The 61,416-nt window shown below is 39.3% G+C and overlaps 2 protein-coding genes and 1 long non-coding RNA gene across 5 annotated transcripts; 2 read left to right on the forward strand and 1 right to left on the reverse strand.

Annotated features, from left to right (window-relative positions):
* Positions 1 to 36,102: 36,102 nt before the first annotated feature.
* On the forward strand, positions 36,103 to 47,033 carry LOC141592208 (uncharacterized). Of its 2 annotated transcripts, none has more exons than XR_012521084.1 (3): positions 36,103 to 36,216; positions 36,970 to 37,065; positions 45,600 to 47,033. It is a non-coding gene; the product is annotated as an uncharacterized LOC141592208 (long non-coding RNA). The 2 variants fall into 2 exon arrangements; XR_012521085.1 differs by having other exon boundaries at positions 45,606 to 47,033.
* Positions 43,303 to 44,970, reverse strand: LOC141592207 (uncharacterized). Its single transcript, XM_074412810.1, has 2 exons — positions 43,771 to 44,970; positions 43,303 to 43,693 (listed from the first exon to the last, which is right to left on the reverse strand). The coding sequence occupies exons 1-2, from the start codon at positions 44,654 to 44,656 to the stop codon at positions 43,689 to 43,691; spliced, it is 891 nt and encodes a 296-aa protein (XP_074268911.1). The 5' UTR covers positions 44,657 to 44,970; the 3' UTR covers positions 43,303 to 43,688.
* Positions 47,034 to 54,939: 7,906 nt separating the features above from the next.
* LOC141592209 (G-type lectin S-receptor-like serine/threonine-protein kinase SD1-13) lies at positions 54,940 to 60,485 on the forward strand. 2 transcript variants are annotated; one of them, XM_074412811.1, is made up of 8 exons: positions 54,940 to 55,217; positions 55,803 to 57,111; positions 57,241 to 57,348; positions 57,624 to 57,787; positions 58,181 to 58,391; positions 58,484 to 58,721; positions 58,913 to 59,063; positions 59,902 to 60,485. In XM_074412811.1, exons 2-8 carry the CDS (start codon positions 55,827 to 55,829, stop codon positions 60,214 to 60,216), a joined length of 2,472 nt encoding a protein of 823 aa, XP_074268912.1. In that variant the 5' UTR covers positions 54,940 to 55,217; positions 55,803 to 55,826; the 3' UTR covers positions 60,217 to 60,485. The 2 variants fall into 2 exon arrangements, with proteins under 2 accessions (XP_074268912.1, XP_074268913.1); XM_074412812.1 differs by having other exon boundaries at positions 55,051 to 55,217; positions 55,806 to 57,111.
* Positions 60,486 to 61,416: the final 931 nt, after the last annotated feature.

Here is a 61,416-nt window from a genome sequence, read left to right on the forward strand (position 1 = left end):
TGATACACAAACGATAGACACCGGGTCGTTTCCGGATGAGGATATACTCCAAACCGATGTAGACTCATGGGACCTTTATTTTGATGGAGCATCGAACTTAAGATGATTTGGAAAAGGAGTGTTGTTCATTTCTCCTGAAGGCGAGCATACACCAATCTCTGTCAAACTCGACTTCGAGGTGACAAATAACACTGCAGAATACGAGGCTTGTCTCATTGGATTACAAGCAGCAGTAGGTTTAGGCATCAAGAATCTTCGAGTGCATGGGGATTCATCTTTGATCATCAACCAAATTACGGGATCTTGGAAAATCCGAAGTGAAAGCTTAGCACCTTATCAAGCTAGAATAGATCAAATCACCCAATTCTTCGATCAAGTAACCTACCTACAGCTACCTCGAGAGAAGAATCAATTTGCAGATGCTCTTGCAAAACTTGCATCTTTGATTAATATGCCAGATAGCATGGTAGAAATGCCTTTATTCATCGAACGACGGTCAGAGCCAACTTATGTGCACCAAATCACCGATGAAGAGGAAATCACAGAGGAACCTTGGTTCCAAGCGATCCTAAACTTCAAACTCAACGGCACCAATCCACCGGATATGGACAAAAGGGGACAACGCGTTATACACTTACTAGCTTCCCAATACGTTCTCATGCAAGGAGAGTTATACAAAAGAACACCTCTTGGTGTAATCCTACGCTGTCTTGATCATTCACAGGCACGGAAAGTGATGGAAGAAGTCCATGATGGAGAATGTGGCCCTCACATGAGTGGACCCATGATGGCAAGGAAAATCACACATTTGGGGTATTATTGGACCACAATGGAATCCGATTGCATCAAATATGTAAGACATTGCCACAATTGCCAAATCTTCGGGAATGTGCAACATGTCCCTCCTTCATTGCTTTACACCATGACATCTCCCTGGCCATTTTCTGCTTGGGGAATTGATATCATCGGCAAGATCACTCCAGCCGGAACAGGAGGTCACTGTTTCATTCTAGTGGCTATCGATTATTTCACCAAGTGGGTAGAAGCGGCTTCCTACACCAGTCTTACAGCCAAGAACGTGGCAAAGTTCATACAAACTAACATCATATGTCGATACGGTTGCCCACATGAGATCATCAGTGACAATGGATCACATTTCCAAGCTGAGACTGAGCAATTGCTAGACAAGTACAAAATCAAGCATCACCACTCCTCGCCATATAGACCACAAACTAATAGCGCGGTAGAGGCGGCAAACAAAAACGTTGTCACAATTCTCAAGAAAATGATTGACAACTATCGAGATTGGCCAAGCAAGATACCTTTTGCTTTATGGGGATAGCGTACATCTGTTAGGACGCCCACTGGGGCCACCCCTTTCTATTTGACATACGGTATGGAAGTGTGGACATGGCCCACCTGTAAGCCCACTTCGATCTGTGGACGTACAGCGGTCTTTTTAAAAGCCACGCTCGGCGGCGTAAAAATGCTTTTGACCGGATCGTTTTTTAGATCGGTCGGTTTCGTCTCGGTTAGGGTCTCGACACGATTAGAAATGTTCGGAGTCACCACCAAGAATTTGTGGGATGCCTGGAACCCGTTCGAAATCCACTTTATACCTCGGTTAAATCGAAGCACAAAGCAGCATTTGACATAGATACTAAAGATAAGGAAATCGTCCCTCTTTAGCATCCTATCTCTAGAATGACTCTCGTACGCCCTATATAAGGTCGTCCACTATCCAAAGTTTATGAGTAAGAGGTGAAGGTACGTATTGGGAAGCCCTTTAATCAGACACCCAATCCCGCCCGCGTTTAGCGGCCTCTACTGATCGATCTTGGTTGGTTGAATGTAAAAGTTGATAAAACGGTTTAAATGCATGAATGCACATCCAATGATTTAAACCTAACATGTGAGAGCTTTCTAAGTCGGTTGATTTAATCCAAGTATCAAGTATACTATGTCGAGTTGGATTAATGATTGATTTGCATGCAAGACGAAAATTAAACATCCATTTACCGTATTAGGTTTAGGGTGCATAACATGATCCATTTGTCTTAGTAAGGCACTTTGCAAGTGTGGTTTTGAATAGTCATCTGATCCGTCCTATATCCGACTAATGCTGGAAGGGAACAGGCCCTGTACCTAACGGCCATATGAGGCGCGAGCCAGCAGGCGATACAAGGGGCCTCCCTCTGGTTTTGAAAATGAGAAATGGGGAGCCTGTTTAGGCGCGGGTTAGCCCACGGTTTATGTGCCGTGTTCTGACCTTTTAGAAAACGTTGTAAAACGTGTTGAAAATGGGTATTTGAACCCGGTTTGATTTGAAACGGTCGTTTAGACCGCATTTGTTGATTTGAAGAACTCGACTCGAATAATCATCATTATTTTGATAATATTCGGTGTCGGGTTCGATTTGACAAACTTGACATGAATAGTTTTGAAAATGATTATGGAATAATTGTTTTAAGTCCATTTGAATGTAATTAGTCGATACTCATTATCGTACCCGGGTTAAAATCCGGCATGGTATGTAGAACCAAGGATGACTTTGTGTTGGTGACTAATATGTTTGTTTGAAAATGTAAAGAAATGAAATAAAAGGCTTTAAAATACCTTTTAAATGTCATTAACCAAATATTATCACCGAAACACGGATTTAACCGTCATGGTATGAGGAACCAAGGGTGAAAAATGCTTTATGGTCAAAACAAGTGAAATAAAATAACAATGGTTCAAAAATACTTGGAATGGTGAAAACCGATTACAAATATGAAAAATGGATTAAGGGAAATAACGAGAACAAACACAGTTGATCTCTGGTCTGAATACCCCATTTAGGCGCGGGCTAGTTGGCGACCTAAGGGGCTTTTGCCTCAGACCAAAAATCGGTTTTGCCTCGTTTATTCCATGTTTCGGTTCATGTTATGCATGTTTTAGCATGCTAGAGTCATGAAACAAATGAAAACATAACAAAAGGGGATTTTTACACCCTCATACTTACATGTTTGGTTATGGCGAGTGACCGACGTAAGTTTAACAATTCGTTTGATCGGAAAAAAACTCGGTCTAAAACCGTTTTGGTAAGTAAAAAGAGTGTTTTAAAAGTTTAGTGATGGTGTAGTGGTCGAAATGGTCGGTCAAGTGATTTAATGCACGACGATGGTACCAAAAAATGTGTAAGGCTCGTGTTTACGATCGGTAGGTCGTAAATTTTAAGGGAGAAAAGAGGGGGGCGGACACTCGCGTAAATCTCAAATGGGTGGCATTTGAGGGGTATTTATAGGGAAATGAGTTGTTGTGTGAGTTTTGAGCGACGTGGCCACCTGGGCTGCTCAAAGAGGCGCGAGCCACGTCGCGGTTCTTCGAGTTGTGTTGTCACTTTCACAACAAACGCAATCATGATTTGTTCTATCCTAGGTTTTGTAGTCACATGTTTGGCACTTGACCATTCATGAATCCGGCAAAACTTAAGGTAGAAGGTTTGAAAGTTTTGTTTTTGGTGGTTGACTCGGTTTGACTCGTTGTTGGAGTCGGGATTTTAATTTTTGAGTCGGTTTTTGGTCCGGTGTCGGTTTTGACTCTAGTTAGTGTCATTGCGACCCCGTCGTCGTGTATTAAACACTCCAGGTATTTTTGAAATGTTTTGAGATGTTTTATTTTAGAAATCGTTTTAAGTTTTCCGATGTAAAGTTGTACACAAACTGTCGATCAAACGCCGCGATTCCAAAGCATGTTGTAGTCCGATAATCATCGGGTGTTTGTTGGAGTCTCAGCAGATACTGGGTATCTACAGAGCCCCCACTTTGACTGAGACTTGGACAGGGCGAAAGTCAAAGTAGAGCCCCCAGGTCAATCGAAGATTACAACCTGGAGACCCAAGCGCCGTCGAGGCGGCTCGAAAGGATTCGGGCCAAGGTCCTGCCGTCGGGAAGGGCGACGCCAAGGCGACTCGAGGGTACGAGTCGAGGACCTGTCGTCGAGAACAGTTTAGAGTCTGTCGACTGTCCGTGTGGGTCGTTTAAAGTCCGTTAGACTACGTACAAAGGCTCGTTAGCCATAAGAAGGAGTCATAACTGAGGCATCCTTAAATATGTCTTCGCATGTTTGCGGATAAGGCTCGCCAGCTGTGATAAGGAAATGTACCCGAGGCGTCTTCGGGATCTATCCTTGAAAGGTTGCGGACAAAGGCTCGCCAGCCATTGTAAAGAAATGTACCCGAGGCATCTTCGAGATGTATCCTTGAAAGGTTGCGGACAAAGGTTCGCCAACCATTATAAGGAAATGTACCCGAGGCATCTTCGGGATGTATCTTTGAAAGGTTGCGGACAAAGGCTCGCCAGCCATTGTAAGGAAATGTACCCGAGGCATCTTCGGGATCTGTCCTTGAATGTCTGCGGATAAAGGCTCGCCAGCCATGATAAGGAAATGTACCCGAGGCATCTTCGGGATCTGTCCTTGAAAGGTTGCGGACAAAGGCTCGCCAGCCACGATAAGGAAATTTACCCGAGGCATCTTCGGGATCTGTCCTTGGAAGGTTGCGGACAAAGGCTCGCCAGCCAATGGTAAGGAAATGTACCCGAGGCATCTTCGGGATCTGTCCTTGAAAGGTTGCGGACAAAGGCTCGCCAGCCATGATACGGTCGGTTAATGGACCATGGGAATAGCCGCGTCAAATGGGCTTGTTTTGAAAGTAGCGAACTCGTGATGTCGCTGGGGAAACAGTGAGTATGGATTTTCACTATCACTATTTTTGGAATGAGCGGGTTCGCGAGGAAGCTCCCTGCTGGTATTTGGAGGAATGTTGGATTTGGAATCTTCACCATTCGTCGTTCTTCTTTGAACTTGAAGTGGCGGTTTTGATTGCCGTTTGTTTTAATTTTGAAGGAAAATAGCAATTTTGAGTTTGTTATTGCGTTTGAAGTGACGGTTTATATGCCGCTGTTGACATTTGTAAGAAATAGCGAATTTGAAATCTTCGCTATTAATTGAAGTGACGGTTTATGTGCCGCCGTTGACGTTTGATTAGAATAGTGAATTTGGAATCTTCACTATTGATTGAAGTGACGGTTTATATGCCGCCGTTGACGTACGTGGTGAAAATAGTGGAATTCAATTTCCAACTATTATCTTGCAAATGACGGTTTTAATTTCCGTCGCTTAAAATTTGGAAAAATAGCGGTTTTTGAATTTTCGCTATTATTTTTTAAATTGGCGGTTTTGATCGCCGTTTGCTTGAAAATTTTTGAAAACAGCGAATTTTAAATTTTCACTATTTGTTTTTGTTTTTGAGAAAATGACGACCTTTGATATCGTCGAATGAAAACTTGAAGTTTATCACGGGAAATTGGGCTAAAGCCCAAAATCCGCTGAAAGAGCAAAGGGGAGGCCTGGTTTAGGCGCGAGCCACCTGGCGAACCAAAGGGGCTTCCCTATTTTTCTGTAAAAGACGTGAGGTTGGCCCGCATATCAACCTCACTTCATCTTCTTCCTTTCTACACAAAAACCCGCAAAAATCGCCATTTGAAGGACCTTTGCTAGCTTCCACTCGTGCCATCATCACAATATCATCTCAAGGTATGTATTTCCTCTTGATTCCATTTAAAATTGTTGATCCTTAGCTTGATTGAATTAGGGCGAAATTTACCCTATAAAATCGAATAGGCGTTTTTGATTGAGCCCATTTCGAGTGAAATTGATGTTTGCATTAGGTTAGAAACCTGTTTAGGAGTATAGGGGTGCTTTTAGTTTGCATTTTAGTCCCCGCTCCCTATGCTCGAAAAACGTGAGTGAGGCGAAAACCGTCTCATTTCACAATGCCAAGTTTATTTGCTTGGGTAGTGGGTCCCACTAGGTTGCATTGTAGTTGGGAAAACCCGTATTTGCCATTTATGGACCTTCGTTGATATTTGTGGGCAAAATTGGATTTTTGCCTTTTGGGACGGTCTTACATCTGACAAAATAAGCGCCTGTTTGGGCTTGAATTGAGTCAGTTTGCCTTGAAATGGACCTTATTGGTAATTTAGGTCACCTTGAAGCGTGATAAAATCACGTTTGCCTTTTTGCGGCCGTTTTGAAATTTTGACCGGTTTGGGCTCAAATTAGCGTATGAATTTCCTTTTTTAGCCGTAGAAAAATACCCCATTGCATCGAGACTGTATTTTGGGTTGTTGGCGGACCCTGTAGGGGTCTTGAAATGCCGTTTTTTTGGTTTTGACTCGTCTTTTGCTTGGAAAGATGGGTGAGTCGTTTTTGTTGTTCGTATTTTGTGAATTTTGTTTGGTTGGATTTTGGGCGGGATTGCCCTTGTTTTGTAGCGCAGGTTTTTTGTTTGGGTTTATCCATTTCATGCCGTCGTAATGCCGAAATTTCGACTGAGGTTTTTTGTTTGTTGTTTTTTTTATCGCAGGGTATCATTTGGGACCTATGGGGTCCGTCGTTGAGGCTTTGGAGGAGGAAGTCAATTCTGGAGGGGCTGTAGCGGCCGAGGAGGCTGCCGGATTTGAGGCGGTGGTGAAGGATGCTTCCGTAGAGGAGGAGAGGCGGCTGACGTGGCCGGTTTGTCCTTTTCGTTGTGGCTCATAGATAGGGTGGCTGATGAGTGGGGTTCAGTACCAGGGTGGTGCATCGCATCATGGTTCTTGGCCTCCTCATCATCCGAAGTCTGCAAGACACTGTCTTCATTTTTGTCGTGGAGCAGGAACGGGGTATTACCATAATGGTAATCACCTCTGCTTCCGTTGTTGCTCCTTTGTTCCCAATGTTGCTCCCTTTCTTTTCTGATCGGAAGGGTAGGGAGTTCTTAGTTCAGTAGGTGGCAGATAGCCCCCAGTTCGTTGTCTTAGGCCAGTGTCTGTATGATAGACGGTTGTTTTAGGCCAGTGTCTATATGATAGACGGTTTGTTTTAGGCCAGTGTCTGTATGATAGCCGTTTTATACTGAACCCTGTTTGTACGGTCAGTTGTTTGTATCGAACGCGTGTCGATGTATTTTGCGTGAGGCGGTTTGTATATATGTGTTTTTGGATTGTGGTTTGTTTTGTGATTTTTGGCTTTTTGTGTTGTGTTTCGGAGGAGCGCTGTCGGCAGTCGATTCTCCTTTTGATGTTTGCACCAGTTCCTGCATCGTTAGTGTAGAAAACAGGTGACAGATAGCATATACGCATAAACGTAAACGCGTAGAAGCATTTGATTGAAAACACGTAAAGCATTTGTTTGAAAACCAAAATTAACCAAGATGACTTGAAGTTAAAATTGAAATGAATTTTGAAAATTCCGTGACGAATCGTCACGTTCGGAATTCAAAAGGAATTGATTTGAAAATTTGAGCAATTAACTCGTGTTGTGAATTAAATTGCGTCGAAATTATTGAAATTGACTCGAAAATTCAAACTCAAACCGTCAGGAATGAATTTTTAGAAAAGGATTTTTGCGAGTATTATTTGATTTTTGATTTTTGAGATCAAGACTCGAATTTGTGAGTGCTTGAATTTTTGAGGAAAATTGATGTCGTGTTACCAATTTTCGATTTTGATTTTTGCCGGCAAATTGCGAAAAAGCGAAAAAATTTCGGAATTTCGACTGACGTGGAAACGATCCATCGCGGATCGGGGCGAATAGCCCTTCCCCCCTTAAAAAAAACAAAGGAAAATCCGTATGTTTAAAGCTACATCATGGAAACCGTGTCGGATTTCGTAAAACGCGAAAACAAGGAAATGTGAGTGTGAGGAAACACAAAAATGTCCTGAATCATCCCGAATAGGCGCGAGCTTCCTGGCGGGAGGTTTGAGGTGTCAGGATAAAGCACAAGTTGAAAGAGACAAGTCATCAGCGGGAATCCTGGGGAAGGCCTAAAGAGGCGCGAGCAGCCTGGCGATGGAAGCCAGCTCTCCCCTTTTTCTGAAAAATGCGCTGATCATTTTTGTATAAATAGGGACGTTTGCGCTTTATTGTTTCATCATCCGAAACACAAAAACATCTCTACAAAACCTCTTCTTCTTCCACAAAAATATTTCATGGATGCTTTTGAGAACGCTTTGCGACAATAGTGCCGGGATTTGTCGCCTCCCGAAAAGTATCAACTCGCTTGCATGGGAGTTAGTCAATTGTTGGTTCTTCGTCAAGTCAAGGTGCAACCTTCATTTCTCGAAGCATGTTCTCGGTTTTGGGATTCGAAACATCATATTTTCGTTTTCCCGAAAGGTGAGCTTTGTCCTCTTGCCGAAGAAATTGGAGCCACTGGTGGGTGGTCGGGTTGTGTTCCGGTGCTTCCTCCGACTCGGTTGTGCTACAAGGAGAAATTTCATTCCATGTTGGGCTTGTCAACAAGCTAAATCAATTTTCTTCTTGCTCCATATGGTGTGGATATGTTGGCTCTTATCAACATCTTTTCAAACCGATTAGATGTTAATGTCTCGGAGGTGGCTAGGAGAAGGGCTCTTGCATTTTGCCTTGTCCATGTGTACCTCTTTGTTGATGTCTTGAAGAAGGAGGGGCCAAGATGCCATGGTAGCATGACCCTCATCCATGTGATTGAGCAAATGGAGCATGGTAGAGATCCATCATGGTTGGTGCTTGGAGAGATTATCCAAGCTTTGGACAAGGAAGGTTCTTGCGGAGAAGCTCCCTCTTTCGGATCCCCGAGGATCCTTCAAGTGTGGCAATTGGAGAGGATAAGGTATGTAGAGCCTACGGTTAATCCTTCTTCTTACTCCTTCCGTCACCTTACCATGAGGAAGAAGTTATACCCGGATAGTTTTGCTTCCACCGAGGTCTACTGGGCCGCAAGATTGGCGGAGGAGGGTGGTCCTCATATCCGTTGGGTGGTGCCGTGGTGGCACTTAAGGTCCTTCACGGGGTTGCCCGCTTCGGGTGCTAGTCCTCGTTCTTTGATGGTGGTGGGTTTGAAGGTTGTTTCCTTCATTTATCCCGAAAGGCTCATGAGGCAAATGGGGCGTCAACAAAAGGTGCCCGCTCAAGATACTCTTGTCCAAGAGAATGTTTTCCGGAACTCCGAGCTTGTGGAGTTCTTCGAAAGATGGTGGGCCACTCGGCCGCTTTGGGAGGTGCCAAACCCCGCTGCCACGACATGGGTGACTCCCGCTTATGTCAAGTGGTCACGAGCTCCGTCCTTGGAGGAGAGATCCAAATTTTGTAAGGACGAGGTTGTCGATTTGAAGTATCGAGAGGTTGGCAAGGCCAACCGTGCCATCTTTGAGGAGTATGTTGATAGAGCTACTCCCGATGTGATGAGACCACCGAAGAGGAGGATTTCCGGCCCCAAGAATATGGTGGGCCGTGCATTGGCTCGTCTTGGGTCGAATATGGGGTCTTGTGCTAGACCGGAGGCCGTCGCCGTCTTAGATCTGTTGAGGATCCGTTCCGAGGAAGAAATCCATGCTAGGCGGGCCAACAAGAAGAACAAGGGGAAGATGTACCCCGAGGGAAAAGGCAAGGGTAGAATGGAAGAGTAAAGACCTCCATTACCTGTTTATTATTATGTTGTATTATTGTTGTGAGTTTTTATTATGTTGTACTAGCTAGTTTTGTGTGTTTTGTGCTAGTTTTATTATGTGAGGTGTGTTAGTTAACACCTTAGCTTTGACAAGTTGTAGACTCGTCGAGCTTTATTTGTTGAAATTGTAATCCCTCCCATTATTAATTAAATAGGAGGATTGCTCGTGTCAAAAATTGTGAACGCTTGTTTCTTCCATCCATTTGGTGAAGGCAATTCAATTTGAATCGTCTTAAATAATTGCACTTGGGAAAGTGGTATTTTGTGGAAAGGGAGAAAGGCTCAATTTTGTATTTTTGTGGGAAAGGGAATGGTTTTCCCTTTCTCTCTTTTTTTGATAGGGATTTTTTGTATGTGGGTATTTTTGTATGGGGATGGTTGTTTTTTATTGTGGGAATGGTTGTATCCTCCTTGTGTAAGAAAGGACTGCCTACGTATTCACCCGGAGAGGTGAAATCAAACCATGATCGTAGTTCAAAATGTTTTGTGAATTTGAATTGGGTTTTGTGGTTGTATCCCTCATGCATAAGAGGGACTGCCTACGTATCCACCTGAAGAGGTGAAATCAAACCATGCTCGTAGTTCAGGGGTTGTTTTGTTTTAGTGCAAATGGACGTTGCCTTTGACGGATCAAAGGACATTCGAGACGGGCAAGGTGCCGCAGCTTAGACTCGATAAAACATGCAATTTCAAATCAGAAATAGTTGAGGAACTTGACTTGAAAAGGGTTGAGGTCGTTGCTAGTTGTAAAACTAGGCTTAGGTCGTTGGTTGCTAGGGTTCAAGGGTAGTATTTTTTGAGTTGGTCTAGGTTGGTCGGGTTTGTAAAGTCCTCCCCATCTAGGTCACTCAGTCTCACTGCGCCCCCCGAAAGTATTTTCTTGACCAGGTATGGCTCGGCCCTGTTGGGTTTGAATTTAACCCTCGGATCGACGGGTAACGGTGCTCGAACTGATTTGAGGACCAAGTCGCCCTCCTGGATGTTTCTGGGTTTAACCTTCTTGTTGAATGCCCGTTGTATACGTCGTTGGTATAGCTGGACGTTGTGCAAGGCGTTGAGTCGCCGTTCGTCTAGAAGAGTGAATTGCTCGTACCTTCGACGGGTCCATTCCGCCTCAGGGATTTGACTCTCCAGTAGGATGCGTAGAGAGGGGACCTCTAACTCTACCGGTTGAACCGCCTCCATACCATATGCTAGGTAGAAGGGTGTGGCGCCTGTCGGTGTTCGAATGGAGGTTCGGTATCCCCAGAGTGCGAATGGGAGTTTGCTCGGCCAATCGCCGTAGTTGTCTTGCATTTTCTTGATAATGGTGACAAGAGTTTTGTTCGCTGCCTCCACCGCTCCGTTAGTTTGGGGACGGTAAGGGGACGATTGATGTCGCTTGATCTTGTATTTGTCCAGCAAAGCTTGAGTTTCCGCCCGGAAATGAGAGTTTTGATCGCTGATGATTTAATGTGGTACCCCATATCGGCAGATGATGTTGTTTTGGATGAACTTGGCCACTTGTTTGGCGGTCAAGACTGCATATGACTGTGCTTCTACCCATTTGGTAAAGTAGTCGATGGCGACGAGGACGAAGCAATGCCCCTTGGTGCCTATCGGGTTGACTTTCCCGATGATGTCGATGCCCCAGGTTGAGAATGGCCAGGGTGATGTCATGGTGTATAAAAGGGATGGTGGTATGTGTTGTATGTTGGCGAAGATTTGGCAATTATGGCAATGTTTGACGTAGTTACGGTAATCGGCTTCCATGGTGGTCCAATAGTAACCTAGCCGCGAGATTTTCCGTGTAAGCATCATTGCACTCATGTGAGGGCCACATTCTCCGTCGTGAACCTCTCCCATGACTTTTTTGGCTTTGTGATGTTCAATGCAAAGGAGAAAAATTCCTTGGGTTGTTCTTTTGTAGAGTTGATTTTGGTTTATCACGAATTGTGATGCAAGTAAACGGATGGCTCTTTGTCCTCTTTGATCAGAGTTGGGAAGGAATTCGTTTTTGGTTTTGTAATTGAGGATGGCTTGATACCAAGGTTCATCATGGCTTTCCTCGTCGTCGATAATGGCACAAATGTGAGCTGGCTTGCTCCTTCTCTCGACACATAGGGGCATTGATGTCATGTCGTCGGGTATGTTGACGAGCGCGGCAAGTTTTGCCAGGGCATCAGTGAATTGATTTTCCTCTCGTGGCAAGTGGAAGTAGTCAACTTGGTCGAAGAACTCGGCTTCTAGGGTGGGTAGTTTTGCCAGAATGGTCGCGGGAGCAATCCATCCTAGGGTGGGTAGTTTTGAAGGCTTGGGGAATTCTCCCTTGGGCGCGGTGTTGGCGGATTGAAGATGAGTCGGCGGTAGGCGTCGTCGAGTCGAGTGATTCTTTCATAGAGGTTGGCTATGGCCTCTTCAACTTGTTGAAACATAGTGAGCATAGTGGCAGCACTAAACACAAACACTCCGTCTGAAGGATCCTTTTCCAAAGCATTCACCTCGTCGTCAACTGGTAGGATGAGGTGAGAGCAGTCTAGGGTCGGCTCATCGTCAGAGATGGCGTGAATTCCCAGAGGATTGGTCTTGTTATTCGGCTTAGTTGGTGGGGGTAATGGCAAATCTCCCTTCTCAATCATGTCTTGAATAAGGTGCTTGAGCTTGAAGCAGTTTTCGGTATCATGCCCTTTCCCTCGGTGATACTAACAGTAGGCGTTGGGGTTCTAAAACCGGGACTTCTTGGCATCGGTCGGATCCGGGGTGGGTCCGATCGGCTGTAACTTCCCCTGGTCCATGAGCCTTTTCAGGGCACTTGCATAAGTCGACCCTATGTTGGTGAACACTCTCTAGGGGCGCTCATTTTTCTTAGCAGATGGTTCGACGAGGTTGACCTCATCAATCTTGTTTGTCTGACCGTAAGGGCGAGATCCGGTTGAGGTGGATCCCTGGTAACCTCTGCCATTAGTCTTGGCTAAGACACCCTTTCGGAGGTCGTCCTCAATACGCGTCCCCAGAATCTGCAGATCTTAAAAAGTCTTGATATTCTGATACCTCAGTAGGTTGGCATAAACTGGGCGGAGATTGTTGACAAACTTTTCCACCAGAGTTGATTCACTCGGCTTACTGACCAATTGATTACTCACCCTCCTCCAACGGGTTAGGAACTCAGCGAACCCTTCCTTGTCGTTTTGGGTTAGCACTTCGAGAGTACGGGTGTTGGCCTGGATCTCGACATTGTCGACATACTGTTTGGAAAATTCAACTACGATCTCATCCCAAGTAGTAAGGTTTTTCGGATCAAGGGAGTAGTACCATTGGCGAGGAATCGGCTCTAAACAGGATGGGAATATCCGGGTAAAAAGTTCTTGTTTGACCCCCTTAATGGCCATGTAGTCCTTGAAAGCACGGATATGGTTGAGTGGGTCCTCCACTCCCTTGAACTTAGGCACATCGGTCAGGGTGAAGTTGTCAGGTAACTGGTCCCCAACAGGCTCGAACCTTCCGTTGTTCTCAAGATGGATATTGTTACCCCGGGCTAGGAGCTGTTCTTCCAAGAGCTTTAGCCTCTTCTCAGTTTCAGTCAGAGGTGGGGTATTATGTTCCCCAGTTTCCTTGTTCTCCAGGGCGTCGATACGGGTCTCGACGCGATCCAGGGTGACCTTAAGCGCGGTAAGCAGGTTGGCTAGCTGATCAGTTGTGACATCTCTGTTGTTATCATTGTTGTTGTTGGACGAAGCTGAAGACGGGGCCATGGCTCTGAGCCAGAAAAACAGCACACATTACAACTCAATCCGACACGGTTCCAAGATTGAACGCAGACAACGCAAAGGACGAGACAAAGATCAGACTCGACAAGACGGGGTGACCGTGTGTGGTCCCTCGGTGCTGACTCGATTTATGACGTGACAGTGTTTGACTGAACCTTTGACACGAGTCCAACATGACAGCGTGACGCCGTTGGACGGGTCTCATGGTGAGACGACTCATAAATAAAGACCCATAAGTATGTTTGCTTTGACTCGATGGACACGAGGCGGAATTGGAATGGTGGACTGAAGTTTTCGAAAATAGAAATTTTCAAAAAGATTCATTTGTCGCTTTAATGGGCGGCTTCCAAAGATAGAAAACTCCGCAAGTCGATCAGTTGAAAAGGGTTGTCTTAAGTTTATTTGCAAAAGACGGTTTGAGTTTGAGTCGGCTCGGAAAACAGTGCATTGTTTCCCAAGACGGTTTTTGAAATTCAAAATTGTATGTTTTGAAAATCGAGTTTGAAATGTTTGAAGAGGTCTCGGGGACGGTGTATGGTCCTCGGGATCTCGAAAGTGTCTCGAGAAAAGGGTGTGTGCTTTTCTCGGGTTTTAAAAGAGCCATTGTCGACGCGAAACGGGTTAAAATCCATGTCTAGACGCGGCGATTATAACGGCGTAAAAAGGTGATTTGAAGTGGTTATACAAAACTGGGTTTAAAAATCGTCATTACGACGGCCTAGAAAGGCGTGTTGAAATGGTTATACAAAACCGGGTTTGAAAATCGTCATTACGACGTCCTAGAAAGGCGTGTTGAAATGGTTATACAAAACAGTGGTTTGAAAATCGTCATTACGACGGCCTAGAAAGGCGTGTTGAAATGGTTATACAAAACCGGGTTTGAAAATCGTCATTACGATGGCCTAGAAAGGCGTGTTGAAATGGTTATACAAAACCGGGTTTGAAAATCGTCACTACGACGGCCTAGAAAGGCGCGCAACGGTCGGCATAAGACCGAGTTTTGAAATGGCCATTATGACGGCGCGAAAAGGTGATTTTGGAAGTTTGAAAATGACACGGAAGGACTTATGATAAAGTAGCACATAAGCACTCACAGTTCATTATATTATACATTATGCTGACACGGGTTTTGGCTTAAAAGGGTGGGTTAAACACCAAGCAATCAAACCCCGATTTGCGAGAAGGATACCAATCCAAACAAAATGTGTAAGGAGGGTGCCCTAGCCTCGTGCTCGAAAGTGATGATAGCTCTTTGACGAAACAGAAATGTGTAACGTCAACGGTATGCTTGACTCAATCGAGATTCGAAACGCGGGGATGAGGAAACTCACGCCGACGAGATGAGCCAATTGGTCGAAAAGGGTTAGGTTGTGGGCCCGGACAAGGAACCCGACCGTGACCGTAATGTCAATTAATGCATTCCAACCAATAACTCGTTCGAGTCTCACCATCTAGGGATCACAATGACGTAAGTGTCCTAGTTTTCCCCAGCGGAGTCGCCAATCTGTGTACATGGCCCACCTGCAAGCCCACTTTAATCTGTGGACGTACGGCGGTCTTTTTGAAAGCCACGCTCGGCGGCGTAAAAATGCTTTCGACCGGATCGTTTTTTAGATCGGTCGGTTTCGTCTCGGTTAGGGTCTCGAAACGATTAGAGATGTTCGGAGTCGCCACCAAGTATTTATGGGATGCCTGGAACCCGTTTGAAATCCACTTTATACCTCAATCAAATCGAAGCACAAAGCAGCGTTTGACATAGGTACTAAAGATAAGGAAATCGTCCCTCTTTAGCATCCTATATCTAGAATGACTCTCGTACGCCCTGGATAAGGCCGTCCACTATCCAAAGTTTCTGAGTAAGAGGTGAAGGTACGTATTGGGAAGCCCTTTAATCAGACACCCAATCCCGCCCGCGTTTAGCGGCCTCTACTGATCGATCTTGGTTGGTTGAATGCAAAAGTTGATAAAACGGTTTAAATGCATGAATGCACATCCAATGATTTAAACCTAACATGTGAGAGCTTTCTAAGTTGGTTGATTTAATCCAAGTATCAAGTATAAGATGTCGAGTTGGATTAATGATTGATTTGCATGCAAGACGGAAATTAAACATCCATTTACCGTATTAGGTTTAGGGTGCATAACATGATCCATTTGTCTTAGTAAGGCACTTTGCAAGTGTGGTTTTGACAAGTCATCTGATCCGTCCTATATCCGAGTTAACCCGGATCGGGATCGTCCTAGACTAATGCTGGAAGGGAACAGGCCCTGTACCTGACGGCCATATGAGGCGCTAGCCAGCAGGCGATACAAGGGGCCTCCCTCTGGTTTTGAAAATGAGAAATGGGGAGCCTGTTTAGGCACGGGTTAGCCCACGGTTTATGTGTCGTGTTCTGACCTTTTAGAAAACGTTGTAAAACGTGTTGAAAATGGGTATGTGAACCCGGTTTGATTTGAAAGGGTCGTTTAGACCGCATTTGTTGATTTGAAGAACTCGACTCGAATAATCATCATTATTTTGATAATATTAGGTGTCGGGTTCGATTTGACAAACTTGACATGAATAGTTTTGAAAATGATTATGGACTAATTGTTTTAAGTCCATTTGAATGTAATTAGTCGATACTCATCATCGTACCCGGGTTAAAATCCGGCATGGTATGTAGAACCAAGGATGACTTTGTGTTGGTGACTAATATGTTTGTTTGAAAATGCAAAGAAATGAAATAAAAGGCTTTAAAATACCTTTTAAATGTCATTAACCAAATATTATCACTGAAACACGGATTTAACCGTCATGGTATGAGGAACCAAGGGTGAAAAATGCTTTATGGTCAAAACAAGTGAAATAAAATAACAATGGTTCAAAAATACTTGGAATGGTGAAAACCGATTACAAATATGAAAAATGGATTAAGGGAAATGACGAGAACAAACACGGTTGATCTCTGGTCTGAATACCCCATTTAGGCGCGGGCTAGTTGGCGACCTAAGGGGCTTCTACCTCAGACCAAAACTCGGTTTTGGCTCGTTTATTCCATGTTTTGGTTTATGTTATGCATGTTTTAGAATGTTAGAGTCATAAAACAAATGAAAACATAATAAAAGAGGATATTTACACCCTCATACTTACATGTTTGGTTATGGCGAGTGACCGACGTAAGTGTAACAACTCGTTTGATCGGAAAAAACTCGGTCTAAAACCGTTTTGGTAAGTAAAAAGAGTGTTTTAAAAGTTTAGTGATGGTGTAGTGGTCGAAATGGTCGGTCAAGTGATTTAATGCACGATGACGGTACCAAACAATGTGTAAGGCTCGTGTTTATGATCGGTAGGTCGTAAATACGCGTCGGATTGTGACTTTTAGAAGTCGAGTCGAGAATTTTAAGGGAGAAAAGAGGGGGCGGACACTCGCTTAAATCTCAAATGGGACGCATTTGAGGGGTATTTATAGGGAAATGAGTGGTTGTGTGAGTTTTGAGCGACGTGGCTACCTGGGCTGCTCAAAGAGGCGCGAGCCACGTCGTAGTTCTTCGAGTTGTGTTGTCACTTTCACAACAAACGCAATCATGATTTGTTCTATCCTAGGTTTTGTAGTCACATGTTTGGTACTTGACCATTCATGAATCCGGGAAAACTTAAGGTAGAAGGTTTGAAAGTTTTGTTTTTGGTGGTTGACTCGGTTTGACTCGTTGTTGGAGTCGGGATTTGAATTTTTGAGTCGGTTTTTGGTCCGGTGATGGTTTTGACTCTAGTTAGTGTCATTGCGACCCCGTCGTCGTGCATTAAACACTCCAGGTATTTTTGAAATGTTTTGAGATGTTTTATTTTCGAAATCGTTTTAAGTTTTCCGACGTAAAGTTGTACACAAATTGTCGATCAAACGTCGCGATTTCAAAGCATGTTGTAGTCCGATAATCATCGGGTGTTTGTTGGAGTCTCAGCAGATACTGGGTATCTACAGGAAGCTGTACAACTAGTCGAGCTAGAAATACCATCCTTGCGTATTTTACTCGAAAGTCAAATCCCATGAAGCCAATTGGAAGAGGGATAGATATGAAGAACTCATCCTCCGGGATGAACGAAGATTGTGTGCATTACATAATGTGCAAACATATCAGGCACGTATCAAACGAGCCTTCAACAAAAGGGTTAAGCCAAGGAACATCAAAGATGGAGACTTGGTCCTCAAATCAATTAGAGCTCTTTTACTTGTCGATCCACGAGTAAAATTCAAACCCAATTGGGCTGGGACAATTCTAGTCAAGTCCATACTTTCAGGGGGTGCGGTTAGGATCACAGACTTAGATGAGAATGAATTTGCCAACCCGACAAACCTCGACCAACTGAAACGTTACTATGCCTAGAATAGGAGCAAAAACGCGCCTCGCGTAACCTCACGTGTCGCTCTTGTGGCACGAAATAAACGGCCCCTGACCAAGCTGAAATAAGCTAATGTCATCTTGCTCTTGAATTTTGACAAATTGTCATCCTTATATTATCAAATAAACTGAAATGCATTTTAGGAGTAAGTGAAAGCTCGTGCTTATTTTCTAAGTTCATTACAAGCTCTTGCTTAGAACAATTATTCTTTTACATTCACTTGAACTACGCGGAAGGGTTTGATTTCATTTTTTAAATGATTACGTAGGCAATCCTTCACAGGATACAACCCATTAATTATTTTAAATGTAAATAGAAGGACATTTGCAATTGCTTTTGGAATTCGACAAGAAGAATGATAGAAAATAGTAACGATTTCATAACCAATCAACCTCTTTTATTCCATGCCTTTTAAATAATAATATGCCACATAATATAAAAAATAAAAATAGGCTAGGATTCTAAAAATCCCACCTTCTTATTACAATAATAATAATAATAATAATAATAATAATAATAATAATAATAATAATAATAATAATAATAAATAATAATAAAGACTCGGACTATTCTTCCATCTTCCCTTTGCCTTTGTCATTTTATCATATTTCTTGTCCCGACCTCGAGCCGGACGCTCTTGCGCCACTTCAGACCTAATCACCAACGGTCTCTCTCGTGGTTTTGCCTTGTCATTCTTGTCATCCACCATCTCGACGGCAGGAGAAGTCTTCGGTTTCTTCGAAGGATGCACAACTCGAAACCCGGCTTCTTCCTCTCCCCCAGTCAGATGCTTCTCTTTCTCCTTTTCTACATCACGAACCTTGTAGTCAACAGGCTCGCGTTTCCTCAATCTCTCGCGCTCCTCTGGAGTAGTAGCTTTGCTCCACCGCAGATAGGAATCCGACACCCATAGAGCACTAATAGAAGAGTTCAAGAACCACATATTTCTTTGAGACCATTTGATGGCCCATTCTCTTCGACTCTCAGTAGTAAGCGCTACGGTAGTCTGCGGGACAGTGTCAAGCTTTGGAATCATCTGCTTCAATCCAACCTGCCTCATCAACCTCTCCGGGAAGATGCATATCATAAACTCCAAGCCAGGAATGCGCACAGACCAGGTAGGATCCAAGGATGATACTCCAGTGACAGATTTAAGATGCCACCATGGTACGATCCATCTAATCAACGGGCCATCATCACTCTTCAATTTGTTTTCCCAATAGTTGCAGACTCGAGTGAAGTCCACCATGTAGAGCCTAGTCCTCATCGCGATTGAGCGAGCATGATAAGCAGGAACATTAACTGGGGGCTCGATCAATCGAAGACACTCCATAAGCCAGACCTACCAAAAGCAGGTATTAGAATAAAAAAAAAAACAAAAACAAAAAAAAGTTAAAACAAAAAAGGATTTTTTTATTCTTTTACCTGCAAAATGATGGGACTTCCCAGATAAGGAAGGTCACGGTTGGCTTTTCTGTTATCTAACCCCAACAGGATCTCTCCTAGACACAGGCAAGCTGGGCTCCTACGCAGCTCATTTGCTCAATAAGGCTCAAATAACAAGGATCACCTCTCAAATCCTCATCAACATGCCCTTGAAGGACGTATACATATAATAGGCAAAACCCGAATGCCCTTCGCCTGGTAACATAAGAGATAGTGGGATCTGCCCTATTGATGAATCGATCAATGAAGTCCAACATTCGCACTCCCTTTGAGGTCACAAGACGGTCCACCTCATCTTTTGTCAACCCAAGCAAATCTCTAAACTTGTTCTTATATCCTTGAGAAGTAGAGGGTATAGCAGGCAAATGTTCCGAGTCCCAACCACCAATCGCAGCAATTTCTTCGGGAAATGGGCAAATGTCGCCTCCGGGGAAGGCAAATACGTGATAATTCGGGTCCCAATAATCAAGACAAGCAACTAGGAACAGTTTGACCACCTTGATCAACTTCAAGCTCAAAAGTGATCCAAAATTATAGGCGCCCATGTCGTGTTTCTCCACATTGGAGAACTCATTTGTCCACTCCTTCAGACGAATTTCGAGAGTATTCATGATGTATGCTTATTTTGAGAGCTTTATGTAATAAGACGAAGGAAAGACGGAAGAATTATGTGAATAAAACATCCCTCGACGTCTCTATTTATACTAAAAGTTGTTTCCTAAAATCCGTCAGGACGGATACACTGGGGAACAGGCGCACCACTTGTTGCGCCTCTTCATAGGGACGCAACTCCTGCTGCGCCTCTTCCTCAGCCTTCTTTCTGTGTTTTTCCGCGTTGGCTATTCATAAGGGTGATTATTTTGGTAAGTCCGTCAAATTGCCATGTTTCGTGCTTCCTAACTCCACGGGCACGCATTTCAAGGCGATATCGACATTTTCGTCATCTTAGCACGCTTATACATTTCTTTTTAATTTTATTTTGGGGAATCATTTCACCAATTTAATTTATTCATTTTCAAACTTATACATTTCTTTTTTAATATTCTTTTGGGGAATCATTTCACCAATTTAATTTATTCATTTTCAAACTTATACATTTCTTTTTAATTTTCTTTTTGGGGAATCATTTCACTCCCGTTCCACATTACATTTCAAACTTATAGGTTTCTATCTTTTCATTTTTTTTAGGGGGTAGCCCTCCCTACCGTCCGGTCATTTCCGGCAATTTTTTTGCATTTTCGAGTCATTGTTTTGCGCTAATTTAGGCCATGTGTACAAATATATGTTCTATGTGAATTTCTGTGTAAATTCCGGCAGCATGAGGGCATAAACCGTCATCTACCAAACTTGTTCAAAGCTAACCTGCAGGTACAAACAAAGCAACCCAGCAGCAAACGCACTCAGGCCATCATATATACAACCAAGAGGAAATATGTACACCAAACTGGGGCTCAAGCCCCAAAACAAAGTCCGAATGTCCAAAATGTAGGTCCTAAAAATGTACAAAATGTACAAAATACAGCCGAAGACAAAAAACAACAAGCAAACTACTGTTGGTCGCCGCCTAGCTCAGCAACTCTCGCCTCGAGAGGAGCAACCTCGACGTCACGAACCTCGAGCTCCCTCAGCAGGCGAGCTGTCTCCTTCCGAGACTGGGCTAGCTCTCGCTCCAGCTCATGCTCCCTCTGCAAACGCAAGAATTGGCTCATGTCAATCATTCCAAACAATAAGGAAAATTAGAAAATTCGAAAATAAAGTAAACGGAAGGTTCATACCTGACGTCCTCGACCGCCAACAAGTGCCTCGACGGCAGTAGCCGCAGCCGGTTGGCTACCCTCCACAAAGCCACGAACCGGGATGGCGCAACCTACATTTCAAAAGAAGAGATTTTGGACAAACTCAAGCAAATGTGTTCTTACACAAAATTATACAAGTTAGGAGACTCACCCTCCGAATCAGATGCTGCCACTCGTCTAGACCAGCATCTCTCACCGCCGCATAAAAGTCGCGAAGCCCAGAGATCGTCATCATCCCGTCGCGTCAGTGTACTCAAGGGTCTCGGGGTACTCTGAGGGCTCGATGCCCGCCGCCTCGACCTCCAGCAAAGTCAAATGATTTCCATTAACCGATGATCATTCATCGTGTTCTCAAAATGATCAAAAGTAAGAGTAAAACACTTACCACGACTGGTCAGTACGCCAGCCTCCCGTAGAGGAATGCCGAGTAGTCCTCACCAGGAAGAAGGAGGGCGTCACCATCAACGCCTGCCAGGTCAGCTTCCCTCTCAGCCTCAGAAGGCTCCCTGAACATCGTCCGAGGAGGATCAATGGGAACCGTCAAGACATCCCGAGAGCACTGACGAGCCAAACGCTCGCCCAAGTACCACACAGGACCCATCGACGCCCTCAGCAGCAACCGGCTCGAGCTCCTAGGTCTAAGGACCTCAGCCACAAAGGGAGGAGCGCCAGCGTAGTCCACCCAAGGCCTAGGCACCCACTAAGAAAAGCAAACGAAGGGTCATTCTTATGGTCAGTTCTAAAAAGAAAATGAAGAAAGACAAACAACGCAAGGTGAAATACTCACGCCGTCTAACTGAAGAGCATTCACCTCCCGTCAACAGACATCGTGAAAGGAACGTCGGCTCCTCTTACGGCACATCACCTAATCCCTCACAACAGGATAGGCCCTCTCCACCGGCTCCGTCCTCTTAGGCGTGAGGCTCGGAAAGTAGGAGTACACCCACGCCTGTAAAACAAGATAATCAATAACGATGTTTCGTGATTCGATAAGAAAAGGAAATGATCTTTCATGAAATGAAATGAAGGTTCATACCTCCAACAACAGTCCAGGGCCAACGGCGGCAGGAGAAGTCCCCTTCTCCATCAACTCCGGACGAACCATGGCCCTCATAAAGCGGATGAGGACCGCAAAACCAGCAGTGACCCAGTCCCAACGGCCTAGGTCGCTCAGGCAGAAAGAAAGGGAAGGAGCTTCATCGATAGCCTCTCTCCCTTGTCTCCGAGGTAGATCGAAGACAGGAACCACCAAAGCCACAAGCGGAATCTCTGCTCTGCAGTACAGGGAGTAGGAGCCGTCTCCCTCCCCTCGATCAGCACCGACGTCGGGGACTTCCCCGCAAAATAATCCCGAAAGTAAGAACTAGACACTAACCCAGGTACCGCAGCAGCCTTCGGCATCAAGTTCCAGCCGATCAATCTCCTAGCCTCAGCCGACTCTACCCTCATGGCTGTCTCCGGCCACTCTACCACCTCAGTCCCACACGGCAAACCACAAATCATGCCGTAATCCTCCAACGTGACCCCCACCTCGCCAAAAGGCATGTGAAATGTGGAGGTCGTGTCCCAAAATCGGTCCAAGAAAGCTCGGACCAAGCTGAGTTTAGCCCGAAGCTTCCTCCTTGTGATATCCCTCCAAGCCTGCACCAAAGCACCGAACGCTCCCCGCTCAATGATGGCTCGCTCCTCAGCCGACGGCCTCTCGTAGTACCCCATCGTCGTCATGTAGCCCGAGAACAATCTGTTGTTCCTGGCCTCCTATTTAGATTCGAAGCAAAAGCTATCTTTAGCTTGAATGAAGAAGAAAATGAATAGAAAATAGATATGAAATAAGATGAGTGAAGAGTAATGAGTTCGATTTACCAAGCTCTTCACCGTCCTGTAGGACAGGTGACCCTCTGCAGCCCAAAGTAGGTGCCTGCTGTCCCAAGTCTCAGCCCATGCAGGTGCTCCCTTAGCTGGCGACCACCCCATCCAACGTTGGCCCGTCTCGGGGCCTCCTCCTCCTCAAGGACCTCGTCCTCAGCAGCCGTCACCGCAGCGGTAAAAGCCTGCTCTAACGCCTCCTCAAGCGTACGAGAAGGGTCAATAGCAGTATCCACGTCCATGGGAGCTCTCCCTGACATAGAAGCCTTATCACCTACAAAATTAAAGAGAATTTAGGCCGCGTCAAATGACGACAAGCCTTAATTAGGGGATTTTTGAGTTTTCGGAGCTCCGAAATCGCTCTTTTCTCGCCATCTATGGCCATTTTCCCATAAACAGGACCGTTCATGTAGTAATTTGGGTCAAGTCAAGCCTAAGTTGAAGCCTAGTCATGGGTTCGAGTCGGAATTTCGACAGCATTTCGTTATAACGGCGATTATGCCCTAGAAAAGTGTCCTGAAAAAGCCGTCACAAATCAAAACTCCGAGATGATAGGAAGTTTACCCATCATACAAGGATTCCAAATATCAAGTTTTGCCAGAAATGGGTAATCCTAAGGCTATTTTTGAGGCGATTTACGGTTTAGCTGTGAGACCGTCTCAATTTCACTCAAATGCTCAAAACTCAATGAAAATTCGAAACAAATACATGGTTATGATCCTTATACTACCAATTAGCCATTTACAAGATCAATTTTGCAAGGCAAAATCATTTGGGGGAAAAGCCCCAAATTTTCGACATAATTAGGGTTGAAAACCCTAATTTGTCGGTCCAATTTGATCAATTATAGAAGATTAATGCAAAAATAATACACATACCTCGATTATTCATGGCAAATGCAAGCTTTTGATCAAATTTTTATGAGAAATGGTTGGAATTTGAGAGAGAAATTAGGATTTTGTGTTTCGAAATAATGAAACAAAACCCCTGTTTCATCGGGTTTTTACTCAGGAATATCACGCTCAGGAAAAGACGCAGCAGGTGTTGTGCCTCTTCCAAGGGACACAGCTCTTGCTGCGCCTCTTCCTCAGTTTCCCTCCATATGAATTTTCGAAGATTCTTTATAAGTTCGTTATTTTGTGGGCCCATCTTTGGTGCGCCTCTTCCTTGATGCCACACATCACATATTTGGTCCATTTGACATTTATTCTTCGCCCGGACCCGTATTTCCAAGCCAACTGCAAAATGTCGCCATATTTTTACCAAGACCTTGCTTGTCACAACGAGCTAATATTCTCTGACAGGTGTTTCGACACGCCTCTATTCTGTTCCTTCAGCGAGAGTTCACGACAGACAATCGTCCCTCTCGAGACATGGAGATCAGTTCCCGATTATGTTCCCCCAGCGAGAGTTCACAGACAAGCAATCGTCCCTCTCAAGACATGAAGATAAACATGGACCCCAAGCTATTCCGAAGTTTGTTTGAAGCCAACCCAAGCAAATTTCTCCCAGCAGTTCCTGACTACGTCCTGCTGCCTCCTCCCAATATCGCGTTTTGTTTCCCCTGGAGTTTCAAGGAATTTCAGGTATGGTCTCTTCTTATGGCTGGCAAGCCTCCTTACGTAGTCTAATAGACTTTAAAAGACCCTCCCCGATAGTCGACAGACTCTAAAATGTTCCCGATGACAGGTCCTTGGCTCAGACCCCTTGAGCCGCCTCGCGTCGCCATAGTCGTCAGGTTGTAATCTTCGATTGACCTGATGGCTATACTTTGACTTTTGCCTTGTACAAGCCTCAGTCAAAGTGGGGGCTCTGTAGATACCTCATTTCTGCACCTCCCGCAAACCATCAAGAGATGATTGGGCCGCATGTTTGGTACACGGAACGATTTATGACAGTTCGTAAGTTTATCGTCAAGTGATCGCTCAAACACTTGTGTCTACCTCATAATTGTCATCTACATGCTGATATGGTCGTTTTGGCAGTAATTAGAGTACATTTGGAGTCCGGGCCAAAAACTGCCTTCATTTTCTAATACCGAGTCAGAATGTTTTGGAATGTTCCGGATATTTCTATTCCATATTTTCCAATCTTTTGATCTTTGGTAAAATATCTCCCGTAATATTCACACAAAATATTAAGGAAACGAGATTAATCCGCTATTCTATAATAGAAACGTGGAAATCTTTCTTCCGCAGGAGGAAACCACTGAGGAAAGGACGCAGCAGGTGCTGCGCCTCTTCCAAGGGACGCAGTGCCTGTTGCGCCTCTTCCTCAGTCCTTTTCTGCGTATTTTTCGTATCTTTTCGAGATTCACTTCCAAAGTTTCTCCGAAAATCCTAATTTCCTCCGTGTGATTAGTATAAATAGAGACCTTCGGTCTCACATATTTCTCACGCGAGTGTCCGCCCTTCTATTCTCCCTTTGAATTCTAGACCACGTTCTTACTTTTTAGCGTCTACGTGCTTGCACTTTCGACCACGTAAGCTCGGATCTTTCTGAGTACCAGCCTCGTTTTGCATGACCGACCAATTTGACCAACTCCACATCAATCAACATTAATCAATCTTATTCGTTTTCCTCCTAGAGGGCACTTTCGTCGTACATTCGAGTCGAGCATCACTAAACGTTAACTTAGTTCATCTCGTTTCGTCAAACATGTAAGTCTGAGGGTGTAAATCCTTCTTTTGTTTATTGTACTTTATTTTTGTAATCATTATTGTAAGATTTGCGTCGAAAATATATTCAAAACTGATTTACAAATCCTTTATTCAAACCCTTTTTACGGATTAACGGGAGATAGACGTCGAGAAGGAGCGCAGCAACTGCTGCGCCTCTTCGAAGGGACGCAGCACCTGCTGCGCTTCTTCCTGAGGCTGCCGCAGTTCCTGCTCTCCTTCTTCTTCCTTCATCTTCTGTTATTTTCGTCTGTTATTTCTTGTTTCGTCTTTGCTTGTTCTTATTTTATTGACATAATAATTTTAACATATAATTCGTTAATAATTCATCTTTAAATTCCCGACTTAAATCCCAAGTAATTAATATTTGCGAGTTTTCGTCATTAAATCAATCCGGGTTTTAGAGATTCGATTCATCAATATCAAGTCTCTGGAATTCGATCTTTTGTATATTTTCATCTGTTAATTATCGTCATCATCATCATCAATAGTTTAGCATTAATAACCTAATTAATTTGTTTTGATAAGTCTAATTTATAATTAACCTCATAAATAATATTGTAATTAATTTGTTCTAATTAGTTTTATCTCATGTTTTATTACTTTTACGACCAATTCACATGTAAATAATATATTAAACCACTTCTATCCGAGTCAAATATCGATAATCAAGCATTAAAATCACCAATGAATATTAACGATTTGCAATTCCGGCTTCACAGCCAGAATTCACCTCAGGAAAGGACGCAACAGGTGTTGCGCCTCTTCCAAAGGACGCGGCACTGTTGCGCCTGTTCCGGGTTGAATTTTGCCTCTGAACTTTCGTTGTTGCTTTGACATAGTTTAGTAGCTTACGTATTAATCTACTATTACTCGTATTATCACCGCTAATCTGTTCGTTAATTTATTTTCCCTTTCTTTTCTAAAACCATCCGTTTTAAATGTATTTTCGACGTAAATCATTTAACCTATTGTAGTTATTGTAATTTTAATTATTGCATTTATTTATTTATCGTATTGAATGATTTATTACTTGTTCTCACATGTAATTAATTCTAAATCATGTTTCGACCCAATGAGTGCTAATTAATTGTTTACCGACTTAGTTAATTCTCACATGCTAGGATTAATCTAATGGATGTTGCATTGCATGCATATAACCTTCAACATATCGAGTATAGATAACTTCCCTAATCATTAGTAGAGGCCGCTATCGAGGCGGGTGGGATTAGGTGTTCGATCAAAAGAGCTTCTTAATACGTACCATCACCCCTTACTCCAGATCTCTGTGAACATCCGTGTTCATTGGCATCCATAAGAGTCATTCTAGACATAGAATGCTAAGGGTAATGAGTTCTTGGTGTTCATGTCACTACTTTGTGTCTTGACATGACACGAGGTATTCGAACGGTTTCCAATTTTCCACAATAAATTGGTGGCGACTCCACAAATGCAAAGCTTGCTCGCTTTCTACCCGGGCGACCCCCGTGGGCCCGCGTCCACAATCCCCTACTCACATCGCATGTTGCTATCGTCGGCGAGCAACGATTCCGGAGAACCTCCTGTCACCGGCGACCCTGCATCACTTCTCCATATAAAGCAATTAAAAAGGAAGGAGAAAATGGGAAGACTAAGACGTCGGGACAAGAACATCTGGGCAATTACTTAATTAACTTCTGCTCAAATTTTTGTACTCTACTTTATGCAAAATCAATTTCCTCGACCGGAAATTAATGTATCTAGTTTATATATTAATGTATCTCAAAGCAATTTTAATGTACCTAGTAAGTAATTTTGTGTAACTATGTGAAGATACAATAAAATAGTAGTTAGATACATCAACAATTACTGCACGTACATTGAAATATACGAGAAACCAACGACGGGGGGGGAGGTGGGGATGGTTGTTTCCGGCAACTTGCTTCCGTTCAACAATTCGACAAAGATTCCGGAATTGTTACTCTTAATCGCCTCTGGATTATCAGCGGAAGTGGAGCACCATCGCCGGCAGATGGTACTAGTGGATATGGATGATGTTGACGTGGGAACGACGCAGAGCGACTGTGAGAACAATGACATAGCAACGATTACCTTCATAGCAGCGACAGAGACAGGGATATGAGAGGTCGTCGGTGTCTGGTGGTGGTTGTGGTGTTCGCCGCTGTTGTCTGGTGGTGATGGTGGCTGCTGGTCGTGGTGGTTAATAAATGTGTGATGTGGATGACGGTGACGGAGTTGGTGATGGTGATGGGTGACGGAGTTGGTGCTCGGTGTGTCAGGGAGTATGTGTGTGAGGTGTGGATGAAGATGAAGGATGTGAATTGTGTACAGTGAGTTTATTTGTGTGGTCAATTAGGGAGTTTATTTATGTGTCAGTTAGGCGCGCGTGGGTTATAAGTGTGTTCTCACCGAGTGTTCGTTCTCACCGGATCCTATATATATATATATATATATATATATATATATATATATATATATATATATATATATATATATATATATATAAATGAGATCTAATGAGTCCACCCTTTTTCATTGAGTCCATAAGTCCTCTTTAGGACCCTTAAAAAGATGGGATGGAGGGCTGAGATTGAAGAGGAAAAACAAGGGATTAGTGCCAAAAAGATGGGATTGTTACTAATTAATGACTTTCCCTCACTACCATCACTAATCAAACCTCTAATTTCACTATATAAACCTTCTTTTTCCACTCACTTCTCTCTCCTATCACACAAATATCATCATTCTCATCTCTCTAAAAACCAAAAAATTCAGAAAACCCAAAAAATCCAAAAAATAAATTCCCTCCTCTCAGCCTCACCACCGACAACCCCACCCTACCTTACCCAAACCCGACCTCCCTGCCATACTCCTCCCCCCTGTCCGTCGTGAGTCACAACCACCGACCATCACCACGCACCACCACCTTCCTTCACTGCCTCGCATCACTCGACGACCCACAACCCACGACACCTTCTCACGGCGGCCAAAACACCACCAGCCACACCCCACGTCTCCTCCAACACTGCTGTCAACAACAACGACCAGATCCGCCGTCAACAACAACAACCAACAATACACCCGTCCACCACCACTCCAGTACAACCAGATCTGCTCCTCCTCTTCCCTTTTCCGACCAAATCTCACCACGCCTCACGCCGTCACCGCCTCCTGATTAAGTCATTTGTTCGATTATTTTTTAAAAATACATCGTTTTTAAAGGATCTAATATTTCATTCAAATGGTTTTTGAAAAAATAAGTAGGAATTAGTTGTCGTTGTTGTTGATTGTTGTGAATGTTGTCGTTGCTGTTGATGATGATGGTGTTTTATCATTTTATTGTTTGTTTTATTAATGGTGTATAAGTGGATCGTGTTGTGTTGTTTACTTTTTGGGTTTTTTTTTTTTAAAAAAAAATGGTGTTTTAATGATAAAGAAATGTGGTGTTTTGTTTTGTTGTGGGTGTTTGTTTTATAATTTTTCAAATCGATCGTCTTATAAAAATCGTCTTGTTATATATTTTTTTCAGTTCTGGTTTTGTTGGGTTTCTTTTTCATTTTTCAGATCTCGTCTTTCTTTAAATTTATACTCATATTTACTAGATTTACAATATTTATTTAAATTTACACTCGTATTTCTTTACCTTTACACTCGTATTTCTTTATATTTACACTCGTATTTGTTTAGATTTACACTCCTATTTCTGTTACACTCGTATTTCCTTACACTTACACTCGTATTTCTTTACACTTACACTCGTATTTCTTTACATTTACACTCCTATTTCTTTATAGTTAATATCGTATTTCTTTACATTTACACTCGTATTTCTTTACATTTACACTTGTATTTCTCTACATTTACACTCCTATTTCCTTACAGTTACACTTGTATTCGTTTACATTTACACTTGTATTTCTTTACATTTACACTCCTATTTCTTTACAGTTACACTTGTATTTGTTTACATTTACACTAGTATTTCTTTACATTTACACTTTTTTTTTCCAGATCTGCTATAGATCTTTTTTTGTGAGTATGAGTTGGTGGTGACTGGTGGAGGACGGTGGTGGTGTTTGTAGGTGGTCGGACTACAGTTACACTTTTAAAGGACAAAAGTTGTACTTTTAAAGGACCAAAGTTACACTTAAAGGACCAAAAAAATAAATTTACACTCTTAAAATATTATATTTACACTTCTAAAACATCAAATTTACACTCGCTAAATGTTAAAATTATAAAATTCAAAATTTCCGTCACAAAAAATCAAATTTACACTCTTAAAGTATTACATTTACACTTGTAAAACATCAGATTTACACTCGTAAAATGTTAAAATTATATAAATTCAAAATTTCCGTCACAAAAAATTTAAAATTACACTCTTAAAATATTAGATTTACACTCGTAAACATCAACTTTACACTTGTAAAATGTTAAAATTATATAAATTCAAAATTTCCGTCACAAAAAATCAAATTTACACTCTTAAAATGTTACATTTACACTCATAAAACATCAAATTTACACTTGTAAAATGTTAAAATTAGATAAATTCAAAATTTCCGTCACAAAAAATCAAATTTATACTCTTAAAATATTACATTTACACTCGCAAAACATCAAATTTACACTTGTAAAATGTTAAAATTATATAAATTCAAAATTTCCGTCACAAAAAATCAAATTTACACTCTTAAAATGTTACATTTACACTCGTAAAACCTCACATTTACACTTGTAAAATGTTAAAATTATATAAATTCAAAATTTCCGTCACAAAAAATCAAATTTACACTCTTAAAATGTTACATTTACACTCGTAAAACATCAAATTTACACTTGTAAAATGTTAAAATTATAAAAATTCAAAATTTCCGTCACAAAAAATCAAATTTACACTCTTAAAATGTTACATTTACACTCGTAAAATGTCAGATTTACACTTGTAAAACTCATACAATATTACATTTACACTTCTGAAATCTGAAACTCAAAACTGATTAATTAGGGGCTAGAGAGAGAAAGAAAAATTAACTAGTGTATAGAAATTTGATTAGTGGTAATTTTTCTTATTATTTTCAATCTCAACCATCCATCTCAATCTAACCATCCACATTTTTTTCCTTTTCTTTTTAATAGCCCTTAATCAAATTCATCTCAACTATCCATTGAGTCTATCCAATGGCCCTTAGAGGGACTTATGGACTCAATGGCACCTGTTGGACTCATTAGAACTCCTATATATATATATATATATATATATGTATATATATATATATATATGTATATATATATATATATGTATATATATGTATATATATATATATGTATATATATATATGTATATATATGTGTATATATATATATGTATATATATATATCGTATTGCGTATTATTATTACGACTTATTAATATTATTATCATTACCATCCTATAATAATTATTATTATTATTTTATTATTCCGTCTCATACATATTCGTAAAAAATGCAATATAATATTATTTTTATAATTATAAAATACGGGGTATCACAAAATCATACCTTTAAGCATACTCCATAAGCAATCTGAGCCAAGTAAGATCCGTCTCATAAAACCGTCGCATCCTAAATAAATTACATAATAATCATAACAATACATCCTTAATACTCTTACTATATATGTAAAACCCCTTATTATTACCCATTAATTACCCATATTACTCATAATAACTATTAATTAATTACCAATAACAAAACCCCCAAAAGTTAGGGTTTGTACTAAGAAAATAGAAAAGGTGAGATTCCGACTTACAAAGGGTAGATCGGGAATAAGGTAGAGGAAAGGAAGCACCATCTTCTAATCCAAGCTTAAAACGCATAGAGAAGTGTTTCGGGAGGTTTTAAAGAGAAGGGAGAGGATTTGGAGTTGAAGAGAAAGAAGAGGAAATGAATTAGGGTTAGGTGGGATAAGATCCTGACATAGGTTATACCGCCCTCTAACAAGCTGCACTTGGTCGAGTGCTGAGTCCACTCGGCCAATTGCCACTCACTCGGTCGAGTACTGCTTGTACTCGGCCAAGTGTCAATTACTCGTTCGAGTACTATTCGTACTCGGCGGAGTTCCACTTACTCGGTCCACTGAACTCTCCACTAGGTCTAATATGGGTTGCACTTGATCCTTTTCAGTCTACACAACTATATCTTACTCACGAGTAGCCTTTCGTCAAGCCTAAGGGTCCTCTCACACATCCCAAGATTCCTTTATCAATCTCCAAATATCTGGGTATTATAATAGAAGATTCGCAGAGGTATGGAAATATGACTTCTAACTCGGGTATGCATGTTATAGAAGTGAGGGTGTTTGGAATGGAATTGAGTGAATTTAAGCCATTCTAGTGTTTGGTTGGGAACATTTTGGAATGGAGTTAGAATCCTGATAGATTCTAATTTCACCATATATTTACCCCTCACCCCCCCCCCCCCAAGTGCCACTCACTCGGTCGAGTACTGCTCGTACTCGGCCGAGTGCCCATTACTCGTTCGAGTACTATTCGTACTCGGCCGAATTCCACTTACTCGGTCCACTGAACTCTCCACTAGGTCTAATATGGGTTGCACTTGGTCCTTTTCTGTCTAAACAATTATACCTTACTCACGAGTAGCCTTTCGTCAAGCTCAAGGGTCCTCTCACACATCCCAAGGTTCCTTTATCAATCTCCAAATATCTGGGTATTATAATAGAAGATCCGCGAGAGGTATGGAAATATGACTTCTAATTCGGGTATGCATGTTATAGAAGTGAGGGTGTTTGGAATGGAATTGAGTGAATTTAAGCCATTCTAGTGTTTGGTTGGGGACATTTTGGAATGGAGTTAGAATCCTGATAGATTAAAATTTCACCATATATTTAACCCACCCCCCCCCCCCCACCAAGTGCCACTCACTCGGTCGAGTGCCAATTACTCGTTCGCGTACTATTCGTACTCGGCCGAGTTCTACTTACTCGGTCCACTGAACTCTCCACTAGGTCTAATATGGGTTGCACTTGGTCCTTTTCAGTCTACACAACTATACCTTACTCACAAGTAGTCTTTCGTCAAGCCTAAGGGTCCTCTCACACATCCCAAGGTTCCTTTATCAATCTCCAAATATCTGGGTATTATAATAGAAGATTCGCAAGAGGTATGGAAATATGACTTCTAACTCGGGTATGCATGTTATAGAAGTGAGGGTGTTTGGAATGGGATTGAGTGAATTTAAGACATTTTAGTGTTTGTCTGGGGACATTTTGGAATGGAGTTAGAACCCTGATAGATTCTAATTTCACCATATATTTACCAAACAACCCCCCCCCCCTCCCCCCGTGTTTCTAACTTCATTCCCTCACCATATAATCCTAGAGCGAACCAAACAATATCAGCATGTATGGGTTCTAAATCCATTCCTCTATGGCATCTCATTCCATTCAAATCTATTCCAACATTTTGAATCAAACGCCCCCTAAACGTAACTAATAATGTTCTAAGTGTAAGATCTAAGATACTAAATATGGTATTTATATGATAAACATAATGACCTTTAGTAGTTGGACAATAGCAAAAACTGAAATAAATCTATCACTAAAACTTAGGAGAGACGGTCTCTCACTAAGTTATTGAGAGACCAATCTTTCGTACCCTTTTATTTGTATTTCGTACCCTTTTTATTGTTGATTGTGACATAGTAATTCCGTACCTATTTACATAATAAATGTACCCATTTTATCATTAATCATGATTTGTACCTATTTTATTGCCTTTAGTACCACATTTTCTTAAAAATGTACAATGGTCTCTCAATAAAGCTTATTAAGAGACCGTCTCTCAGGAGACCTACTCTAAATCTATATGTTAAAAATGTTGATGAACTATATATATATGTAGAAGAAATTCATTTTAATGTCGTTTTGTTCACAAACTAGATTTGAATAACAATTTTTTTAAAATTTGTCAATAGCAAAATGTTAAATCTTTCCATATTTAGACATGGGTTGTATTATAATAATAGATTTGTAAAGAACATATGTTGTTTGCGATGGCATTGGCTTGAATATAAATCACTTCGTTGATAGATAATATATTCTAGTTTTGTTTACCCTAATTTATAATCTGCATTCAGAATTTTCCACTGTTTTTTTTCCTTCTTTAGGGCCGCCCGTCTTTAATTTGACGATGTGATGAAATACGCGGTTGGATTTGGCATGATTCATGAAGAGAACATACCACAGAGCATATTGTTCATTGTCCATCTTGAGGGTGATAGTGATATAGTTCTTGATGTTCGTAAGGACTAGAGTCGGGTGAAACATTATTTTGTTTCGGCATGATGAAGATGGCGAGAGGTCGAAGATGTTGTGAGTGACAGTGGATATGGGTTTGAGCAGGAGCGAAGAAATGATCTTTTTAGTCCGAGAAGCTGATAATATGAACGAAATTATTGCTTAAGTATTTATTATTCACAATCAGTTAATCTATACAAAAACTAACAAACTAATAACAAGCAAATACAAAATTATTTACATAATGTTATCTAACAACCACCATCAACTTTTCGCCACCAACCGTCACCAAGTACCAACACCGCTCTCCACCCAATTCAAGCACCGCCGCCCTTTTTATCGACCCCACGATAAAATAAACCTTCTTCCAACACCCTAGTTTATTTTTGCATTAATAAAGAATGCTCATTATAAATCAAAAACATACAGTCCGACGTAACATGAAAATCAGACACTTATAACTGCATTTCACACGAAATATAAATGAGTCATTAAGGTATTTTTTGGATACCAAAATATAAGGGAGAGGAAGGGGAGGAGGAATGACGTATAGACGTTGATACAATTTCCTTCCAAATTTTTCTTATGACGTTGCCTTTTTTATTTACATTGGAAGAAGAAAAATAGATCCCTCCCCTTCCGTTTCCCTCCACCGTTATTTGGTATCCAAACAAGCGATATTAAATCCCCTACTCTCCTTCCTTTCTCTTTCCCTTCAAATCCTTCCATATAAACCAACCCTAAATAAGAAGGAGTGTGAGAAAGTGTGAAGGCGATGTTGTTGTTACAAGGAGGGAGGGTGCGCGGTGGTGATTGTGCGAAGAGAAGTATCGTGGTGCTTGGCCGAAATTGACCCAACGTGAACCTGACCCGATTGACCCGTTTATTAGGTCTTGGTTTCTGTGACAAACCTAAACATATGATTCATTGAGTTTTAGTCTGACATAAAAGCTTGTTTTTCTTCCCTTCAAGTACTAACATACAAGGCCGATTGACCCGTTTATTAGGTCTTGGTTTCTGTGACAAACCTAACATACAAGGCTGACCATAATATATGTGTGATTACCAGTAAAGGCATCACATCTGAGGTGCTTATTATATATTACTAGTAAAAAGACTTATTAGGGTTCTTATGAGTACATGTACAAGTGGAAAATGAATGAATTATTCGTTGGACTTGTAATAATACTAATATGAGCTCTGATACTGATTAGGTCTAGCTGCGCTAAGGATAGGGTTAGTAAGACAACCCGGTGTATATCACTATTAGAAGAGAATGTTTGTGTGATAAACCTAATCATGTGATTCATTCAGGTTTAGTCTGACATAAAAGTGAGAAACGTACAGAGAGAAAAAGAGTTTTCTCAAACTTGTCTTTTTTCCCTTCAAGTACTAGCATACAAGGCGGAGCATGATATCTGTGTGGATACCGGTAGAGGAATCACATTTGAGGTGTTTATTATTCGTCTTGGGTTTCGATTTCTACATCATATATATACTTCTTATTATTACCATTCCGCTGCGCTAGAAGATATGTAACGATTCATCTTATTTACTATGTTAATTTTTTTAATATTTGCAATTGTTTCTGGGCTCATAAGCTGTTCAAAACTCTACAAATGGGGGAAGGTCTTTGGTGGTGATGGTTATGGCCTATGGCGCGTAATTGGGGGTGAATAGTTAATATGGTGGGGGGGAAATGGTGGTGATAGGTGTTAGGAATTTGATTCGACTAAAAGCAATAAATTTCATATCAATTTATTCGGTAAAAAATAGTGAAAGCTTACCTAAATCTATGATGAAAGTTTGGGATTAACCAAATGATAGGATTGATCTTTCTGATTAGGTTCTTAAGTAGACATATATAACTCGTGGATCAATTTATCAATAAATTCTGAAAAAAAAAAAAAATATTACTCCGTATTAATTAATAAAGTTTAAAAAATGTATTATATTTGATAAATGTTACATCACTTTACCGAAATTATTATTTGAACATGGGTTTTAAGTGCGCCTAATAGGAAAAAAAAAAAAAAACATTTTTCTTTTTCATGTTATTTTCGGGTTGATTTGGTTTGGGTATTTTTTTTAAGAATTTCGGTAGATTTTTCGAATTTTTTCATTGGTGTAAATTGTACTCCATTATCTCAAAATAATGGAAAATCCATTACACCTAATACACACCATTATAAAATTATTATACTCTATTCACCTCATCAAAATAGTTGACGTTGGAATTTTGATGGTTGCTGAACAAAATCCGGACCGTTGAGAGGTAATGGGAGATAATGGAGAGAAACCCAATCGGTGACCAGGCGGATAACAAAAGAATGACAGTAGTGTGCTTTGTTTCTTTGCATTTGCTTTCACTCTCCCTTCACTGTTTTACTGTGAAATCAGTTACCTGAAGTTTGATGTTAATGCATTCCCCGTTTACTCGTCTCCAAACAATTGCAGATATCCAACACCTCTTCTGAAATGCAACACTAGTAAGCTGCTCTTTATCCTTCTAACTTTTGCTTATTTCATTCTTTTAATTGCTCGATATTTCCTGCTTATTATCAATTTTCACTCAATCATACTTCTACGATTTCTGATTTCTCTGGAATTATGTTTTTTGAGTGCGCTACTACTATTATACGGAGTACGTTACTTGTTTTATTTTCCATTTCTAGGGTTTGCTAATTGTAATCCAATTGAGAAGTGAAATCCCCAATTGAATAATTTGATTTCTGAGAAAGTTTGGTTGTGGGGATAGAAATTGTGAATTCATCTTTTTGTTTTCAAGGGGCCATTTCTTCGTTACTCCGTATACCGTATCTCCTTCCCCTTTGGTGGACTCAATTCAACTATTTTGGGACTCTATCATGGACTTGCTATTTTTGGGATCCTGGAAGTATAATCCATCAAGCATGATCAAAACCTCATAATTTCATCGCGTCTATCATGTTCAACATTTTGAAATGACACGAGTCTTTAATGGAATTGGTGGTCAGTTGGGTTTATTCATATTTAAATGGCAAAGTAGGTGGCCTGTACTTGTGAGAACTTATCAATCAGAGCTCAATAGTTACGAAAATGTTGGGACTTCATGAAGTTGAAGGACCCTTTCGGTCTAATAGGGAACAGAAATTGCCCAGCCTTGTACTATTTCCGGACCACCTTGGCATGATTGTGATTAATGGAGGTGGTATAAGATGGATGTAATCACTTTAAAGTTTGATGACACACATTTTTTGCAGAAGATGATTCTGTGCACTTGGTAGTTACTACAACTACTGGCTTATTTCTAGTTTCTACGAGTCACTAAGCCACAAGGTTCATTCAATTTGAGACAGGTGACCTTTTTGCTAATTTATGATTTCTTAAGTATTTTCTTTCATGTTTGTGCTCCATGATCTTGTATTCATGTTGAAAGTTTTCCAATCTGATTCGATGTATCTGAAATTCTGGTCAGAAGAAAGATTGAAACACATCATGAACTGGTAACTAAGTTAATTTCGTCGTGTCTATCCTTTCTTGATCAGTATACTTTGAGATTGAAGGACTTTTGTTTGAATTTCTTTATCATCATTTTCTCTATTTGTGAACCTTATTGTCCGATCTCCCGGTCTTTCTGTTATGTCCCCATATCTCCTGTTTTTCTGCCATCTTGCATTTCTTAAAAGTGCTCCTGAATTATGTTTTTTCTCGGACCTTTGCCGACCGTTTCTATTCTACCATTGTTGACCCTTCCTCTTTTCTGTCTAAATGAACATTCCCCTTTATGTTAGTAGTAGATAACAGCTTGAAACACCCATGGCCAGGCCCAGTGAGTGAAGCTTCCATGAAGCAAGTGAAAGCAATTACTCTTTTGTGCGATGGTGGCTGAGAGTTTGGAAATCTATACATAATGAGAAGCTAGCATGCAAAATTAGTGTTATTGAAAACTACATATTTTGGGCGTAAGTGTTGATGCTATGAGTAACGTGTGGAAGATTTCTAAGTAGATGGGATTGTCTCTCTATTACAAATTGACACGAGTTTTTGATCCAATTGGCGGACATGGAGGTTTATTCAAATTTAAAGGGTAAAGTAGGTGGCCTGATACTTCTGGCAACTTAACAATCAGAAAATGTTTACTTTGAGATTGATGAGCTTTTGTTTGAATTTCTTTATCATTATTTTCTCTATTTGTGAACCTTATTGTCCGATCCCCGGATTTGCGCAAAACCAGGATTTTTGTATTGTGGACGTTTATCTTCACGTGATTTTTCTCCACGTTTTTGGCGATGGTTTTTGAAGGCTATGGTTGATAGTTATTGAGATGGCCTAAGTCGGTATAGTAAGGGGTCGAAGATGGGTGAACCAAGTGTGAGTCGTTGTGGAATGGTCTGAGGTGAGCCAGGGGTGGTGTTATGGATTGGGTTACAAGTGCTGAGGGGTCGTCGAAGGTTAGCTAGAGGTGGTCATGATTGGGCGATTGTGGATTTGGTTGTGTTTCCGGTTGTCGAAGTTGGGTTACCGACTTACCCGTGATTTGAGGTCAAGGGTTAGGAGTATTTGGGGGTGGTTGAAGGTGGATTTCGTGTAGTCAAAGACTATGTTTGGAGGTGGTCGAAAGTGAGTATAGGATTGTTAGCGGCTGTAGTTGGGGTGGTGGAAGGTCGGTCTAAGGTTGTTTATGGTGTTAGGGTGTTAGGGTGTGGCCAAGAATGAAGGATGAACAATAAGCGGGATGGTGAACGTAGAAGAAGGACCTTCAGTGGGGGAATGACATTAACTGACAGGGGTATAATTGTATGGTACAGGACAAAAACATTGATTCACAAGGAAAAGTATATTGCTTAAGACGGAAACGATAATGAATACATTGAGGCACCCTATTGTTGAACATGTAAAGAATTCAATGAGACAGTGGGAGCATATATACTCAATGCTCAAATGGGAGGTTTAGTTTTTCTTGTATGTGTATGTATGTTTTTACTTTTTAGTAGTGTTATTGTTGCTGTTTAGCCGTCTTCGTAACTGAGAAAATGAATATCCCACTTCTCCCTTAAAAGTATTTTGGAATAGAATTATATAGGCTTTAACCTCAATGGCACATCATTTATTGAGTATAGGGATTTTACTGTCCATAATTCAAATGTAGATATTGGAATTAGTTCCTTGTCGTCGTACAGCACGATGCATCTTGTACTTAAGGTGGCCTAAAGATGCTTGATATTTAATCAAGGTCTCCACATAGAAACACAGCCTTTTTGTAAAGGTTTGAAGATCACCGTGACCACTGACCACACTTTACAGCAATTTGGGGTGATACCCGCTGCGTTTACTGTGAAGTAACCGTTATTTGATGCAGTTTTCATTTTGGGTCATCTAAACATAGTATGTCAATGTTGCTAACACAGGAGTAGCCTGCTTAAGTGTGACCCCCTACCCATAATTTGCTGAGCCCGTGAGGCATTGAGGTAATTGTTGTTGGTGGTGGTAATGTTGGACCTGATTTAGTGACATTTTACTGATATCATCACCGTTACCATGGCTGAGACAGTGAGATTCAATACTATGTGATGTGACTAGACACAGAAATGTAACACCTTGCACTTGAGATGTGTTGGATAATAAGGGGTATGTATATAGTGTATGAAACAATATGAATATGTATATAAAGGAAATTTATGGTGCTTAGATTAATGTAGAGTCGCAAGGGACTGCTTTCATTAGAAAGTATTTCGCCCCTTACAAGCCTAGGGTAACCGCGAAATCGATCCTAGGATAAAACTACACCGACCTTTGTATTCTTAGGCGAGAAAACAAAGAAACTTTACTGTTTTGAATGGTTTGTAAAAAGGTAAAAATCTGAAATTTTTCTTATATAAAACTTTCACATATGTCCTCCTATTTATAGGAAAATATGCACCCTTTGACATTGGTGTGAATGCATGAAACGGAATTAAAGTGAATAGGTACATACCCATTCATTTCCAACAGCGTCGTTCCTGTTTTTCAGAATTTATTTCTCTCGATCGAATGACCAAGTTGGTCGATCGACCAACATTGCTTCTCGATCGAACAGCTTGACATTGCTTCTTGCTCGATCGAACAGTTTGACATTGCTTCTTGCTCGATCGAACAGTTTTGACAATCCCCTTTGCTCGATCGAACAATCCCAGGCTAACAACTTATTCGATCGATCAAGATGGCTTAGTCGATCGATGTCTTTGGTCGACTACATTAATCGATCGATTAATGTTTCCTTTCCTTTTCTTCCGTTCATCCCGTTAGCTCCATAATTTGTTTATATATGAACGTGTACTCCACACTCCCGATTCATATTATAACATTACGAGCTTCCGTACGATTTTTACCACGATATCCAATTACATTTAAATGGTCGATGACACTTAAATCACCAACATTCCTCCCCCATTTAAGTGTAATCCTTGATTCGTCTTTTAAATACCTACTAACCATCAAATTTGTGCATAAATGAAAATGTCACAAAGATTGAATTTTCACATAGTAAAATGCACGTTCCATATACTCTAGTAAAAAGGGTGTCTCTTAGGATTGAACCCTTAAACATATTGAATACATGAAGGCAAAATACACACAAATTACATTTAACAAATAAAGTTATATACTGATACTCATTACAAGCCTAGTATCCTAATCCTCTCATGAGCGTATAAAAGCTTGAGTCCAAAAGCTCCCGAAGTCGGCTATACTTCACGTCTCACATAGGTGAATTCTTTTATCATGTACCTGCAAGTACATTTTTTCAAAAAATTCATTAAGAAGATAACACTTCATCCTTAACCCACAGCAGGTCCAAGTACATACCTTTCGGGACAAACTTCGATGTACTTCAATCTTAAATAAAAGGCCTTCCACATTGAATTCTACCTCTAACATTGTATTAGAGGGGAATTGGGTATCCCAATACTTAAGATTTAATGGACTTCAAACCCATCCCTAGAACCGATCTTTCAACTAAATGTTTTGCCAAACTTTTAGTTAAATGATCCGCAAGATTTTGTTGAGATCTTACAAAGTCTACCGAAATAACTCCATTGGAAATTAATTCTCGTAAATGCAGTATATGTCTTACTCCGAGATGCCTCGATTTCCCATTATATATTTGACTATAAGCTTTAGCCAAAGTCGCTGCACTATCACAATGGATTGATATTGGAGATATCGGTTTAGGCCATAGAGGTATTTCATATACCAAATTTTTAAGCCATTCCGCCTCTTTTCCTTTCTTGCCAAGGCTACAAATTCCGACTCCATAGTGGATGTCGTAATACAAGTTTGCTTTTTGGAAGCCCAAGAAATGGCACCTCCCCCAAGCAAAAAGACCCAACCACTAGTTGAAGAATGATCTTCAATATTGGTAATCCAACTTGCATCCGAGTAGCCTTCTAACACTGAAGGATTCCCACTATAGGTTAATGCAAAGTCTTTTGTACTCTTAAGATACTTTAAAACACGCATTACCGCGCTCCAATGATGACTACTTGGATTACTTGTGTATCTACTTAACCTTCCAACTGCATATGCAATATCCGGTCGAGTACTTGTCATAGCATACATTAAACATCCTATGACTTGAGAATACTTCAATTGTGACAATGGTAATCCCGTATTGGGCATTAGCTTTATGTTTGCCTCCATTGGTGAATGAGCAGCACTGCTATTTTCACAATTAAACTTTTTAAGTACTTTCTCAATGTAATGAGATTGTGACAAGGATATTCCAAGATTAGTTCTTTTGATCTTAATTCCAAGAATCACATCCGCTATGCCCATGTCCTTCATAGCAAAATTTGATGATAAAAATGCCTTAGTAAGATCAACTTGCTTTTGATCCGTACCAAAAATTAACATATCATCAACATATAAACAAATGATGACACCATTACCGGAGTTATCAAATTTGCTATATACACATTTGTCCGATTGATTAAGTTTATAACCATTAGACAAGACAACTTCATCAAATTTATGATGCCATTGCTTTGGTGCTTGTTTAAGTCCGTATAAGGACTTCACCAACTTGCAAACCTTATGCTCTTGTCCGGGCATAATAAAACCTTCCGGTTGTTTCATGTAAATTTCTTCTTCCAATTCACCATGTAAAAACGCTGTTTTCACATCCATTTGATGTATTACCAAATTATGTATGGAAGCAATTGCTATTAATAACCTTATAGTAGAAATTCTAGCAACCGGTGCATAAGTATCGAAATAGTCTATTCCTTCTTTTTGTCTAAAGCCTTGAATAACTAATCGAGCTTTGAACTTGTCGATGGAGCCATCAACATGCATCTTTTTCTTAAAGATCCATCTACAACCTAAAGGTTTACATCCTTTTGGTAAATCAGAAAGAACCCATGTATTGTTTCCCATTATGGAATCCATTTCGTCATTGATGGCTTCTTTCCAAAAGGCAACATCTTGTGATGTCATTGCCTCTTTAAATGTCTTAGGATCTTCATCTATGTTATAACAATAAGCATATTGAAGTCCTAGTTCGTCCCTAGATCCTTCCACTAAATAAGTTTGGAAGTCCGGACCAAAGTCCTTTGCTTTTCTAGCTCTTTTACTTCTCCTAGGCACAACCACTTGGGAGGGGTTGACCGAACTTTGTGATGAGTTGCTAGCATCATTACTAATATTTGGCACTAAGTCTTTAGGCCTTTTCATCGATGTAAATCTTTCTTCATCGAAAATTGCATCCCTTGATTCAATCACGGAATGAATCGCAATAGAATTATTAGGTTCTATTACATAGAATCTATATGCTTTTGAATGCATAGCATAACCAATGAATATACAATCTATTCCTTTTTCTCCCAAAGTTTTCCTTTTAGGATCGGGTAGTCTTACAACGGCCCGACATCCCCAAACCCTAAGATAACTTAGATTCGGCTTCTTTTTGTACCAAAGTTCATATGGGGTTATGTCATTCCGCTTGTTTGGTACTCTATTTAATAGATAACATGCGGTTAACACGGCTTCACCCCAAAAACCTTCACTCAAACCCGAGTATGATAGCATGGAATTCATCATCTCTTTTAGAGTTCGATTTTTCCTTTCCGCTACACCATTTAATTGTGGTGTGTATGGAGGAGTAATTTCATGTATAATTCCACAATTTGCAAAGTACTTAGGATCCAAGTACTCACCACCTCGATCGGTTCGAAGTCTTTTAATCTTGCTAGATTTTTGCAATTCTACTTCATTTTTATAAGTGATAAATTTATCAAGAGCCTCATCTTTAGTATGCATTAAATAGACATAACAAAACCGGGAATAATCATCGATAAAAGTTCCCAAATACTTTTTATTTCCTAAAGATGGAGTAGAATGCAAGTCACATAAATCACTATGTATTAAATCTAGCATTTGTGATGTACTTATGATGTTTTTAAAAGGTTGTCTAGTAATTTTAGTAAGCATACATGTATCACATTTATGAGTTTGTAAATCAAATGGTGGAATTAAGTCATGTTTAGACATAAGAAGAAGTCGCTTATAATGAACATGTCCAAGCCTTGCATGCCATAAATTAGACGGAGATGTAGATGTAGAAACCATATACACACAATCATCTATTTTATTTATATTTAACATAAACATACCATTACAATAATAACCGAAACCTATAAATGTTCCGGATTTTGATAATACATACTTATCCGATTCTATGACTTGTTTATAACCGGATTTATTTAATAATCCTCCCGATACTAAGTTTTTCCTTATATCGGGTACATATAATACATCTTTTAATACTACGGATTTTCCGGAACTAAATACTAAAGTAATATTTCCACGGCCTTGTATTTTTGCGGTTGATTCGTTGCCCATGTGAAGAATGGAACCGTCTTCTACCGGTACAAAATTTTTGAACCAAGAGCGATTTTTGCAAACATGTCTTGTTGCACCCGAATCAATCCACCAAATTATTTCATCATCCTGCACATAATTTGCCTCATCAATAGATGTAACATAATTCTTACTAGAATTATTTTTAATACAAGTTAAAATATTACCTTGGCTAGTAGAAGCACCATGGTCCTTAGACCCTTGTCCGGTGCTTTTCCCCGAAGTTTTCATTTTCTTCTTCCTTACTCGGCAATCCGCCTTAAAGTGTCCGGTTTTACCGCATATCCAACAAGCACCTTTTGGTTTCTTGTTTGGTTCATTATTAGTATCATTATAAGGTCGTTTCTTGCCTTTGCCTTTGTCCTTGTCCTTCCATTTAGAACTTTCCCCTTGTTCCACCATATTAATGGAGGAACCCTTAGCATCTACCTTTCCGGTAGGTTTGTCATTTTCTTCGGCCCTAAGGCCTTCCTCGACTTGGAGACTTCTACCAAGTTGAGCCAAAGTCATTGCTTCCTTTTTATGTTTCAAATCATGTTTGAAATTTTTCCAAGTCGGTGGTAATTTCTCAATAATACTAGACACGGACATATTCTCATTCATAGGCATGTCATATTGAGAAAAACGATTAATAATATGAACTAGTTCATTAAATTGTTCCGACACGGGACGAGAGTCCGTCATTTTATAATTCATAAAACGACTTACCAAAAACTTGCTACTTGTGGCATCTTCATCCATATACCTCTTCTCCAATTGATCCCAAAGCAAAGTAGAAGATTCAACATGTTGATACATGTCAAATAGTGTATTTGACATACCATTTAATATATGTCCACGACATATATAATCATCATTCTCCCATTTAGCCTTTCTACGGAGGGCATCAATGGCTTGATCATCTTCCGGTTCCGGAGGACATGGTGTAGTAATCACATAGGCTACTTTCAAATGTGAAAGTTTGAAGTGCATTTTCTTTTGCCATCTACGAAAATCAATTCCTTCAAATTTTTCCAATATCTCAAACTTACTCTTTCCTTTCATATCATCCATGACAACAATACTATATTAATACACTATATTAATACTTATATAAAATACTTTCTAAGAATGTTGGATAATAAGGGGTATGTATATAGTGTATGAAACAATATGAATATGTATATAAAGGAAATTTATGGTGCTTAGATTAATGTAGAGTCGCAAGGGACTGCTTTCATTAGAAAGTATTTCGCCCCTTACAAGCCTAGGGTAACCGCGAAATCGATCCTAGGATAAAACTACACCGACCTTTGTATTCTTAGGCGAGAAAACAAAGAAACTTTACTGTTTTGAATGGTTTGTAAAAAGGTAAAAATCTGAAATTTTTCTTATATAAAACTTTCACATATGTCCTCCTATTTATAGGAAAATATGCACCCTTTGACATTGGTGTGAATGCATGAAACGGAATTAAAGTGAATAGGTACATACCCATTCATTTCCAACAGCGTCGTTCCTGTTTTTCAGAATTTATTTCTCTCGATCGAATGACCAAGTTGGTCGATCGACCAACATTGCTTCTCGATCGAACAGCTTGACATTGCTTCTTGCTCGATCGAACAGTTTGACATTGCTTCTTGCTCGATCGAACAGTTTTGACAATCCCCTTTGCTCGATCGAACAATCCCAGGCTAACAACTTATTCGATCGATCAAGATGGCTTAGTCGATCGATGTCTTTGGTCGACTACATTAATCGATCGATTAATGTTTCCTTTCCTTTTCTTCCGTTCATCCCGTTAGCTCCATAATTTGTTTATATATGAACGTGTACTCCACACTCCCGATTCATATTATAACATTACGAGCTTCCGTACGATTTTTACCACGATATCCAATTACATTTAAATGGTCGATGACACTTAAATCACCAACAAGATGCTCGATGCATTTTATTGTCTTTGCCACAGGACTGCTCTTTTACTTCTGTTACTAATGTAACTTTATTGACGTAGATTCAGCTAGGATATGGAAGCAACATGTGCGAACAATTCAAATATTCTTACACCCTGCATTTTTGAGTTGCCTGGTGAACCTGCTGTTGTGATAAATGGTGTCCCCGATGTTCCTCTGGATGGGTATTTAACCACAGGTGGCAAATCAATAGATGAAGATGGTGCAAAGCTCTCTAATGCTCCTGAAAGTTGTAGAAATACAGGATTTGGTGAATGGCTGGAGGGAAGAGAAGTCCAAAAGTTATTTGACGACAAATATTACAAGGGGGTTGTGACCGAATTTGATAAAGACACGGGGTGGTATAGAGTTGTGTATGAAGATGGTGATTTTGAGGATCTCGAGTGGCATGAATTGCAAGATCTGCTTCAACCACTTGACATAACTGTGCCTCTTAAGTCATTGGCTTTGAAGATGATCCGGAAGACCCAGAAATTTGAATGTGAGTCCGGTGGTGGAGAGCAAAAGCGTGGTGCAAAAGTTAGTGGAAGCGGAAGGAGGACAAGGGGGTATCCCACAAGAAGTCAACTCGGCCGAGATAATTGCTAACTGCTATGTATTGTTAATGGGACTGGTTACAAAATAGGCAACTTTGTTGTAGCTTTAGCATTTAGCAGTCTTGTAAAATAGATGAAGCGTAATGTATCATTTTCCATTAACTAAAGCATTTTATCGTATATATCTGCACTCGACTTAGTCCCACATCTTCCAAATAGCCCAAACTCGATCCTTCCTCCTCCTATCCTTCGTCACTGCTGGCTATTAGTCTGAAATATACTCGTGCCTTATTTTCAGGCAGTGCTTTGCTATCTAACCAGAAATACAAAATGAAGGAAAGGATCAACACCTCCATTACACAAACCATAACCGCTTACAAGTTCACCTTCATTACACGAACCATAACCGCTTGCACGTTCACCTTCTTAATAAACATCATAAACTAAACATACCCAAACTAAAACATAATTAAAAAGTGTAACTAATGAGAGAATTTTGGAACACGAAGCCAGAAAACACCATTAACAATCTCAGCCTTAACATTAGCAGCATCGAAGCGAGTGGGGTCAACAACCACGGAGCCCTGGAAATTGCGCATGATAGCATTTTTAGGACAGTCGATGCCTGGAACATCAAGAAACTCGGTTCCTTTGAAAGAAATCTCACTTCCGATGACGTTGAGAACGACATTCTCCTTAGGAATGCCGGGCATTAGGACCCACATGTACATCCCATCCTTGGTTTCCCAACAGTCTTTGAAACCCGTGGGCCCACGCTTCATGGCGCTGTTGAGAATCCAAGTTTTGGGTTCTGGAGTATTCGATTGTGGCGGACTGATCAGCTGACGGGTGGTGGTTTTGGTAGCTGCAATGCCGCGGAGGAACGGCTGGACTCGAAACAGGTGTGACATGGTTCAGTCTTCAGTGACGCTGCTGCTGTGGAGAAAGTACTACAAACAGGAGTGAGTAGTGAGTACATTAATATTGATCTTCAATGAAAGCAAAACAAGATAAAAAACGATAAACTTTGAAGAATTTACCAGAAACACAAAGAAGCCTAAAATTAACAGTAGTCGAAACAGGTGTGACATGGTTTAAGACAATAGTTCCGTCTTAAATGAGAATTTGTGTAAAATTAATTGATCAAAGATATATACCAGGAACTAAACCAACGCCCCCACAAATTTGTACCTTTTTACCAGCATTACAGTCAATTCAAGTTTAAAAAATCGAATACGAACAATTAATTGTCTCATTAACAATTTGCACTGTTCATACTTTGGAGGTTGTAATACCTACAGAAATTGTAATGACGACACAATGAAGTTAACAAAATCATCAACACAAAAAGAACAACATAAGAACCTAACTCGAGATTGAAACCGTCATGAGACTAAATCCGACTCTAGAAAAGAAAACGTGAAACCGTCATGAGACTTAATCTTACCATGTTTAATTATAACATTAAACATGGTAAGATTAATAAAGATTAAAACTTTGGACATGAGATTAAACCCGTCCCTAAAAAGGGTATTAACTCATTAATCACGAGTGAATTAACATTAAACATACTAAATACTATTCTAATTACAACATTAAAAGTAAGAGTAATAAAGATTAAAACTTTGAATAATTAAAGCGATTAAACTAAGTAGAACACAACAATAATAGAAGTAAGAGAAGAAGAGAAATTAATACCAATAGTTGAGAGAAAAGCATATAAATAAGGTATAACTCGTCTTACAATATTGAAAGACCGAAACTTTAACACTTAATAATCTAATCTATATATATATATAAAAGAGAGTTTTTTCGAGCGATCTGAGAGCGTCCACATCATCAAAAATCAATTTAGGAAAGTATAATTTTTTATGTAAAAAATAAAGTGGAAAATCTTTTAATTTTTATAATATGTGTATTTCCTAAATTATATTCAAGTGATATTTCCAATTTTTATATAAAACTTTTACATTTCATTTGGCAAAAAAATATCGCTAAAAAAATTATGAAAATAATATAATTAGCTTTGTGTTAAAAAATGCTATCATTAGAGTATAAATTTCATATTATTTGCACATATTAAAGATGGTGTACTTCTTAATACGTAAAATTGTATAATTTTTATATATTTTGTCCCACATTGGAAACTAAGTAGGTGTGGTGAATATACTACATATAAATAGTAGAATTGTCCCACATCGAAAGATTAGTATAAGGTGATGTGATCCTATGATTATAAATAGGATGCATATTTGGAACTTATGTATCCACCAAAATTTTTTTGAGTCTCATAAATATTATCATAAAGAGCTCTTAAGATTTTTTATCGTTATCTACGATATGATATAAAAAATAAAGTGGAAATCGTTGGGAACTACTCGGGAAAGAGTTAAGAATATGAACAAGAAAATCAAAAAATAACTAAAGGTTGAACAAGAAAGTCAAAAATAAAAGGTTTTACTAATGGTAGTCTCCTGACACACTACAAAACTAAAGATTTTACTAATGGTTGTCTTCTGAATGCAGTAATAGAGCTTTAATGAGTCGTTATATGTACGATGTAGAGATCCATATCTAATGATCGAGACTAAGTGATTTTTACCTTCAAAGAAAAATAATATGTATACAATAGTGGTTTTTTAAGAAGAGACATGTATTTCTTGGTATATATCTTTCACATTGAAAAATAATGTAGGCATTATGAACATACTACGTCTAAATAATTAAATTATGTATCTCACATTGAAATAATAGTATACGGTAGGGTGATTCTATAAATATAAATAGGAGGCATCCTTGAAACTTAGGTATTAATCCATAATTTTTTGATATAAAAGATATAGACTTTTTAGTATGTTATATGTCTCACATTGAAAAATAAGGTAGGTGTTGTGAATATATTATGTATAAATAATAGAAATGTCTCATATATATACATTTTCTATATTATATTAAAGTGATGTTTATTATTTTGATATAAAAACTTTATATTTCATTGGAAAAAATATATCGTATGAAAATTATATAATTAGATTGTGACAAAAAAATGCTATCATTAGAGTGTATATTGTATTGTATTGTATTTTCTCATTATTAAATCGGGTTGATGTCAAAGTAGGTACAAAAAAAATGGTGTACTTAGTAGTTAGTATGTTATTTGTCCTACATTGAAAAGTAACGTAAGTGTGGTGAATATACTATGTATAAATATTAAAATTGTCCCACATCGGAAGATTACCGTAAGGCATGGTGATCTTATGATTATAAATAGAAGTCATAACCCAAAATCTTTTGATTCCCTTAAGTATTGTCAGAGATAACTCTTAAAAGAGTTTATATTACTGTCTCTACAATAATGATTTCTAACCTAAGTTAATGTTTGGAAAATCTTTTAGTTATTATAATATATACTATGTATTTCTTATTTTATATTCAAATGATGTTTCTAATTTTTATATAAAAATTTTTAAATTTCATTTGACAAAATAATGTCGGTAAAAAAATTATGAAAATAATATTATTAGATTCATGGTAAGAAATGCTATCATTAGAGTATATATAGATTTCGTATAATTTGCACATATTAAAGATGGTGTATTTCATAGTATGTTATATCCCCCACATTGAAAAATAATATAGGTTTGATAAATATACTACATATAAAAAATAGAATTTTCCCACATCAAAATATAGCATAAGGTGGGTGATTCTATGAGAATCCTTGGAACTTAGGCATCAACCCAAAATCTTTTGAGTCGCTTAAGTATTGTCTTGGAGAGCTCTTAAAAGTTTATATCATTATATTTTCTACCTATAAATTTTATATGTCCCATATTGAAAAATAATGTAGGTGTGGTAAATCCGTAAATATACAATGTTTAAATAATATAATTAGAATTGTGTTAAAAAATATTCTATCATTAGAGTATAGGTTCTTATCATTTGCACATATTTTAATTATGATAAAAAAAATAGAAAACAAGCGTCCATAGTAGCATGTGTAATCTATCAAAGTTCAAGTTTACCATGAGAAATTTTCAATATTATAATGATATAGTTAATTAAATTTGCATTTAAAAGAGAGATATCCGTACCAATAAAACAATAAAGGGGTATTATTTTGTAATTGTTATTTTATTGTCACGCCATCAAAATGAACGCACATTTAACAGCCTTTACATTAGGGGGTACCATGGGCAAAAAAATGGAACCTCAAGGGTACCATAGGCAGATTTTTAAAAGTAGGGGTAACATTGAAAATCTAACAAAACTAAGGGGTACTACGGAAAATTTCCGTATCTCAATTATTTTTTTTTTTGAAGAAAAACAATGTACAAATATTAATGGAGAGTACTTGATCATATTATTAAATTTAAATATAACTATTAGATATAATGAGTAGCAATTGTCCGTATTTGGTATTCAAGATCTGGTTGGTTGTCGAATTAAGTGCAAAAAAGATGGTGTAATTCTGAGTATGTTATTTGTCCCACATTGAAAAATAATGTAGGTTTGATAAATATATTACGTATAAATATTAGAATTGTCCCACATTAGAAAAAAAATCCAATTTTTGTGAATATATTACTTATAAATAGTAGAATTGTCCTACATCGAAAGATTAATATAAGGTAGGGTGATTATATAATTATAAATAAGAGTTAACCCACGTATATATTAATCTTTTTTTTTTGAAAGAGATATTTTAATAATATGTAAACAAATCATTAGACATATAATATAAACATTAAACGCTTATAACGTTTTTTTTTGCATTATAAATAAGTTAATTAACCCGTTGCAACGCACGGGCATTCAAACTAGTTCTATATAAATAAGTGAGTATTTTTAGAGAGAAACTACCTGAAAAATAGAGGCTCCTTTTTTTTTTTTTTTTTTCATTTGAGGGTTTATTACAAATTTATACTTCCTCCATTCAACTCCACTCTACCACATTCCATTTTCTATACTATTCACAACTTAACATTCAATTTTAATTTTCTCTCAAAATATAAGTTAAAATATATTCATGTGGGATCTTGTTTGATTCGTCTTTACGAGTACATTAAAAATATCCAACTTTTATAATTTTTGCAAATACGTAGCTAACGATATTTACTGCGTAAAACACGCGTTGACAAACGTGAAAAAAGTAAAGTGGTAGAGTGGAGTTGAATGGAGGAAGTATGAGGGAATAAAGGAGGGGTAATAATGTAATTTGGGAACAAATTATGAAATAAGACTAAAAAAAAAAAGCAAAACAAAGGTTACTTGAAATTGTATTCAGCCATTTACGAGTAACCCATTTCACGCAAAATCACCACTGACCTGACCCGTGCGGGTTTACTGTTTAGGATGGACTCATGGACCGTGCTTTTCAGTAGTATTTCAGCCCGTGTGCGTTATGGTTGCCTTTTGACCATACAACGTTGCGGTGCTGCAGTGAGACGGTGGCAAGTAGATTCATAGGTCGCCCAAGTGGAGCTAGGCTGCTCGAATTGAGTAGCGGAGTTGGTTTTAACTTTGTCTCGAGCCACGAGGTGGTAAAATGATGACCCCAATTGGAAGGCGAAGTTAGTTGGGGGTGTAAAAAACAATAAAATAAATTCATGTTCCCAAACAGGTCATTATATAAATCATAAATATAGGTGGCTATTTAATACGAATACGTATTATTTTTCAGGTCTATGAGTGAAGAATACCGGAAAATCCCGAAAATAATTGTGCTGTCCATAACATTACTCGGCAATTTTTTGTGCTGGCAATAAGGTGTAAGATTGTTCATTTAAGTTATACTCATAATTCCTGGTTGCCTAACGTAACACCCCATCAATCATTCCGTTATTTTGGTAAGAAAAAATTCCAGGCTACCAAACTTGAAAATTTTGGTTACATAATTTCATGGGATTTTCTACAAGGTAACCCTTAGTTTTTTAGAATCCTATAAGGTAACCCTCTATTTAATGAATCTCACACTAATAACCCTATACTCTATATAAACTAATGAACATGACCTTAAATTAGCAATCTGTCAAATTTTGGCTGTTAACTTATGACGTGGCTGTTAACTTGGTGACATGGATCACTTTAGTTAATTTCCCTCCCTTTGGCTGTTACTCCGTATTTGCAAATATGTACATCTATTTCCCTCCACTTCTTTTACACTTCCTTTCTCCTTTTAAATTCTCTCCATTTTAATTTTCCTCTACTCCTTTACATCAACTTTTTGTGTTCCACTTTTTTCCTAAACAGACCAACAAAAAATTTGAAATAAAAAGAGGACAACAAAACTTAGTATTAGCAAGGAAGTTAAGTTGTTTTTGAGATATTTGGTCCACTTCCATTAATCTTTTGCACTTTTTACTCCTTTACAAAAAATCATACCATTTGTAAGGCTGCTGAATATCAATTTCCTGACCCTATTCCTGAATTTGCTGATTCTGTAAGTGTTTATAATTTGACTGTAATTTTGATTTTGCAAAATATAGAATAAGACCGTCTTACAGTGTAAGTGGTCGGTCTGATAACTGTGTGAATGCAGGAAACAGAAAAGTTTAAAGCTCATCTTGTGAAGAAGTTGTCAAAGAAAGATATTTATGGAGATGAGTTGGATGAGGTGGTTGGCATCTGCACTGAGGTAATAATTTAGATTGATTCTATTGGGTTTTTTTTTTTCGCGAGAATTGATGAATGTAAAGAATCAGATGAATCAGATGAATCAGACGAAGTTTGTGGCTTTTGGTGTAAAGAAGTTACAAGAGCAGTATTATGTCTGATTGAATTTGTCCCTCGTGATTTTATCAACTAAGCTAATACGATGTATTGTACTGGTTGGCCTGCTTCTGAGCATAATATATGACTGATAACCCGATAGTTGGCTGGTTTTTCGAAACAAGGTTGGCCAATACTAGGGATTGGACCAGTACAGTTTTAACAGAAATAAATTGTACTAAACCGCGATCTATTATGGGATCATAAAATCGTGTCATAGTATGCTTCTTTGATTCACTGCTGTTCAATTGCTTACAGATCTTCAGCAAGTTTCTGCACGAGGAATACGGAGGACCAGGGTCATTGCTGGTATTGCCTTTCATAGATATGGCGGATACTGTGAATGAAAGTGGATTGACTGGAGGGCCTCAAGCTGCTCGGGCAGCAGTCAAGTGGGCTCAGGCTCATGTCGACAACGATTGGAAGGAATGGACAAATAGCAACTAGTAACGACTCCAGAAATTCCCGAAAATGTAGTGTTTCATTCAAGTGTATTAGCTACTAGCTAGGTCTGCTAGCTGCAGTTGGAGAGATTTAGAAATAGGTTTTTGATAAAAACATATGTAGGTTTATTGCAGTATAATTCGGTGCATTAGCAGAACAATTAGGCTTTCTACATTATGTCGTTCTTGTAAGATTTAACTTAATTCTTAATCATGTATATTCTAATTACTAAATGAATATACGAACAAATAAATTGCGGAAGCGATAAATTAAGATCGAGAATTAGAACCTCCAGCCATTGCTTATGGATTCCTGAACAGCTTTAAAAACCCGATTGTATATCCCGTCTCCGATGTAAACCCGTCGCCGTAAAACACCGTATGCTTTTCTTACTGATTTCGGTTCCAAACCCTCCTTTCTCACTAATTTAGATGGTGTATAGAATGCTTAAGAGAGAGTAGATTTGGTGACCTTTATCAATGAAGGATAGTTCTCTTATATACTGCTCTTGCCATCAAAGAGCAGTTAAACGTGATACTAGAATGGTGGAGTGGATACTGTAAATGGGGAGTGAATAAAGGGCAGTTTTAGTCATGGGTTGACTGCCAAAAAAATGGGCCACAAAATAGGATTTTTACAAAACTGAAATTAATATTAGGATTAATATTATTTACTTAATTATTTATAAAAATCCAACAGTTCTTAGTTTTGACATAAAACTGATCAGGCTTCATCTTTCTGCTCTATTGATATATTTTTAGCAAAATCTGTAGCGAGTCGTTATAAACTCGGCAACATTTTCATACGAAAAACAAATGTGAACATTTAGATGAGTACATTAAACTCATCCTCGGAAAAAATAGGATGTTATGTTAAAACTGCAAAAGATTAATGGAAGTGGACCGAATATCTCAAAAACAACTTAACTTCCTTGCTAATACTAAGTTTTGTTGTCCTCTTTTTATTTCAAATTTTTTGTTGGTCTGTTTAGGAAAAAAGTGGAACACAAAAAGTTGATGTAAAGGAGTAGAGGAAAATTAAAATGGAGAGAATTTAAAAGGAGAAAGGAGGTGTAAAAGAAGTGGAGGGAAATAGATGTACATATTTGCAAATACAGAGTAACAGCCAAAAGGAGGGAAATTAACTAAAGTGATCCATGTCACCAAGTTAACAGCCACGTCACAAGTTAACAGCCAAAATTTGACAGATTGCTAATTTAAGGTCATGCTCATTAGTTTATATAGAGTATAGGGTTATTAGTGTGAGATTCATTAAATAGAGGGTTACCTTGTAGGATTCTAAAAAACTAAGGGTTACCTTGTAGAAAATCCCTAATTTCATTCTGTTTACATTAATTTAAGCACGAATAAAATATTTAATAAGTTTGCAAAGAAAAGAACATAATGAAACCCGACAAATACGAAGACGATCAACATGGATAACACAAATTCTCATTATAGACAGACACTATCCGTCTATACGTATAGATGAATACCATTTTTCCTCACAAAATACTCATTTCGCCATAAAGTGGGAAGCACATGGGGTGCCCCACCTTGTCTTCCCTACCCATTTTATTAGAGGTCTTTACCCGTCTGTTCGCCCCACCCGTCTATACCAAGACCTATTGCATGGATAATTAGTAGCTGGCTGCTGGCTGCTGGCAGTTTGCGCCGCCGCCATTAATTAATTAAATAATTGCTGCAACTTGTAATTCAGTAATTCATACTTTCATACGGAGTATATTTGATTGATTACTCTTATTAAATTAATTACCTCGCCAATTGCTTAATTAGTTAGTAGTAGTAGGGAGCAGTATAATTATGAATTATTTTTCAATAATTTGGGGTGTAAGATTGAATATCTGACAAAATCTAGCTTCATCACTTTACCCTTTCTCATCTTCAGGTATTTTCTTCACTTCATTTTTCTTTCATTTTATATTCAATACGGAGTACTATATTCTTTTTGTTTTGGGAAATGTATGTTATACTACTATGTTGATTGATACGGAGTATATTAGTACGGAATACTCAGTTTGTTTGTGGCATGTTTCATGGAAATCAGAGAAAACTGTTTTTATTTATTTATTTATTTGATGTTTGTTGGGATTAACCAAGATTTTGGGTACAACTGAGTAGTGACGGAATCAGGATTTGTAGTTAGGGGTGAATTCTTAAAGTTATGAGGTAAACTAGTAGAAATTTGAAAGTTTTCCACAAGAATTTCAAGTTTTTCTATTGCAAAGGAGTATTAATGTCTGGGTCTTTTCCACACAACCCCGCAACTCTGATCTCATTTTTCCCCTTTTTAATTTTCGCGAATTTTGATGTAACTTCATGAAAACTCAAGTAACTGTGTAATTTGAAAGTGTGGTTCAAGAACAGAATGTGATGTAGTCCCTCCGTCAAAATCATTTGTTTACGTTTCATTAGATGACTAATGGAGTATAATGCTGGAGTTATTTGTTTGCTATGATTATATTTGTAACAGAAGAAGCTGATTAGAAATAAATTTATGAGGTCTGCTCCTGTGTTGTTTCTGCTGTGCTCAAGCTGGTTCAGTTTGTGCATAGCTATAGAGACCATTACATTGACACAATCCCTCAAAGATTCTGATTATATTGTGTCAAATAATGGCGATTTCAAGCTTGGATTCTTCAGCCCCCCTGACACAACCAATCGGTATGTGGGAATTTGGTATAGTAAGGCCTCAAAGGATGCTGTTTTCTGGGTTGCAAATCGGAACAACCCACTCAATGATACATCTGGTATACTGAGCGTGTCAACAGATGGTAATTTAGTCATATTGAATGGGAGAAAGGAAACCCTTTGGTCATCGAATATCTCGATTGCGACTACTAATACTTCCTTGGTGTCTGCGCAACTTTTAGATACTGGGAATCTTGTTTTGCAAGCACAAGATCCTGAGGGTACTTCGAATACCAATGGAACTATATTATGGCAAAGCTTTGATCATCCTACAGACTCTCTTTTGCCAAATGCTAAAATAACATTTGATGTGTCTAATATGAAGGGGGCTTTACTGGCTTGGAAAAGCCTCTCTGATCCTTCAATTGGGCAATTTTCACTCGGAACTGATTCACTCGTTCATTCCCAGGCTGTTGTTTGGTTAGGTGATCGACGATATTGGCGTAGTGGTCCGTGGAATGGTAATATATTTTTGGGATTACTTTATACGGATGAAGCTACAAATTATGCTAATACCTTTGTTCGCCCAAATACTGCCCAAGGAACGGTAGACCTAGATTATACCGGTGCTAGTACACTATCCTTCTCTCACTATGCTTTAAGCTATGATGGAATTCTAAGCGAAAAATATTGGGACAGTAGCAAGGGAGAATGGCAATTTATTTGGAAGGCTATAGAAACATCATGTGACATGTATGGCTACTGTGGAGCATTTGGAATTTGCGATCCTCTTAAAACCCCTCTGTGCAAATGTTTGAAGGGGTTTGTACCGAGGAATGTTGAGGAATGGAAAAAGGGAAATTGGTCTAATGGTTGTGTTCGTAGAAACCCCGTGCAATGTGGTATTCAAGGTAGTGAAGAAGATGGATTTTTAAAGTTAACCACAGTTAAAATACCAGATTTGGCAGAGTGGTCAGTGGGATTAAATCAAGTCGATTGTAGAAGTCAGTGCTTGAAGAATTGCTCATGTGTAGCATATGCTTATGATGCGGGCGCTGGATGCATGTACTGGAGTAAGGACTTGATAGATGTTCAAGAATTTTCAAGCAGCGGAGTTGATCTTTTTCTTCGTCTCCCGGCTTCAGAGCTTGGTAAAACTATTTAATTTAGTGTTAGTTTCTTTTGTAGTAAAAGAAGTTGAATTACGAGTAGAATACTATGATCATTCAATCACATTATTCCCTTGACATTTTACAAAGTTGGCTCTTTTTGGCTTACAGTGTCCAATGGCAAGAAGACTATTATCATCATAGTGGTTAGCATCATAGCGACCATGGCACTTGTTGCCATGACATACTTTGTATGGAGATGGTTGAGTCAATCGAAAGGTAAGTCAAGTATCTTGATTCTTGACGTCCATTTTGCAGCCTTCAACTTTATATTATGCTGATTTGTTTTAGGTGCCATGTCAGCGGTTGATCCAAATAAACACATCATCATCATCATCTCCGAAAATCTCGTCTTCACTTTAAATAATATTATGTCTTGATTTGCATATGAAAACATGATAGTGAATACTAAAGGAAGTTAATAGTGTAGGTATTTGTGTTTCTATTATTCAATATTTGTGTACAAATCATGTACGATGAATGTTTTGCATCAGATAAGAAGAACAATCTGCTGGAGACTATGAACTATAATGCCAGTAGCCACCCGATTCCTTTTGATGAGCTTCCATTGTTTGAACTCAAGAAACTCATTGCCGCAACCAATGACTTCCACCATACTAATAAACTTGGAGAAGGTGGTTTTGGTCCAGTGTTCAAGGTAAACGTATTGATAACTGTCGGCAGTCATGTATTCGCGTTATTTGCTATGTTATTCAGACAGTTGTATGATTAAAATAGTTCAGTGCTTTTAAAGTGAAATAGATAGATGTTTAAGAAACTAGATATATACAAGTGATCATCATATGTCATTTTAAATGCTTAAGCTTAATGCACAGTATCTTCTTGTAGTTCGTCGGAGGGCTTTCTTTTTTCCCTTTTTAGGGAGAAGTATTAGAGTGGTAAGGGTTTGCTGCGGATTTCGTACCGTTATCCTTGTGTGTCATGTCAAACAGGTTAACACGGATATGACACCAAATATGAGGAGTCAATGTAACATAGATCATTTGTGTAGGTCAGTAACTGTATAACTGTATTTGATTCTTGTTTCCAGGGAAAGCTAGAAGATGGACAAGAAATAGCTGTGAAGAGACTTTCTGCTGCCTCTGGACAGGGCTTTGATGAGTTCATGAATGAAGTGGTAGTTATTTCTAAATTGCAACACAGGAATCTTGTGAGACTTTTGGGATGTTGCGTAGAAAAACGGGAAAAAATGCTCATTTATGAGTACATGCCTAACAAGAGCCTGGACTTCATTCTATTTGGTATGGGGTGTGTCTCTATTTCTCAGTATTCTCTTTGATTTTGGCAATTCCTGAAACTATTTTTTCTCTTTTTTTCTAATAATAATTTCCAGATCCAGTAAAAAAGTCGATTTTGAACTGGGAGAGACGTTTTAACATCATTGAAGGCATAAGTCGTGGCCTCGTTTATCTTCATAGAGATTCTAGATTGAGGATTATTCATAGAGACCTCAAGGCTAGCAACATTTTGCTAGATGAGGACCTTAATCCAAAAATCTCCGACTTTGGAATGGCCCGTATCTTTAGTACCAAACAAGATCAAGATAGCACTAGAAGGGTCGTTGGAACATAGTAAGTGTTCTTATCGTTTATCTGAAATCATTTAGATTAGATAGGTATATATTTTTTTTATACTGACTTTCAAGGGTAAGGCTGCGTACATCCGACCCCCCTTACCCCACAATTTGCGAGAGCCATTGAGGCACTGGGGTAATGTTGTTGTTGTTGTTGTTGTATACTGACTTTCAATTTGCAAATTGCAGTGGATATATGTCTCCTGAGTATGCAATGGGGGGTCACTTCTCTGAAAAATCAGACGTGTACAGCTTCGGAGTGCTGCTGCTAGAGATAGTGACTGGAAGAAAAAACAATAGCTTTTGGTTGGATGAGCAGTCATTGACCCTATTGGGATACGTAAGTTAAAAACCACACCATATTTACACTAATTACTCTTTATTACTCAACATTACCACGATGCGTCAAAGGTACCTGCTATTGGGAAATGGGTCAAATTTATAGTCTTGCCTCTGTTATATAGAGAGTGAGATTTTGGATGGACCTGTTATGAAAATTGCATGGATTATTGTATCAGCTGTATAGTAGTTACTCACAATTCTAAAAGTGAAACAATTTAGTGATCCATCAAAGCTCATTTTTGAAAAGATAGATGGGTAATGTCGCTCACGCATTTAATCTCACTCAAGTTTGCTTTTTTAAATAAAGGGTTATAGGATGACCGTACTATCTTTTACCCACCAAGGGTTCGGTAGCACTGGGGGTAGTGGTGGAGTTCAAAACAAAGGATAAAAGAGGGAAAATGATGATTGTGAAGGAAAAATAAAAGTGTGGTGAGGGGGATAAAGCGGTAGTGGGGAACTATTACACCCGTTTGTGGGTGGAAGTGCGTAAGTATTCTTCTAAATGGTGTAGTTATAGGTATAGCTTCATATCCTTCCTCTATCTGCCGTGGCTACTACCTCCTATTTTACTTTGTTGTTTTCCTCCATAACCCCGGTGAGGTGGTGATAATTATCCTCCATCCGAGAAAGCCCTTGGTAGTAATTACACATATCAATCTATAATTTCTGGTGGAACAAAAAAGAATGAAGATTCATCATGTTGATGACATTTTTATTAATTCAACAACTATGTTCTGTTTGGAAGTAGTTGTTCGTTTATTATCAGTGAATACCTTATATTGTCATTTGTCAAACATTGATCGCGTGCTTTCTGGTACCCGCTCTGATATCAGGTGTGGAAGTTATGGATCGAGGATAATGTTGCTTCAATAATAGATCCAGTGATTTCCGATCCTAATATCCGACTGGAAGTGTTGAGGTGCATCCATGTGGGATTGTTGTGTGTCCAAGAATATGCAGACGATAGGCCGAGCACTTCTACTGTTCTGTCCATGATTGTTAATGATATAGCTCATCTTCCATGTCCTAAGCAATCTGGATTTAGTAGACGTTTGGTTTCTTCAGATAGTGAATCCTCTGGTCTTGCTGGCGCACACTCTTCATCTACCAGTAATTATAACTCAATAACTCATTTGTCTGGCCGATAACCCTGGCATGCCCGATGTCGATCAGGCGATTCCATGCTGCCTTAGCATGAAATTTTTGGTATATGTCAAATGTGTTTTATTCCCCTTCTTAGTGGTCAAGTAGTGTCGATTTCTTTGTTCATTAATGGCTTCATTTGTCTAAATTATGCAAGCTCTTTGTAGATAGGCTTAACTGCTGTGATTTATCGGTACGAATTGTAATGTTACTGGATGTTTTGGTGTGTATATTGTTAAAAAGAAGAAATGGATAAGGCAGTTGCGAGTTGCGATAGAACTGGATGAGAAGAATGAGAGCCAATTTTGTATCAATGCTAAAGCGTTGCAGAATCTCTACATCTTTGTATTATAGTACTAATGAACTAACGAAGTGTGACGAGTCCATATAAGCTGCTAACTCACTCTTCCAACAACATTTCCTGCCTTTTTTTTTCTTTTCAAGTGTCGTTATGGAGTATTCTGTAACATATGTCCCTTCTCTGAACGATTTCTTCTCAAAACCTGCAAATCGACATCTGGATACTGGACTGGTTGTGGAACCAAATGTGGATGTGGACAGCAGTCGAAAGCGTAATATGGAAAGCCTTAAGCCAAGAAACATGAAACAAATAACTTTGTAAGTTACCTTACTAACAGTTACACTCTTGCAGGTAGTGGTGAGCAAGTTTAGGTCCGGACCGGAAAAATGGACCGAACCGGACCATTTGGTCTGGACCAAACCCGGACCAATTTTTTTAGGTCCGGTCCTCGGTCCTCATTTTTTGAGTTTCGGTCTTCGGTCCGGTCCGGACCAAACCCGGATATTTTAGGTCCGGACCAAATGGACCGAATTTTATGTTTCTAAAGACTATCATTAGAATATTATAAACTAAATTACCATTTTATCTTCACAAGACATTATAAATTAATATTGAGTATTTTTTTCTCAAAAACAATCGTCTAATTATTCATCGACATTTAATTTAGTGAAACTTAAATGTAATTATCATACACGAAATAGTGAAAGAATTAGTTCTAGGTCCATTTCGGTCTAAGACCGGACCGGACCGAATATTTCGGGTTTGGTCCGGTCCAAGACCGAAAGTTTTAGGTCCGGTCTTCGGTTCACAAAAAAATTATTTTCGGTCTTCGGTCCGGTCCGGTTTGGTCCGATCCGGTCCGGTCTTGGACCGATGCTCAGCCCTACTTGCAGGCCTTGCAGCT

Source organism: Silene latifolia, chromosome 7, assembly GCF_048544455.1.
Source record: "Silene latifolia isolate original U9 population chromosome 7, ASM4854445v1, whole genome shotgun sequence".
In the NCBI taxonomy this organism is placed as follows: domain Eukaryota; kingdom Viridiplantae; phylum Streptophyta; class Magnoliopsida; order Caryophyllales; family Caryophyllaceae; genus Silene; species Silene latifolia.

What these genes read in the sequence shown, in the direction of transcription:
- LOC141592207 (XM_074412810.1), bottom strand. Translation starts at nt 44,656, where the DNA reads ATGGATGATATGAAAGGAAAGAGTAAGTTTGAGATATTGGAAAAATTT.
- LOC141592209 (XM_074412811.1), top strand. Translation starts at nt 55,827, where the DNA reads ATGAGGTCTGCTCCTGTGTTGTTTCTGCTGTGCTCAAGCTGGTTCAGT. An exon ending in CCTGGACTTCATTCTATTTG is followed by an intron (nt 58,392 to 58,483) that starts GTATGGGGTGTG and finishes AATAATTTCCAG; the next exon opens with ATCCAGTAAAAAAGTCGATT. An exon ending in CATTGACCCTATTGGGATAC is followed by an intron (nt 59,064 to 59,901) that starts GTAAGTTAAAAA and finishes CTCTGATATCAG; the next exon opens with GTGTGGAAGTTATGGATCGA.